Below are 60,948 nucleotides of genomic sequence, written 5' to 3'. Positions count from 1 at the left end.
AGTCTCAGTTTCCTTATCTGGCAAATGAGACTGACTGCCTTTGATAAACTCTTGGCTCTAAAATGCTGCAATTACTGCAAGGTCCCTGGTTCAACCCCGGAATCCTGGGTTTCAGCACCCCTCCCCCCAAAAAAAGCTGCAATCAGATTCTTCTCCCCCAGCCTGGGAAGTTTTAGGGAGGATTCTGATTTGAACAGAGGTCCTATTTGAGCTTGACTTTAACTGTTTTTTTTTTGTTGTTGTTTTTTTTTGCTTTTTTTTAGGGCCGCACCTGCGGTGTATGGAGGTTCCCGGGCTAGGGGTCAAATCAGAGCTACACCTGCCAGCCACAGCCACAGCTACAGCAACTCAGGATCCAAGCCTCATCTGCAGCCTGTGCCGCAGCTCACAGCAAAGTCAGATCCTTAACCCACTGATTGAGGCCAGGGATCGAACGTACATCCTCATGGATACTAGTGGGGTTCTTAACTCACTGAGCCACAAAGGGGAACTCCTGACTTTCCCTCCAGGGGTGGAAATATTGAACCCAGCTGTGACCTGAAGACATTTTTAAATGAAATATTCAGTTCTGCGAGGAAAGGGTTCAGGTTCAAACACACCCTGTGTGCTAGAATTCAGGAATTGAATGGAAAAGACCCTGTTGGTGCCCACAAAGTGAACATAAAGCAACTGCAGATCCCGTTCACCTTGTAAAACCACCAAGATCAGAGGATTAGAACAGGATCCAGGCTGCACAGTGTACAAGTCCTTCCAGGATGTTTGAAGAAAGCCACAGGGCAGTAGAAAGGACTACGATAGTTAGAAGGTGAATTTTCCAGCACTGATACCCAACCCAAGTTGCCAAGTAAATGCAGTCACAGATGACACTTGAGAAGTTGGGACCCTTTAGAAGTGGTGTGTGCTTGCTTGCTTGCTTGCTTGCGTGTGTGTGTGTGTGTGTGTGTGTGTGTGTGTGTTCTGTGATTGAGCCTTGTGGGCTCTGGCTGCTGGGGCCCTCAGCTCTCCCCACATGACCAGTAGACCATGCTGCCACCTAGTGTGGGCTCAAGAACTTCTTGGTGAACTTAAGAGATGCTGAGGACCAAAAAGAAATGACGGCGACAGTTCCCAAGGGCTCACAGAAAGAGGCAACATTCATGTCAAGGGGCGGGACCACTGTGGCCCCCTTTCTGCCCACAACAGCCCTACTTCTAGTTATGGACCTGTGTGCTTCTTTCATTAGCCTTCTTTTTTTTTTTTTTAATTCGGTGGATATTATTATATTTATAGATGTACAACCGTCAGCACAACCTAATTTTACAACATTTCTATCCCAAACCTCCAGCCCATCCTTCCCGACCTCAACCTGTCTCCTTTGGTAACCATTAAGTTTTTCAAAGTCTGTGAGTCAGTTTCAGTTCTGCAAATAAGTTCATTGTATCTTTTTTTAGATTCCATGTATAAATGATAGCATCACTAGCCATCTGACCCCTTAGGACAGAATCCTGAATTCTACACGAGGGTTCCAGCTCTCGGGCACCATCCGCTGGTATCCACGCCCTCTCTCTTTGAAGAATAAAATGTTGACATCAAAGGTGATACAAAAGAAAAAGCCAGAAGAAGAACAAACAGATTGTCACTTGCTATGCTCATCAACAGGGAATGTGTGAACTTTGCAAAGTTTACTTTGCAAATTATGCAAAGGGATTTTATCCCAAAGTTTTCCATGAAGGTCAGCAAAAGGTAGATATTGCAGCCTTGACATGATACCGTGAAAATATACCCCCCAAATGTCTCTTCCAAACACGTGCCCACAATGGAAACGTATTCTTGATAAGGCATGGAATGGGTGGAATTATGCTAATCAAGGAAAACCTTACAGGGTGAGGAATTTAGTAACCTCTTTGTAAGTAGAAGAGCCTATTTTAAAGTTCTAAATGGCACCATAAATGTAGTCAGGCATATATTTCCATATTGATACTGGATAATAAACACAGTCGGAGTCTAAAGTACCTTGAGGTTCACCCTGCTGGGCTTATTATCCTGTACTTCCTTCCTAATCACTAGAGCCTAAACTTTAATACTCATGGCTCTGTTTACCTAACACGATGCATTCTGGTTCCCTTACCTTTCCAGGAAAGGCTGCCACAAGTATGGAACTGTTGTCCTTGTTCTCCTTAGCACTAACTTGAGATCTTTTGTTCTGGTCTAAGTCCATATTTTTAAAATAGAGGTGTTGCTTCAAAACTTTAAAAAAAAATAGTGTATTAGAATTTCAGTGATGCTGAGGCTGAACCAAGTCTTAAACTGCTATATTGGAACTTCACTAAAAAACCAAAAATATGCATGTTTCTAGAAATCCTTTCATGGCCCCTTTGACTGACTTTATAAAGAGCCAAAGTTAGAGTTTTAGAATTTTGAAATAATACATTTATATTGCTGAAGTACTGCTTTATGCCTTTACGGGTATTAGGGTTTTTCCAAAGATTCGTTTCTTCAAAACATTTAGTGTTGAAAAGTTTAAAGTCCACCTTACCATCTCTGTTTTCTCATTTCTATAGTGATTTTTTTTTCACAGAAATGCTGACGGACTCTATCTTGGCCAATCTCGTTTGGCAAATCTTATTGTTATATGATCTCTCTTACTTTGTGTATAGATACTTTTAAACACTTTTAATTAATTTACCAAACTGCCTTCTAGAAAATTTTGACCTGTTTACATTCTTTTTTAATTTTGTTAAATTTTTAATTTCTTTCCTTTTTGGCCATGCCCACAGCATGTGGAAGTTCCCTGGCCAGGGATCGAACCTGCGTCACAGCAGTGAACACTGGATCTTTAACTCACTGTGCCATCAGGGAACTCCTACATTCATATTTAAAATTGTGAAATATTTAAGATGCACATTTAGATGATTTGATATATGTATACATTGTGAACTAATCACTACAGTTGGACTAATTAAGATAACCATTACCTCAGAGAGTTACTAATTTTTTTTTCTTTTTTTTTTTTTTTTAAGTGAGGGCGCACACTTAAGTTATACCTTCTTAGCAAATTTCAAGTATAAAGCATAGTAATGTTACTTATTGTTACTTTAGATACCTAAAAATTATCCATCTTGCATAATTGAAGTTTGTACCCCTTGACCAACATCCTTCCATGCCCCCTGCCCCCAGCTCCCAGCCCCTGGGAACCCCCATTCTATGATCCACTTCTGAAGTTTGGCTAATTTATTTTCCACATGTAAGTGAGATCTCCTTTGCTTTAACCCTCTGAAAAAATGGGAGAATTGGGAGAGAGAAGTAACTGGAAAACTCTCTGTGAACAGCGACCAAATGTTCAATCTGATGCTTGTGTTGGGAATGGGCTAAGTCCAAATTTCAACTTTTCTGGAAGAGAACTAAAAGTTCTGGTGCCATCTAAGTGTGTGAGTAGAGGAGAGGGAAGAGAGGAAGGGACCAAAAAACCCCAAGGGATGGGGACCATAACCCATTCCATGCCCCAATCTCCATTGTCTTATCATTTCCCATGTGGGAGAGAGGCATGCACCAATTAATGACATTTTAGTGGGTTGTGAATCCTGAAACTTAGGCTCAGGATGTCTTTGATGCTTCACCTGGAGAAGAATGTTTTCCTCCTGCAGCATTGTGACAGCTGTATGCTGAGCAGATTTCAGCTGGTAGACTGTATGTTAATTGGGGATAAAGGTAAGAAAAATCTCTGTGACTGTAAACCCAGGGAACTGAAGGTGACTGAAGAGTGTGGTCAAGTGTACAGACAGTGGAGTTCGACTGCCTGTGTTTGAACCTCAGCTTTACCACTTACTGATTGTGTGAACTTTCATAAGTGGTTTCACTGTGCTCTGCCTCTGTTGGCTCATTTTGAAAAATAGCGGCAACAGTACGTATTCTTGGGATTGTTTTAATGATCAAATGAATTGTGATATAAAGTGCACAGAGCAATATCTTGCACATAGAATTGGTCAATGCATGTTAGCCATCATGTTTTTGTTGAAATTAATGGAAAAATTAGATCTGGAAACCCTTTGTGTAACAGGAAGGAAGACAAGGAGCTCATTTTTTTTTTTTTTTTTTTTGTCTTTTTTTTTGCTATTTCTTTGGGCTGCTCCCGCGGCATATGGAGGTTCCCAGGCTAGGGGTAGAATCTGAGCTGTAGCCGCCGGCCTATGCCAGAGCCACAGCAACACTCTATCCGAGCCGCGTCTGCAACTTACACCACAGCTCACGGCAACGCAAGATTCTTAACCCACTGAGCAAGGGCAGGGACCGAACCCGAAACCTCATGGTTCCTAGTCGGATTCGTTAACCACTGCGCCACGACGGGAACTCCAAGGAGCTCAATTTTTGACCATCTTCATAGTCAGAGGTTGGCAGTTCATCCGAATTACACACCAGTCATTTCCACTTTGGGCCAAGTGGGAGATACAAAGGCCCCGGACTGGCTACATAATGTGAGGGACCCAGCGCAACATAAAAATATAGGTTTCTTGTTCAAAAATTGTTAAGAGGAGTTCCCGTCGTGGCGCAGTGGTTAACGAATCCGACTAGGAACCATGAGGTTGCGGGTTCGGTCCCTGCCCTTGCTCAGTGGGTTAACGATCCGGCGTTGCCGTGAGCTGTGGTGTAGGTTGCAGATGCGGCTCGGATCCCGCGTTGCTGTGGCTCTGGCGTAGGCCGGTGGCTACAGCTCCGATTGGACCCCTAGCCTGGGAACCTCCATATGCCGCGGGAGCGGCCCAAGAAATAGCAACAATAACAACAACAACAACAAAAACCAAAAGACAAAAAAATAAATAAATAAAAATTGTTAAGAATTTTAAGATAACACTAGCACAACGTGAATGGGAGTGTGGGGTTTCTCAAAGCAGGTGGCCCTATACGACTGCCCTAGACACATGTCTTTTAAGCTGCCCTGCAAAGGCCACCTGATACATGGCCTCTGGACCCACACAACTTGCCTTCTAGCTCTCAGAGTCTACATGGTCTTTTCCTTTTCACTCATGCCCTATTGCTTTACCCATCTGTGGTAGTGTTCTTGGTGTTTGAATTTCCGGTTCAAAACACAGGCTTTCTGGAAATCATTTAAGAGCATTTGAACCCTCTGTCTCTATTTTCCCACATTCTCCATGCTCTTAATTTACCTTAATCTGGCTTCCGTCCCCCACCCCACTCAACCTCCACTATCAGTTGCTCTGAATTTGTATAGACAGATACCAATAGCTTTTTAATTTTCTCTTTATAGTACCTGTCCCTGTCCCACTTAAACTTTATCACTTATGGTTTGACATGGATGACATTACCCTAAAACTCTCCTTTCTGCCTCCAGAAATGCCATTCCAAGGTTCCTTCCTGTGTCTCTCCTCTCCTTTTCTGCCTTTTCTTTTTTTTTTCACTCCCTGTATAACTTTGTTCCTCAACATTTGATAATCCTTATGGGTTTATTTATGATGTTTAGTCCTTGTTCTTATTCTGTCTCTGCATATATTTCTTGAAGATCTCATTCACTCTGATGGCTTCAACCACCACCAAATAATGCCAACTCTGAAATAAATATATTCACCCTCCTCTCTGCTGATTTAGAGCTGTATGTCCACTGCACATCTATACAGCTCTGTCTGGGCAATCCTAAGAGATCACACTCTCAACACAACTCAAACCAAGTCCTGTTATCCTTATTCCTTTCTTCTCTTGTCCACTTTTACTGCAGCATGACTTAGGAATCTCAGCTAGAATCTTAACCTCACTCTTTGCCTCACCACCGATTATCCAGTGCTTCCCCAAATTCCATTAATCTTATCATCTAAGTATCTCCCTCTCTCTTTTTTACAGGGTGGTGCCCATGGCATATGGAAGTTTCTAGGCTAGGAATTGAATTAGAGCTGTAGCCGCCAGCCTACACCACAGGCAAAGCAACATAGGATCTGAGCCGTGTCTGTGGCCTACACCACAGTTCATGGCAATACTGGATCCCTGACCCCCTCAGTGAGGCCAGGGATCGAACCCACATCCTCATGGATGCTAGTTGGATTCATTTCCGCTGCACCAACAGAAACTCCCCTAAGTATTTCTTGAATCTACCCCTTCCTTTCAATTTTCATTACCAGTTTCATGCCCATCACCAAACTAGTCTATTAGTCTATAGCTGTACTAGTCTATCTTTGCATTGAATTCTGTCTTTAGGTTTTTTTCCTTCCAGTTTTTTTTGTAAAAATGTTTTCCAAGATGTAAATTTGTTCAAGGTATACCCCTGCTTAGGAAACCCTCTTGTCTGATGGTTAAAGTTAAAAACTCATTTAGAATCACACAAAGACTTGTTTTTCTGTTTCAGTTTTTTAATTTTTAAAAAAGTTTTATTGAAGTATAGTTGATTTATAATGTTATGATAATTTCTTCTGTATGACAAAATGATTCAGTTATACATATACACATTCATTCTTTTCCTGATTCTTTTCCCATATAGATCATCACAGAATATTGGGTGGAGTTCTCTATACTATACAGTAGTTCCCTGTTGGCCAACCATTCCTTATACCATGGTGCTTTTCTGTTGGATTCATCTAAGATTAATCTTCCTTGTCCTGTCTTCCTAATCATACATCTGAGGTCAAGCAACTGCAAACTGTTGACCTTTCCTTGACTGTGGAGATCCTTTCCATCTCCATGCTCTTTCCCATGATGTTTCTTATGTCCAGAAATGCCTTCCCCTAAATTCTTTAATAGAGTAGTACACTGTATCCTTCTCCAGATCGCATCAGTTACCACAGTCTCCAGCTCAGAATAGAAACTGAAACAATGTTTCATCACTTTCCTAGATCAGGGTTTACTGCAACTCTTGATTCACAAACACTGAAAGGGTCATCTTAAATCTCTTATAATTAAACCCATATAGTAATTCCTTCGGTGGATAAGATACAGCAAACATACCTCACAAATAATAGAACCTGTGATGTGACCACGAGCGCCAGCAGCCCCTGTTCTTTCTATCACCACTTAATCCTTTGCCCCCACTCATTCAGTATTTTTTAAAATGAATCTTATGCCTACTATTGAGTGGTTATTACATTTCTCCTTTTAAAAACTTTTGAGAGAGAGAGGCCCAAATACCAGACATTTCTATTTTCTATTATTAAACTTATGTGTCAGATTGGTTGCGTCATTTGTTTAAGCTGATTTGGGTCACCGTGGCCAGCGTTACAGATCAGTCCTCATGTAGATCAGTTTATGCTCCCAAAGAGAGTTATCACCTTTTGCATTCTAAAATACCATGCCTATTTCTTACTAGGTGAGAAAAACTAGGTGCCCTTGAAACACATCTCCATTATTGGAAATACAACTCCAGCTAGAAGGTAAGTTAATAGCATTTGTGTGTGTCTATGTATTTTTAGTAATATTTGTGAAATAAGTGTCTCCATAACCAGAGCTAATTTTATAAGAGCCAAATTCAGTATAGTTGGGTCAAACAAATTTTTACCTATATACTTCTCTTCGGCATCAAGACAGGCAGACCAGACTGATGATGGTGAACAACCCAATGGCAAATTACTTTTCATACTATGCTAGTGTTCTTCTACAATGTTTTAAGAAAATTTTTGTTGCCTTCTTTTACCTTAATCAAAGCTGCTCTGGGTCATGCTCATATAACATATGATAATAGATGTTACCATATTTATGGTAACATATAATAACATATGATAACAGATGTCACCGTAGTTTCTAGTGAAGACCACAGGCCAGATCCCAAGGTTACATTTATTCACTTCTCAATGGAGAATAAGGCTCTTTAATGGACTTGTGTTCAACCAACATTCTATAGTTTTCTGTGAAAGAAGTATACTGAATTTTTCAAGCAACAAATTCAAATGTGTATTAAAATCATGTTTGTTTAGAAATGCAAATGGTTTTAGATAGACCAAGTTTGGGGTCAATAAGAGAATTAATGGAGAATCGTTTACAATAGAAAATAAAAGTAATTTACATAACATTGTAAACATTGGAGGCTCTAGGCAGTTCTGTATATATAATGTAACAAACAAAGGGCCCAGTCTCTGACCCTGAACAATTTTCAACTTATCACTACAAATGCCCTAAGAGCTCAGAACAACACAGCACAGATTAAGGGTACATTAACTATCAGGCATTGTCACTGAAATGCTCCTCTGGGACCAACTTTCCATGAGGTTTTTTTTTTTTTCTTTTTCTTTTTGCACTATATTTGGTATCTTATTTATTAAAATTTACCACCAGTAAGAACACATGTAATTAAAATAATGGTAAATTATTATGATTTTTTTAAAGGAAGGAATGTAGGCTGATATTAAATTGGCCAATGAATCTAGGTGAAAAGAAAAGATTTCATGAACAAAGCATGACACTAGAATGAATGGAAAGACAAGGAGAACAAGGATAAAAATACTAGGATGAGCAAGGACATTAATGAGGTCAAAGATATTGGTTAGATGAGAAGCTGAAGTCCAAGGAAAAATAAGAGAAACCAGTATATATTGCAATGGAAAGACAGTGAATATAGATTTGAATGTGTAGAACAGGGCTGGCAAACTTTTTCTGCAAAAGACCAGATGGTAAGTATTTTTGGCTTTGCAGGCCATATAGTCTCAATCACAACCCTTCAACTCTCTTATAGTTGCAGGAAAGCAGCCATAGACAATTCATAAAGAAATAGTGTGGCTGTGTTCCAATAAAACTTTATTGACTGAAACAGGAAGTAGACTGATTTGGCTCATAGACCAAAGGTATCAAAGAACAAGGGAGGAAATAATCAAGCCAAACTGATGCACTACACTTCTAGCACTTTTGGCCATGGCATGATATCATGGCTACAATAACTCTGTGGTTATTATTGAAATCATAGCCTTATATAGGATTCCTGGTAGTTAACTGAATGATATTGATGGTCTTATTCAGGGATGACCTAAAATTGTGCAGTAGGCAAACTGCCTAATTTCTCATTTGTGCTCTCTTTTGGTGGGTACTTCCCAGCATCCCCCATCCTGAATACCATTTACATGCAACTTCCAAGACAGCAACAACTTACTCCCCACCATTGCCAGGCTAGGGCATGTTTGATTCTGTTCTTTTGACCACAACAGAAATTAATTTCAACAAAAATTGGGAATGACTCAAACATGATAGTAATAGGAATCTAGCAATATAAAATGAACACAGAAATTTACTTCAATTAACTCTTGAATTGTCATTATAAAGACTTTAGAAATCCCTTTACTTCATACCTGGAGACTTAGGCTTAATCACAGAAATTATGTATAATTGGGGGCAGAGCACTACTAGAACCCAGGTCAATAGATTCCTAAATTATATATATAGCTACTTTCAAAGCCTTGAAAGTAGTTTTAAATAAATGCAAGAGGATTAATGATCCTGGAAGATCCAGGTGCAATCTCCATTCCTTCCGTATTGTAGATAAAATGTAGGAGAAATGCAGTCTTGTTTAATGTCAGGGACCTCAACCAAGCAATGTGTTCTTCCATTCAAATATTACACTATCTTCACTCTGTCCCAGGTGTTCTCTACCTGTGAAGACAGACTTGCACCAATTCACTCACCATCCCTCACTCTCTTGTTATCATGAACTACCTTTATGCAATGGCTGGTTAGGCTGGGGATCCAGGACATCGCAGTCAAAGACAACCCTCCCAGGCAGTTTCAACCTCTCTATCACCAACTACACTAGCCAACCACAAACATGGAAAGTGAGAAAAACATGTGTATTTCTAAGATGAGAATAATTCTGGTCACGAGTGGTCAACATTGCATGGACTTCTTTTGCTAGATATCATTTGGCCAAATCCTAATGCTGCTAGTTTAGCTGATGAAATTGAAAGCATTTTAGTCAAATAAATTGGATTATCACCCTTGGATTAAGATAAATCATTTCCCCAATTTTTGGTCTGTTTGCTTTGGCTGAGCTTGAATCCTGCAAACTCTGCTTTTGATAACCACACTAAAGCAGCAGGGAGTGAGCTAACAGGAGGAGATGTGAGAGAGATTGAAATAGAAAATACATCATCAACAAATGATTTTTTAGATTTTTTTCCCCTCTGGATGTTTTAAAACCTGGGCTCCTTCTGTAATTATATTAATTACCCTTTACCCCAGTAACTCCATCCTAAAGAAAATAAAATGGGAGATTATTGATTGATTTGTGAGGAAGGGAAGATATTATTGGTAATTTCTCTGTCTGTCCTTCACAATTTCAGTGAGATTTTCTATGAGCTAAGAGGGATCATAAGGTAGATGTGCTTCTAACCTGGCCAAGTGCTGGTGTCCTCTGTTCCCATTTAGCTTCACTGCTGAGGGGAAAAAGTCAAGTCTAATTCTGCTCAGGCAGCTGGAAGGCTACTTGGGGCTTTGACTTTAGGCCTCTGGAACTTACTTTTTAGGATCTGTATGTTGTGGCCGTATTGCCAATTAGCCAGAAAGCAAAGCCTATGTTCTTTGGTTGCTTTCAAACTCTGCAGGTATCATCATTGGAACCATAGCCTTATGCACGTTTCCTGGTGTTTAAGTGAATGACATTAATGTTCTTGTTCGGGGGTGACCTAAAATTGTGTAGCAGGCCAATTGCCTACTTTCTCGTGTATGCTTCTCTCACCAGACCCCAACCCCAGACACCATTTAAAGGCATCTTCCACAGACCAGCTCTCTACTCCCCACACTTGTGGGGGCAATGCCTTACAGACGACCCACTCTCTTTTGCTTTCTAATGCCCATTTTTTTCCAATGCTCTCAATTAATCCACATGAAGTTATTATGACTGGAAGCAGTTGAGTCCTTCCCGGGCTAGTGGCATTTATGAAATTGTTTTCTGCAAGGAAATAAAACACTATGTGTACGAGTTGGGCTGACTTATAAATGAAATAATTTGGGGGTGTGTAAGGGGTTTCCATGATACCTTTAATCATATCAGTACTCTCTACTCAGCATTTAATTGCCTCTTGGAGCATGTGGCTAATTTCAAGTCTGCCAAGGTCAGGACACTATTCGGAGAGCACATCGCCATATTGATTTTTATGGGGTCCTTGTTTAAATTGGGTAAAATATCCTGTTCTTTAGCTCTGGCCATATAGGCAAACCTATCCTTGGAGAGTTTAATGGAATAGATTCCAGAAGGAAATGGAAGCAAAGGTACTCAGTGCTGTTGCAGAATAGTCTGATCCGGGTGCTTTCAACTCCCCTTCATGTTCAAAAACACCCATGGGCACAGAGCCACAAATAGCCATGATGGGACTTATGAATTGCTTTTAAAAATTTTTTTTCCCTAGGAAAAATAAAACTCTTGAAAATCTTTTTCACTGAGGGAAAAAAAATATAGGCTAAAGAATTTAATAAGATGGAGCCTTTATTTAGAAACAACATGCCTTCCTGTGAACACAGATCTCACTCAGAAAGAAGCTAAGAATGGACCTGTACAATTATTTTCTGGCAAAGAACCAATCACATTTGGAGCCCGCAGCAGCTGAACACAGAGTGACAGCTGAAAACTAAAACATGTTACAAAGATCAGAGACATTGCTGAATGCTCCATTTTGAAGTTTGATCCAAGGACCCAATTTATGTCATGTTGATTTTATTGAAGAGGGGAGGTTTATTCCAAAGGTTCTTTTAAGCCCTAACCCCTTCTTTTGCTCTTTTGGCCCTTCAGCCTCACAGGATTTCCAATATCTCTGAAAGGTATTTGCCCTTCAGAAATGAGTCCTGCTGTGCTTAGGAAGGCATTAGGTGCTTCTCCAAGCCTGCTTCCTCCCTCTCCCCCAAAAACCGAGGTTTCAAGGTGACAGTTTCCCCCACATTCTAATAAGGGAATACACTTCTCATTCTGCCTCAAGGCTGCTTGTCAGTTCTGGGCTCTTTTGAAATATCTGTGGCTTGTCCAACATGAACAAGAACAAGGGGTAGTTTGGGGTGAGGGTCTTGGGTTCTTTTGGCTAACAGCAGGGTCTGGGTAATACCTGTTTTGTGACCACAGACTATAGACAATTCATTTTGTTTTTAAAAATTAAAAACATTTTTTTTTGTTTTGTTTTGTTTTTTTCTTTCTTTTTTTTTTTTAGAGCCACAGCTGTGGCATATCGAAGTTCCTGGGCTAGAGGTAGAATCAGAGCTATAGCTGATGGCCTACACCACAGCCACAGCAACATGGGAACTGAGCTGCAGATGTGACCTACACCACAGCTCATGACAATGCCAGATCCTTTAACCCACTGAGCAGGGCCAAGGATTTGAACCTGCATCCTCTTGGATACTAGTTGAGTTTGTTACCTCTGAGCCACAGTGGGAACTCTGACAATTCATTTCCTGAAGCCTCTGTTCCTCATTTATTAAAAAAAAAAAGGTATAATAATCTCTACCTTATAGGGCCACTATAGAATTAAATAAGTTTGAAATGCTCTATATGTGAAAGCGCTCAGTACATAAGATGTAATAATATTGGAATTTCCCTTTGTGGCTCAGTGGTTAATGAACCCAACTAGGAAATCAATAAAATAGAGATTCAAAAAACAATAGACAAAATCAATCAAACCAAGAGTTGGTTCTTTGAAAAGGTAAACAAAATAGACAAACCTCTGGCTAGACTCACCAAGAAGAGGAGAGAGAAACCCCAAATATACAAAATAAGAAATAAAAAAGAAGTCACAATGGATAAAATAGAAATACAAAAATCGTAAGAGAATACTATCAACAATTATACGCCAACATATTCGACAACCTAGAAGAAATGGACATCTTTCTAGATACCTACAACCTGCCAAAACTGAATAAAGAAGAAATAGGTCAACTGAACAGACAAATCACTAGAAATTAAATTGAATATGTCATAAAAACACTCCCCACAAATAAAAGTCCAGGACCAGATGGTTTCACAGGTGAATTCTACCAAACATACAAAGAAGAACTTTTACTCATCCTCCTTAAACTTTTTCAAAAGTTTGAAGAAGAAGGAACACTCCCAAAGACATTCTATGACGCCACCATCACCCGAATTCCAAAACCAGACAAAGATACCACCAAAAAAGAAAACTATTGACCAATATTTTTGATGAATTTAGACTCAAAAATTCTCAAGAAACTTTTAGCCAACCGAATCCAACAGCATATAAAAAAGATCATACACCATGACCAGGTGGGATTCATCCCAGGTTCACAAGGATGGTTCAACATACGTAAATCAATCAATGTCATACACCACATTAACAAAAGAAAAGTCGGAACCCACATGATCATCTCAATAGATGCAGAAAAAGCATTTGACAAAGTCCAACATCCTTCATGATAAAAACTCTTACCAAAGTGGGTATAGAGGGAATATTCCTTAACATAATCAAAGCCATTTATGACAAACCCACAACAAATACAATACTCAATGGAGAAAAGCTGAAAGCCTTTCCAGTAAAATCTGGAACAAGACAAGGATGTCCACTCTCGCCACTGTTATTCAACATAGTATTGGAAGTCCTCGCCACAGCAATCAGATAAACAAAAGAAATAAAAGGCAACCAAATAGGAAGAGAAGAGGTAAGACTGTGACTGTATGCAGATGACATGATACTATATATAGAAAACCCTAAGGACTCAACCCAAAAACTACTTGAACTGATCAACAAATTCAGCAAAGTAGCAGGATATAAGATTAACATTCAGAAATCAGTCACATTTCTGTGTACTAACAATGAAATATTAGAAAAGGAATACAGAAATACAATACCTTTTAAAATTGCACCCCAAAAAATCAAATACCTGGAAATACACCTGACAAAGGAGGTAAAGGACTTATATGCTGAGAACTATAAAACTTTAATCAAGGAAATTAAAGAAGATGCAAAGAAATGGAAAGATATTTCATGCTCTTGGGTTGGAAAAATTAATATTGTAAGAATGGCCACACTACCCAAAGCAGTCTACAGATTCAATGCAATCCCCATCAAATTACCCATGACATTTTTCACAGAACTAGAACAATCCAAAAATTTATATGGGACCACAAAAGACCCAGAATTGCCAAAGCAGTTCTGAGAAACAAAAACTAAGCAGGAGGCATAACTCTCCCAGACTTCAGGCAATATTACAAAGCAACAGTCATCAAGACAGTGTGGTGCTGGTACCAAAACAGACAGACAGACCAATGCAACAGAATAGAGAACCCAGAAATAAACCCAGACACCTTTGGTCAATTAATCTTTGACAAAGGAGGCAAGAACATGAAATGGGAAAAAGACAGTCTTTGCAGCAAGCATTGCTGGGAAACCTGGACAGCTGCACACAAATCAGTGAAAGTGGAACACACCCTCGTACCATGCACAAAAATAAACTGAAAATGGCTTAAAGACTTAAATATAAGACAAGACACCATCAAACTCCTGGAAGAGAACATAGGCAAAATATTCTCTGACATCAACCTTACAAATGTTTTCTCAAGTCAGTCTCCCAAAGCAACAGAAATAAAAGCAAAAATAAACCAATGGGACCTCATCAAACTGACAAGCTTTTGCATAGCAAAGGAAAACAAAAAGACAACTTACGGAGTGGGAGAAAATAGTTTCAAATGAAGCAACTGACAAGGGCCTAATTGCTAAAATATACAAACAACTTATACAACTCAACAGCAAAAAAGCCAACAACCCAATGGAAAAATGGGCAAAGGACCTGAAGAGACATTTATCCAAGGAAGATATACAACAACACTTGAAACAATGCTCAGCATCACTGATTATTAGAGAAATGCAAATCAAAACTAATATGAGATACCACCTCACACCAGTCAGAATGGCCATCATTAATAAGTTCACAAATAACAAATGCTAGAGCGGGTGTGGAGAAAAGGGAACCCTTCTGCACTGTTGGTGGGAATGTAAGCTGGTACAACCACTACGGAGAACATTATGGAGGTATCTTTGAAAACTATGCATAGAATTACCATATGACCCAGCAATCCCACTCTTGGACGTATGTCCGGACAAAACTACTTTAAAAAGACACATGTACCTGCATGTTCATTGCAGCTCTAGTCACAGTAGCCAAGACATGGAATCAACCCAAAGGTCCGCTGATAGATGATTGGATTAGGAAGATTTGGTGTATATATACACAATGGAATACTAGTCAGCCATAAAAAAGAATGACATAATGCCATTTGCAGCAACATGGATGGAACTAGAGACTCTCATACTGAGTGAAGTAAGTCAGAAAGAGAACAACAAATACCATAGAATATCACTTATATCTGTAATCTAACATATGGCATAAAGGAACCTTTCCAAAGAAAAGAAACTGATGGACTTGGTGAATAGACTCGTGGTTGCCAAGGGGGAAGGGGAGGGAGTAGGAGGGACTGGGAACTTGGGGTAAATAGATGCAGAATGTAGCCTTCAGGATGGATTAACGGTGGGATCCTGCTGTGTAGCACTGGGAACTCTGTCTAGTCATTTAGGATGGAACACTTAATGTGAGAAAAAAGATGTATGTGTAACCAGGTCACCTAGCTATACAGTAGAAAAAATATATATAAATAAATTATAAAAAGTAAAATAAATAAAAATAAATAAAACAAAACTAGAAAGAAAAAGAAAGAAAGAAAAAGAGAAAAAAGAAAAAGAAACAATAATATTAAAAGTAAGCTGGTACGGTTCAAGGTATAAATACTCAAAAAGGAGATTGGAGGTGCGTAAAGAACACAGACTGGAGTGATGTTATGAAGGGTTGATTAAGCTGAGGTGTAGAGTTTGTGTTCTTTTTTTTCCATAGCTCTGTCCAGAATGAATGTGAGAATGTGCTGCCATCTCTAAGGAACTAAGAGTTTTCTTTTCCCATTCTGTATTCTAAGGTTAATTATCTTTCAAATATATTTTCAGAGCCTTTCGAAAGCCAAATGAATATTCTGGCATAAGTAGGGCTTCTCCCTCTTTTACTCATTCCCCACTTCCTCACAGTTGGTAGATTGCGTTTGTGTGTTTGTGAACCGCTGGCCAACTTTCTGCTTCCATGGCTGGCCTCCATCTGACCCAGTTCAATCCAATTCTTCAAATCATGTTTTAGGAAAATGCTTTACTTTCGGGTGTTTTATTAAATTCAGATGCATTGTATTTATGGAGTTTCCTATTCCAATTCTAGGATTCAGTTTAAAAGATCCAAATGGTATACCATGACACACTCACACATTTTCAAAATAGCCCAGAAAATTTAGTGGAACCCCTTAACTAACATGACTAAACACAGTTGGTCTCTAACAATTGATACCTTTCTTCCTTGGCTCGTTATATTTTCTGTGCAGTTCCATGCTGCGCCATTTTTAGCCTACCCATCCCTGGAATTTAATCCATTTTGAAGGCATGTTGGATGAGTATCTTTTCTTTGCTGTGACCTTGAACCTGAAGAGTATAATGATTTTCGACCTCTCCTAGAGCACACAAGCTCCGTTCTTACTCAAGAATTCCACTGGGAGTTCCCGTTGTGGCTCAGCAGGTTAAGAACATGACATAGTGCCTGTGAGGATGTGGGTTCAGTCTTTGGCCTAAGTGGGTTAAGGACCCAGCGTTGCCACAAGCTGCAGCGTAGTTTGCAGACATGGCTCAGATTCGGTGTTGCTGTCGCTGTGGTATAGGCCCCAGCTGCAGCTCCACTTTGACCCCTAGCTTGGGAACTTCCATGTGTAGCAGGTACAGCCATAAAAAGAAAAAAAAAAAAAAAAAAAAAAAAAAAGAATTCCACTGGACAACTGTGAAGTCTCCATCCTAAGTAATCTCCTGGGTAATGATTACATTTGATAACTTGAGCAAGGAGACTCTGAAATGTTTCATTATCAGTTGCTTCATGGTCATTGATACATATGAATCACCAAGACCCTCCTTCATTGACTCATCTTCTGGAACCTCTAAGTTTTCAATTTGTGCAACCCAACTTTTCAGCTGCAGTTTTCATTGGTTTTTCTAGCTAGTGGATATAAAGAATCAATGGGTTATGAAGAAATCACTAACTCTTCAGAATTCTTGTCAAATCTATTGCCCTTTGATTCTGGGGCAAGTTTTCAAGTTGTTCCATATTTGCTTTCAACAGTTTTCATGTGGGAAAGTCTGTCAACTACGGCAAGTATTTATCCCAAATGAGGTTCCTAGTTCAGGGATATAGTAGAAAATCTGATTTGCAGATAAGCCATGGCCATACACATTTTTTTTAACATACATATTTTTGTTAATATCAGTTATTTGCAAAACAAGTGGGTACAATTTCTCAGAAGTGTTGTTTTGCAGGCTTTTATCTGCTGCTTCAAGGAAAAAACTGAGCTGCAAATGGGATTTAAGTTGTATCTTATAACTCTTTGTCAGGGAAGGCACTGGATTTGGTTAAAAATCAGTCAACTCATTTAGAAATGATGTTGCAGACAGACAAATGCAAAATGCCAGATGGTGGAGTTGGGTAGAGACCTAATTTGAGTCAATGAAAAGTCTACTCCAACCTCCTATTTTGTCCCTTCCAATGTTATTTGCTTATAGTTTTTTCTCCCACTTAACTGAGTTTTGTTGTCTCATGAAACATAAAAATTCATAATGCACTTTTACCCTAATCTTATTTAAAAGGTTGTTTTATATAGACCATTCTAGATGCTTGAGGCCTCTATAATCACAAAATGGTCTTGGCTGACTAATTTCCCTGGTACCTAAGACATAATGAAGATCTGCAATGAACCACTTGTCATTTAAATTAATTCCACTTTTTATTTATATAATGTCTTGTATGAGAAACTGATTATACCTTTAAAAGGTTTCTAGCTTGTGTTTCTTCCTCCCAAGACCACAGAGAAGCTTCAGTGATTGTATTAAACTAAATAATACTTCATTATTCTGCCATTACAGAAATCATAAGGCAGAGATAGTAACACATCAATTATCCAGCTTTGTCAGTAAATGAGCTATTCCTTGTAAGTGGTTTTGTCAAGAAACGAAGTGTATCCTATTATGAGTTAAAAATATTAGTATTAATCATTTGGCATAGAAATCTACTAAAAAAAATCGCAATATACTTCCAGGCTTGTCTGGCAGGAGACTGCCACTTAAAATCCCATTCTCAGGCTGATGAGAGGAAACCAGCTGGTCCAGGAAAGAAGAAAAGAATTGCTCTGGGACTGGCTGGCCCCTGGCTGTGCATCCCTTGTCCCCATATGCTCCCAACTGGGACATACTCTTTTCTTGCATCGTAGTTTCTGCTCTTCCCCTGTGTCCTGGTGATCCAGTTTGGTTTGTTGGGTGACCCGAGTCTCCTGTCTTTGAACTAGAGCTTTCTTTGACTCATGGTTTCCTATATTCCTGATTGGTACCTTCCTACCCCTAAATTCTGACACCCCCAGATCTATTCTCAGACCCTATAGTTTTGCTTTTTTGAAAACGGTGTAAAACTGGTGTCATACCGTCTGTCATCTTTCGGGGTTGTCTTCTTCCACTGAGCATGATACCTTGGAGATTCATCCAAGTTGTTGCATGAATCAAGAAGCCATTCTTTTTTATTGCTGAGTAGTATATAGGGATGGACATGAGTTTGTTTACTCATTCTTCCACTGAAGGACATCTGGGGTGTTTTTTCCCCCAGTTTGCAGTGATTATGAATAGAGCTGCTATATACATTTCTGTGCAGATTTTTATGTGAAATAAATTGCAATTCTAATGGTATTGCTCGGTCATATGCAAAGTGTATGTGTATGTTAACTTGTTGAAGTCCAGCCTGTTTTCCAAGGGGCAATCCCTTTTGACATCTCTACCTATGACGTATGAGAGATCTACTTGCTTCAGGTCCTGACCATCACTTGGGATTATTGGTACTTTTGTATTTTAGCCATTCTGATGAGTGTGGAATGGCATCTAATTGTGGTTTGAATTTGCATTTCCTGCATGATTAATGATGATAAGTATCTTTCCAAGTGTTTGTCATCTGTGTCCCATTGTTGGTGAAGTTTCCTTCAAATCTTTTGTCCATTTGTTTGTTTTGCCTTTTAAGGCTGAACCTGCAACCTATGAAAGTTCTCAGGCTAGGGGTCAAATCGGAGCTGCAGCTATTGGTCTGCACAATAGCCGCAGCAACTTGGGATCTGAGCCACATCTGCAGCCTACTCACACAGTTCATGGCAACACTGGATCCTTAACCCACTGAGCAAGGCCAGGGATTGAACCTGAATCCTAATAGATACTAGTTGCTGAGCCACGATGGGAACTCCCTCATTTGTCCATTTTTAAAATAGGGGGGTATCTTTAATTATTGCTAGGTTTTAAGTTTCCTTATATATGCCTGATACAAGTCCTTTGTGGATATGAGATATGCAAATATTTTCTCTCAGTCTGAGGTTTGTTTTCTCATTCTCTTTACAATGTCTTTCACAGAAAACATTTTTAATTTTGCAAAATTCCAATTTATTACTGTCTTCTTTTATAGATTATGTTCTTGGTGTTGTATCTGAGAAATCTTTGCCTAATTCCACATCATAAAACTTTTCTTTTTTGTCTTAAAATGTTTAGAGTGCTCTGTTTTACATTTAGGTCTGTGATTTATTTTGAGTTAATTTTCATATAAGATGTGAGGTTGTAGCTTGAGAGGTTTTTTTTCTGTATATGGGTATTCATTTGTTCTGGTATCACCATGACTCTCTTAATGTGGTAACTTTATTGTGTTGAGATATAGGAAGAGAGCCAAACTTATTAGAGTAGCTCATATGGAAAGGGACTGGGCTTTGTAATACCTATTGTGATAATGGTGTTTCTTTCTTCTTACTTCTTGGTCTGTACTGTGCTCTAGGTGATTGGGAAGGCCCTATAAGCGATATCTGGATACTTGAGGTGTCATCATAAGTAATAAAACCAGGGAGTTGCCTTTGTGACTCAGTGGGTTAAGAACCTGACATAATGTCTATGAGGATGTGGATTCAATCCTGGGCCTCACTCAGTGAGTTAAGGATCTGGCTTTGCTGTAAGCTGCAGCATAGGTTGCAGATATAGCCCAGATCCAATGTTAACTGTGACTGTGGTGTAGGCCTCAGCTGTAGCTCTGATTCCATCCTTAGCCTGGGAGCGTCCTTATGCCACAGGTGCAGGTGTAAAAAGAAAAAGAAAAAGTAAATAAAACCAAGCCACTCAAGCTGAAGCAGTGTTTCAATACAACTCGAAATATGTGATCACTGGAATTATGTGGACATTTTTAACAGGCTGATACAAAATTACTGGATCGTTTGCAACTCTCTTTCTTTTAGAAGGCAGTCCATATGACTTACATGTTACTGGTCCATTCAACATTCACATAACAGAGAGTTGTTAAATCATCTACTGTGTGTGCGTGGTGCCACTCCAGATGCTTGGAAATCATTAGTGAGTAAAAGCAGACAAAAATCGCCCACTTATAAGGCTTGTATTACACTATGTAGGTAATAAATATGTACTTATGTGTGAGGGTGGGTGAGTGTATATTATTAATTTATATGAATAAGTTAGTTAAAGATATAATATAAAATGAGATACATATATAATACAATATTATAGTAATGAGATAAAAAGTCTAAATCATACATTTGTAAATAAGACAGTTTTCCTATTTTCAAGGGCTAAAAAGAATAAGATAGGAGTTCCAACCACTGCCTTTTCATTGATTTCTCTTTTATTTACTGCATATTTATTCCTAAATAATATATTCAAATCACTCTATAAGTATGCTCAAATAATAGTATATATTAGTTAATATATACACTGTACAATTAATTTGTAATTTCTCTACCCTTTCTTTGGATTTTAATCCAAAGAAATATACATTTTAATATATATTAAATAGGTATTTTAATATATATAGTGCAATAAATATATCATTTATTTAGGTATTTTATTTTATTTTATTTTGCTTTTTAGGGCTGTACCCATAGCATATGGAAGTTCCCAGGCTAGGGGTCAAATCAGAGCTGCAGTTGCTGGCCTACGCCACAGAAACAGCAACACAGGATCTGAGCTGTGTCTGCCACCTACGCCACAGCTCATGGTAATGCCAGATCCTTAACCCACTGAGCGAGGTCAGGGATCAAACCCACAGCCTCATGGATCCTAGTCGTGTTCGTTAACTACTGAGCCGGGAAGGGAACGCCTCAAATAAGCATTTTTAGTCTGCACAGCAGTATAAAGATATCGTTTCTCTACCCTTTCTTTGGATTTGTCTGTGTGTATGTGGGCCTGCACAGTGGAGGTTGATCTTGATGGTAAATATAGTGCACACATAAATATGTTCTACATGAGTGGTCCAAACGGGGGCTATGAGAACTCAGAAGAAACAACCCTGGCTGCCAGTTCCTTGATTTCAGACTTCTAAGCTCCAGAATTTTGAGAGAATGAAAATCTATGGTTTTAAGCTACTGAGTTTATGGTACTTTGTTCATGGCAGCCTTGGGAAAGGAGTACGGTTTAAGAGTTCTCCCTGGAAATCTTGTTGGCATTATCTTTTTGCGTAGGTAACATTTTAGGTAGAATCTAAAAATAAACTTTGGTCCTGTTCCCTGTTGAATGCACCATCCCAAATGCAAAATTAAGAGAGGTCTAGTTTAGAATTGTCAGTGGGAACTCGTAAACTAGAGATATAAATCTGACCTTCCCTGTACGGGGCATAGCAGAGTAAGAGAACATGTGTCAGGAGAAATATTAATATATGCACTTTCTGGCCCAAAGACAAAAGGAAAATGTAGGAACGTTTCTCTGGTTCTCCTAGCTGCCGTAGAGCCTCTGGGCTTCATGAAGCATATCTCAATGCTGTACTTTTGAGTCAGTAGTGAGCTGTATTTGTGTTGTGACAGCAGGCTGGGGATTTGGAAGTCTTTTGCAATGTTCAGAAAGCAGAGGAGGGTGGGAGGAGAACTGTTGGTGGGGGGTGGGGGCCGGGTGCTTGGAGACCATCCAGGTTTGTTTGTCCTACTGCTTAGGCATCTCCCTCAGCTCTGCTTGAAAGAAGCCAAAGGAATGCTCCAGAAGGATTTCACTAAATGCAGGTGGGGACCCAGGCAGTTTCCAACCAGTTAGGGGGCATCTAATGAGAAACAGAGTTCATTCAACATGGCGAAAATAAACATGTGACTAGAGACCAAGCTTTTGCAATCTGATGTGGAAGATCTTATCCACTCCCCTAAGACTAGTAGCCTGAAGTCATAGATGTGCTTAGAGCAGAGATGACAAAAATAAAACAGAAAACAGGTTGTTGGCTACGCCTTTTTCCAGCTGCCTACCATGGGGAGTGGAGAAACTGCACATCCTATCCATGCGTGCCCTCTGGGTGAAGTCAAGCTGAAGGTGAAGCTGAAGAAGGACAGGAGGCCAGGACGTTTTATTAACAGGTGGTTCTGGCATTGCATGGTTGGGCAGTGATCAACCTTAGAGCTTCTCCCAGTGCTTGGGTTGTTGGGGGGTGGGGGGAAGCAGTGTCTCTGGGAGATTTCTGGACTGTTCCAAGTCCTAGACATTGATACTTTTTCCCGTGAAACAAGATTGGACCTCAACTATGTTCACTCTTCTTGGGGTTGCCATTCCTTTTTTGTCTCTAAAAGAGACTCCTCTGTTATGGGTTGAAAATTTCCCTCCAAATTCAGATGTCGAGGTCTTGGTACTTCAGAATGTGATATTATTTGTAAATAAGGTTGTTGCAAATATAATTAGTCAAATTAAGATGAGGTCATTAATGTGGGCCCTAAGGCAATATAACAATGTCCTAGTGAAAAGGAAACATTTGGACACAGAGATGTGTACAGAGGGAGAAGTCATGTGAGGTAGAAGGCAGAAATTGGGGTGATGGTTCTGTAAGTCAAGGAATACCACTGATTGCAAGCAAGGTGCCAGAAACTATGACAGTGGCATAGAACAGATCCCCTTGCAGCCATCAGTGGGTAATCAAGCTCAGAAATCAAGCCGATGCCCTGATTTCAGACTTCTAGCCTCTAGAACTAGAAGATGTAAGAGGTGAGTTGATAGAACTATGAGATGATGATTTTCTTATTTAAGCCACACAGTTTGGGGAACTTTGTTACAGCAGCCTAGGATACAAATGCATGCCCAATATTAAGCATGAAATCAGACATGGGGAAGGATGGGCTGAGAGTGGGCTGGGGGGTGTCCATGGAGCAGATCTTGGGGTTGTGATGGAGAGATTTGAGAAGCTAGCACATGTCTAATCTGCCACGGACCTGACCCCACCAACTGCTCCCGATTGTTTGTTTCCAAGCGTGTCCCCCACCTCCCCCACCGCCTGCAGTCTGTAACACCCTGCAGGGCAGCAGTGATGGGAGAAAGGCCAAGAGAGCAAGGGCTTCATGTCACATACACACAGACGAGACATGACAACCAACTCTTGTTAAATTTAATCAGAGAATTGAAGACAGGAAGCTGAAGACTTTAATGCCCTAAGGGACGATGTATTAGGATTCTAAGTATATCAGTTATTCTAAAAATACAAGTAAACATGTGAAGGAAATAAATTAATAAACAAAGTAGCCAAGTGTTCATTAGAAGACTACTGTTTTCCTGCCTTTGAAATCTTGCTTCTTCAGTAAAGTTTTCCATTTTCCTGAAGGGCGACCAACCCTTGCAGTGATGAATATGAAATTCCTGAATTCAGTGTCAAAACCTTTACTTTTTCCCTCTCTTTCCTCTTTTGTCTTCCACCCCAGTTCTTAATAGCTTCTTTCTATAAATGAGATATGCATGTCTTAATGCTAATACAATGCTTAGCAAATAGATACTTAAGAAACGATCATTCTTTTTGTTGATTTTCCTGTCTCTTAAAGGTCCTTTTCTTTTATCTTTAAATATGTGTGTCTTAAACCTAGAGATGTTCATAAAATCAGAGGTTGCAGTCTCAATTTTATTTGTTTAATGAAATTTAATTAACTGTTAACATTTTTCTAAAGGGTGAAATTATATATAGAATTTAAAAAGTGGATTTCTAGCTTCAACTTTTCCGGAGAAAATTGGAAGATCTGGCCAAACCTGTCAATTTCTGGCTGAAGCTTAACAGATGCAGCCACTCTGGACAGGGCAGGTATGCTCCTCCTTTTTTCCATGAACCCATTCTTTGTGTTTTCCACTAGACATCACAAAACTCCCCTAGACATCACAAAACTCTGTCACGGCCAGGGAGAGCAGCCTCAGGGGACAGCAGGGATAGGTCCCCGCTGTGAATTTACTCCTCTTTCCAACTCTGCTTCCTCTTCCCTGCCTTCACATGATTTTCCATGTAGTTCTGTAATTGTCATCTAACACTATTCTTTCCTAACATTTGTTTTTATTTTTTTAAATGTTATTGGAATATAACTATCTTACAATATTGTGTTAGTTTCAGGTGTACAGCAAAGTGAATCAGTTATACGTATACCTATGTCCATTCTTTCTCAGATTCTTTTCCCATTTAGGTTATTACAGATATTGGGTAGATTTCCCTGTGTTATAAGAAGACCTGTTTAGTTATCTCTTTTATACATGGTAATTTGTATATGTTAGTCCCAAACTCCTAATTTATCCCTCCCCACCATGTTTCCCCTTTGGTAACCATAGGTTTGATTTTGAAATCTGTGAGTCTGTTTCTGCTTAGCAAATACTTTATTTTGTACCATTTTTTTTATTAGATCCACATCTAAGTAGCTGCAACCAGAGAAAGGCTGGAGGACAATGGTTTCTGCTGCTTCTCCACCTTCCAACTCTGCAGCAGTGCTTCTCTTGGTTGAAATCCAATCAGGGATTTGCTGGCCCAGGACTCTGGGAAATTGAGTTTTCAGACTTCACGAACCTGGCTTCCAGGGGGAACTTAGAAAAGCAAAGACCGTACTATCAAAAACAGGATCTGGCATCCCTCTCTGAGTAAAGTGAGAATGAGACTACTGAGGCCATAAATGGTCACAGAGATTTGATACACCCTTGGAACATAGCACAGTGGCCTTGTCCAGTAAGACAACACGGCTCAGAGCCCAGGCGCTGGAGCTGGAATGCCTGGGCTTTGATCTTGTCCTCACTACTTAGTAGGTGGTCTCTTTAGACTAGTGATTTAACTTCCCTACGCCTCAGTTATATCAGTTATAAAATGGGTACAATAGGAGTTCCCTGATGGCTTAGTGGGTTAAAGATCTGGCATTGTCACTGCTGTGGCTCAGGTCACGGCTATGGCACAGGTTTGATCCCTGACCCAGGAATTTCTGCATGATGTGGGCACAGCCAAAAAAACAAACAAACAAAAATCAATACAATAAAATAAATGGGTGCAGTAGAGGTCACTTTCTTATAGGAAATTGTGTAAATTAGGGCATTTATCTATCTAAGGTGCTTAACTATGACTGCCATATACTTTTCGCTCCTGACTCAGACATCTGAGCAGCTCTTTTTCATGATGTGTGTGCCATGTGCAGCCTTGGGGGACGAAGTCAGGTCTTTCCCCAAAGAGCAGGCTTGTTTCTGCTCACTATAAAAGTGGTGAATACCCCAAGTTCAGTGTTCCTTCTCTATAACACAACCCCCTGCCTGTGTGGGTGTCCATGACGGGCACTGTATCCTTGCCTGGGGCTTGGGGCCCTGGGGAGGCCTGTGAGAACATGGTGCCCTCTGTACTATTGGGACATTTTCCCTCTGATCCTGGAGCCTCAGTTCTTCTACTGGTGTCTGTGAAATGTTATCAAGCTGGTTTATTCCCTCACCATAGGAAAAAAAAAAAAAAAAATCCCAGATCCTGCCCAGTTCTTGGTGAGAGGAGCTGGAGTTCAGGCTGGGAAGGCATGTTGCATTTCTGGCAAGGGGAGCCTGGAGTCTGTTTGCCTCTCATGTATAATCTGCTGTGGATACTTGTGGAAGGTGGGCACTGCTGTTCCTCATTTCCTTTTTCTCCAAAGGAGAGACTTTTATCCATGATTCAAGTGTAATGGCACACATTTTTTTTGTAATTGATAATTAGATATCTGTTTATCTGAGAATTGTCTTGTTCTCCCTTTTTCTCTCTACTTTAGGAGAGTAACCCGAAGAGAGGGACTGCTTTAAGTCTTCATTTTGATAATTTGAAGTTGAATTAAATGGAAGGCGTGGCACAAGGGCATAGATGCCCACCTTGGGTGCAGCCAGAGAAAGTAGAAACAACCTTACTGAGGCAAGAATTCGGCATAATAGAGCATTCAAAGACTGGTGAGTCACTAAAGGGTCAGCAGGCCAGATGAGGCACCAGGAAGTATGACATTTAAAGCAAAGAGCAGGTCAGAGGCCAGGTACACAGATAAGAATCAGGACACAAATGCCAGGCTATAGGGCTAGAAGCAGACCCAGAGCGTTGTAGAGCCCAGAACCAGGAGATCTGAAAGGGCAAGGCAGGGTGAGGACAAGGTGGGCAGAAACTTAAGAGTTAGGGAGGATCTTGGTCACTGAGGTGAGCACCTGCCCAGCAGGATGGGCAATGCTGACTTTTCCCTCAGGCAGAGCCAGTTCCAGGGCAGGTCTCAGAGGAGACCAAACAAGTGCTTTGCAAGTTAACCCTGGGGTAACCCATGTCCTTAAAGCCAAGGAGGAAAAGCTACTTTGAGGATGATATCTTATTTTGGAAACACTGCAATAGATTTTCGTGGAGAAGAGTAAAAAATATAGTGCCTCTCTCTCAGTGTGTCCTCATTAGACCCCGGCTCTACTGACATTTCCACTTTTCAGCATCTGCATTTTGCCAGCAGATCAGACCCTTGAGGATCTTAAAAATGAGACTCTATGGGTGAGACCAGTGTTGTTCAACCTCATGGTACTTGATATCAGTTACGACCTCCAGATACACATAATAAATAGTCTCTCTGAAACGTGTATCAGGCTATGGATTAAAAATATCTTTCTCATTGAAAATGTGAGATAATGGTTTCAGGGAGGCTGACAATATAGAAATCAGTTTCCCCCAAAAAAGGTGCCGTCTAGAAATAGACACATGCTCCCCCGTCCCCTCTGTCCTGGCACACATAACCCCAAATTTGGACCCTCGCATTTGTAACTCATTTGCATATGTAAGTGCCAGTTGGCAGGATTTTGAATACTTCAGCACTTCTCTACATCCGCTTGAGTTGGGGCTGCTACCGAAGCCCCGTTTCAATGTGTTTTGTTTTTCCTGCCATTTCAAAATGAAGTCGTGAGCTTGGGACCTCTTCCAAGAAGGTTGAGAAAGTAATTTATTTTCACCTTCTTCCTGTCCTAATCCCATCTCTACCTCTCTGAAGCTCTTAACTAGAAGGCTCATGGTCGTTTCAGGGAATCCCAGAATGTCTAACAGAGATTTTGGTGCAACATTTGGGAAGCCAGCCAAGGAAGATGGACCTTTTGGCTTCTGTTAGCATCATGCAAAGAAGTCTGAGGAATGTGAGCACAGGCTAGAACAGGGCAGGGAGAAAAGCACATCACACAAATGCCATTTTTCCTAAAGATTGGGTTCTTTTTCTAGGTTAAATCTGTGTGCTGAGACAGATGTTATTTCTTCTTTTCTCCTTCTTTCCTCTTTCATGAGCCTCACATTTCTTTTCTTTTCACCTCCAACAGGGTACTCCTTAATTGATACACAAACATTTGACTGAGTGATATACCAGCATGGATGGTTTACCAGCAGAATCAGTCACAGCCATGTAGCAGAGGTGTAAGATGGCAAATGTCTTTGAGTAGGATAATTAAAAGATAGAATGATTTTTTTCAATTTAATTTTTACTTTCAATTTTTCCTTTTTCAGGCCATATGTTAATAGTTACAAATGGGAATAAAGGAGACATTCACCCACTTCTGTTTCCACAGCCACCCACTTCCTCTCTTTTTTGGTAATCATGGATTTCTCTTTACAATTTCATAGATACTTTGTGCATATACAACTGTTACAAAGGAAGATTAACATTAGACACCAAGAAACAGTATCAGTTGTTTTTGAAAGGAGGGGCCATGTAGTAGGTCAGCAAGTGGAACTGGATCTCTTGTATAATGTGAAGATTCTACTCTTGCTCTGATAAAGGATGCTCTGTGCTTTGAAAGTCAGGAACTGTGAAATCCAAAGGCAAATTTCAGGACATAGAGGGAAAGACAGAATGCTGACCATTCAGGGGTTCAAAAACCTTGTAGCCTCTAATATCTTTATCAGATAAAAAAAGACAAAGATGGAAATCAAGGGCAGCTGGCTGAAGCACCTGTTGAGTCACTGTTCTGGGATGGGAAGCCCAGCACTAGGTCTGCAGGTCAGACCAATTAATAGACTCTTTAATGTTAACATGTGTAAAAGTGGGGGATCTTGCTAAAAGGCAATCACTGGCTCCACCTGCCCTGGGTGTGGCTGAGAGTTTGCGTTTCTAACAAACCTCCAGGTGCTGCTGGTCCTCAGACCAGCTTTGAATACAAGGACCTAAACAGACTCCAGAGACTCAGTTTCCATGAGGGTAAGTCAGAACTCTGCCTTTTGATGACCTTTCCTACCTTGAAAGGTAATTCTGATGTAGGTTGACTTCAGAACACACTTTGAGACACCCAGCTCCTCTGCTTGGAATTTTCTTTCCTTCACCTAAATAGGGTGGATAGCGTGATCACAGAGGAGGATGGAAAAGGCCTGGGGAGGTGTAAGATGGAGCTGTGGGAGGATGCAGGACGTGGGGAGAGCAGAGGGATTTTGAAGCAAGAGCATATTCTGCAATTGAAAAGTAATTTTTCTACTCATCAGGGAGAAGACTTTCCTGGGAGAAGGATCACAGGCCTTCTTCCACTTCTCTGCTATAGGCTGTGGGACAGTAGCCACTCAGAAGGTCACTCAACACACCATTCCTTGAAATGTCCCCTTCTCCAACTTTGCTTCCAGTCATCCAGTCTCCCACATATCCCATTGAAGCCAGTGTTCTTCGTGGCATAATTTCATCCTAGGATACCCAGATGCCCTCACTAAGGCTGATCTTGTCCCTGGACTCAGATTTGACTTTCAGGTGTATAATGTCTAAATGCTTAAATGGAAATGTGCCCAGATTTCCCACATAGCCCTGACCTCTGTTCAGGCCATCAGTGGGCACTGGTTCACAATCAACGTCTCTTCATTAAAATGAGTAAGTAATATCTGTTTCCAATTTCCTGGGAAATTGGGCTTTCTTTAAACTCAGGCTTCTCCAGGAGGGCTTCCTGGGGTGCCTTCCCCTGCCTGCCCCCAACTCCCACCCAGGCAGGGCTGTCACAGACACTCCACTTCTGTGTGCAACTGCTTCTGGGCACCGTGGGGCAATGGGTCAAGTGTCCACTGGATGTGACAGAGGAAGGATGGCAGCGGCGGTAAATGAAGAATTTAGGCAGGCATCTCTGTCTCCTGGACATGGAGACACTTGTCTCAGGACCTCTATGTGGAAGCAACTGCCCCTTTTTCATTATGGCTTGCCCAGCCCTCAGCTGAACAGGGTGAGGGAAGTTGCCTGGGTTGAATTCTTTGCTGCTTTGTGCCCCCTTGTGTTCAGTGCATTGCTTTTAAACCCAATGACCTGACCACACACAAACCCCCGAAGCAGACAAGAAGGGTTGAAGTTCTCCATGACTGTGCACCTGCTATTGCTCATGTAGGAAGTGAAAATAACATCAATGCACTGCATCCCACGCCACACAGAAACACCAGCCCAAAAAAATCCCCTCACGAAATGCCACTGAGACTCCCACTCGGCCCACATCCTTATGCAGGCACAGCAGCCGAGCACCTGGCATGTGGGACCTTGCACCACACACCTCACATGCCGCAGGGCTCAGTCCAGAGCTGGAGATTTAAGCATCGGCACCCAATCCTTGGCCCCCCTGTTAACCTATTTCTTTAACTCTTGAGGCATCTCTTTTAAGTGGTAGTAAAGGTATTACTATTTTCCCTAATAGTGAAGATTTCAAAAGCCTATGTGGTGGGTTCATTTGTGTCCCCTTGCCCAACAAGTTCATATGTTGATGGTCTAACCCCTAGATCCTCTAAATGTGACCTTGAAGATGTCATTGGCTAAGACAATTATTGATTATTGAGATGGGCTCCGATTCAATGACTGTGTCTTATAAAGAGAAATTTGGATACAGGAAGAACCCCGTGTGAAGATGAAGGCTGAGGTTACAGTGATGCTGCTAGAAGCCCAGGAATGTCAAAGATGGCCAGCAAACCACCAGGAGCTGGAGGAGACGCATGCAACAGATTTTCCTTTGGATTTTCAAAGGAATCAACCCTGCTGGCATCTTGATCTTGGATTCCTAGCTTCCAGAACTGTAAGACGATACATTTCAGTTGAGACATCCAGTTTGTGGAACTTTGTTATGGCAGCCCTAGCAAACTAATACAGCCTCTTAGCAAGAGCACAAGGACTTAAGTGTCTTAGATCCTTGTTACTGTACCAAAGGGGAGTTAAGAGTGTGAGGGTCGTGGCAACATTAACGTCTTAAAAGCCAATGAGGAAGTAGTTTTATCTCTCTGGTCCTCCACTCAGCAACATCAACTTATAAACAACCATTGCTTTTTGCCCCCAAATCTCTTTCAGTGGGGCTTGGACATGTATTCCCAGAGTTGTATACTCTTTCATTCTCATTAGTATTGCTGCATAGCAAACTATCCCAAAACACAGAAGTTAATACAAATTGCATTTCACTACATCTCATGGGGTCTACAGTTCAGGAATTCAGGCAGGCTTCCCTGGGTGATTGTTTTTTTCCTCCTGATATTTTCCAAGGTCTGTAAGTCATTCTCTGCTGGCGAAATGGCTGGTCTGAAGGAGCCAGGACGTCCTCACACACACCTCTGGTGCCTTGGTGAGGATAACTGGAAAGGGGCACTCAGCTGGGGCTGATAGCTGAAGTCCTTTCATATAGCATCAGAGCACAGTGGAGCAGGTTACACGCACCCCAGAATAAGTGTCTCAAGAAAGCCAGGTAGAAGTTGCATGGCCTTTGATGACTTAACCTTGAAAGCTGCAAATATCATATCCACCATGGTCTATGGGTCAAAGCAGTCACAGAGGCCCACCCAGATTCCAGAGGAGGCTTCAAAGACCTCACCTCCTTCTTATTTTTTTTTTAATGGCTGCACCTGCAGCATATGGAAGTTCCCAGGCTAGGGATAGAATAGGAGTGGCAGCTGCCAGCCTACACCACAGCCACAGCAATGTTGGACCCACTGAGCATGGCCAGGAATCAAACCCGCATCCTCACGGACACTATGTCAGATCTTTAACCCACTGAGCAACAACAGGAACTCCATACCTCACTTTTTTGTTGTTGTTTTGTCTTTTTGCCATTTCTTGGGCCGATTCCATGACATATGGAGATTCTCAGGCTGGGGGTCCAATCGGAGCTGTAGCTGCCATCCTACGCCAGAGCCACAGCAACGTGGGATCTGAGCCGCATCTGCGACCTATACCACAGCTCACGGCAATGCCAGATCCCTAACCTGTTGAGCAAGGCCAGGGATCAAACCCGCAACCTCGTGGTTCCTAGTGGGATTTGTTAACCACTGAGCCACGACGGGAACTCCCATACCTCACTTCTTGATAGGAGAATAGAATAATGTGCTGCCATTAAACAAGAAATACATCCTACCTTCCCATCTATTAGGTAGCAAAGAAAATGAGGAAAACCTCTCCCTTTCTTCCAGTCTCTGCTGTAGTGTTTCCAGAACTGAGATGGAGATGGTGGTGTAAGGCACCCACCACTTATAGCTGCTTATTTGCATGTTTTGTAGCTGAAACTGTATCCATGGAGATCCAAGTCTGAGCCCATGCAGAGTGTCCAGTTCCAGACCATGAACCTCTTAGGAAGCCCAAATAAAGATGAAAGGGGTTAACAGGACCCCTTCACACATCAGCAAGCTCCCAGATATTTATTGCCTTAGCCCACCATTTTCATGCTTCAGGAATTCTCTAGCATCCTCCCAAGGACTCTCATTCAATATCTCCTAAAAGCAGCCATGAATAAGACATCACCTGGTCTAGTTACTGTATGCTGGTAAACCAGTGACAGGATGGGTATCTGGAAGAGCAAGGCTTCTGGAGAAAGTGGAGGCCACATCACCAATCTATGCCATTCAGAGCACACCTTAGGACATCAGCTCTATAAACAAAGTGCGTGGGGAGAGAGGACTGAACTTGCTGGTGGCCTCCTTTGGCACTTCTATTAACTGTTCCAATCTCTCTCCACTTCCATCTTGCTCTGGTGGTCCTCAGGTTGTCTGAATTACCCAAAAGGGTGACTCTACCTGCAGAAGCCTGAGGCTAATGAGGTCCTTTAGATTCAGAACATCCTACCACTCACTTGACCCTATAATACAAGGTACAATAAAAAACAGACCATATGAAATTATTACTTACCCCCAGTATTATTGCCTTGTGTATGCGTATGTGTGCACATATGTGTGAGTGTGGGTGAGTTGCGAGAGGAAGGGGAAAAAAAAGAGAGATTGTCCCAAATCTCCATAGAGGGAGTAAGATCCTTGAAGATAGGAATCATGACTTTTACTTTTGGCCTTTGCAAAAACCCATAGTAATGTTTTCAGCACATAGTAGGAAATGTGTTTGGTACATAGTAGGTACTCACCAAATGTTTACAAGAAGATGGATTGAAGAGGGATTAATCAAGCCAAGTCTGCTTTGTCATTGCTTTCAGAATTTCCAGTGGAATCTTCTATATATGCTTACATACATGGTAGACTGTGGAATAGGAATGGAGAAGAGGAGAAGTGTTAAGGTGGAAACTGGAGCCTTTGAACTAGAACAAGACAAATTGGAGGAGTGAGTGGGTTGGTGGCCAGGTCACCTGTGTTAGCTTTGGACGTAAATGATAAGGACAGAATGGGGAACTAGACTGACCTATTTCGAGCATGGAGAAATTTGGTCAGGTGCTCTGGTTCAAGTGCTACTAGAAGATATGCAGTGATAGATGGTCCATCTTGGGTTTCTCATGAAGGAAAATGCAGGCTTCCATGCATGATTCAAAACCCACTACCAATGTGTCCTACACAAGCCTGCATTCAGCTTCCCACAAGATAGTTCCTCTTCCCTCACCTCTCAGCAACCTGCCAGTGAGCCGCCAGCTCCAACATTCCATGGAAAATCTTCTCTAATGTGTGCTGATAAACCTGGATTCTGAAATGGTTTAAGTTTTCCTAGTCTTGACTCTTCTAGACTTCATCATTCAACGGTACCCTACTTATACTTTTTTTTAAAAGTTATTTCATTATGTAAATTATAATTGTTTGCTATCAGTTCAAAAGTCCATTAGTCCACAGTATTTCCTGTTGCTGTAGGGGAGATTTTGGAGGCTGGTAGTCGGATGGGGAATGTCAGGATGTCACTGTGCTAGAAAGCTCCATGTTAAGGTGGTGGCCAAGCTGGATGGGCCAGTAGACAGGGTCAGGAAGATAGTCACTGAAGCTTGGTAATAATTCATCTGGAAGGTAAGAAAAAAAAAGCTGGTATGGCCATAAAAGGCATTTTGAAGAAGAATAGACAGTTTTGAAGAAGAATCGAAAATGATCATTGACCAACGAGATAAAGGAAAGGAATCTGAGATGGTTTCTCAGGTTTTTGAGCTGCGTGATTGTGATGTTACAGCTGATAGAAACTGAGAAACCTGAAAGCGGATTTGGTTTGGAGAAAAGATAAGCGTTTGGTTTTAGCCTTGCTAAGTTGCAGGCATTCTGGATAAGAAATATGACATTGTGGATGAGGGTTAGTGGCCCATGCGAAACTTGACTTTCCCTCCCCTCCTTCTGTGCCCGAGGAGGGGCCCTGATATGGTACAAATCGTCAGCAGACCCAGAGGTTGAGGGTAAAGGCACTAGGGAGGAGCGGGGTGGCTGGTGTTCTCTCTTCCGCATGCAAGGACCATTTCCTCTTTGAATTGTCTCCATCTTAGAGCTGCCTCTCGTGCAGCTGGTGTGGTGAGGCCAGCGTTGGAACTTTTCCTGCTATGGAGGCATTCCATTCTATCTTTAAACCCTTCCAATCTTAGAAACCCAGAGAGGAAGCAGGGTAGGGCCTTCCAGAAAGAGGGGATAGGGGTGTCTTATTCTGAAAAAAATTTTTTTCTTTCTAGGCCTTAAGCTATTAAATAGACAAAATTAATCTTCATGTTTCATATGTGGTCCCAGAGGTAGCAGACCCGGTAGATATCAGAGTCTAAACTCAGCAGGAGGTAACCCTCCTTTGCCTGGGGGTGTAGCAAGAGAGGGAGTGATAGGGAGGGAGGTGATAGTCAAAGACTTTGAACTTGGACTTTTTTTAGTGAACAATGTATAATTTTTCTGGTGCTTAAGAGAGCAGAGGGGTGGGAAAATTAAATAGCAAGTTATTCATGTTTAGAGGATCATCCAAGAATATTGTAGATGAAACTCGTGAAGGAAAGCATGTCAAAAGAAAAGACAAAAAAAAGTATCTTATTACAACCAGCAATTCCACTCCTAGACAGTTATCCACAAACAATGGGTATGTGCATTCACAAAGACACCTACAAGAATGTTCGTAATACATGACAGCCGAAAATGGAATCAACCCAAAAGGAGATCAGCAGTAAATGGAGAAATGAATTGTGATTTATTTATTCAAGGGAATGTTATACAGTAATGAGAGTTACTGTAACAGACAATTACCACAAGAAGCGTGGCTGAATGTCACAAGTATAGCACTGGGTAGAAGAGACCAAACTCAAAGATGTACTCTATGAGTACATCTATATGAAGTTCAGAAACAGGCAAAGTTATCTGTACTTTTAGAAATCAGGAGAGTGGTTACTTTTAACAGGGGTAAGGGACCCAAGAGGCTTCTGGCTTGTTTTGCTTTTGTTTTTGTTTTCCTTGATCTGGGTGCTTTTTACACAAGTGTGTTCACTCAAAAATTTTTGCGTGTGAACACACTTGTGACTTGCATGTGTATATATATTTTATCATGGTAACATTTGCAAAAACAAAAACAATTACATGGCAGATCTTTGGGGAAAAGAAAAGTACAGGAAGAGAAGTTAGAGAAGTCATTAGAAAAGTAGCTGAATTGCTTTGTTCGATTCTATAGATGCTATGAGAAAGTCTTGAGAAATTGAGGGGCATTACAGAAAAATGTTTAACTTACTATGTCAAAACAAAGAAGTTGTAAGACCAAAAGTCAGACAACGGCCTGAAAGATATATTTACAGTAATTAGGAACTGGCTCATGCAATTATGAAAGCCAAGTTCAGACCCAGGAGAGCTGATGGCATATTCCAGTCTGAGTCTGAAGGCCTGAGAACCAGGAAGGCCAGTGGTGGTAAGTTCCAGTTTGAATCTGAGTCCAAAGGCGGGACTGATATCCCAGCCCAAAGACAGTCAAAAAGAATTCTCTGTTACGGCCTTTTATTCTAGTTGGGCCCTTAATGGACTAGATGAGGCCCACAGGGAGGGCAAACTATTTTATTTGCTCTGCTGATTCAGTCTTATCTTGAAACACCCTCACAGACACACCCAGAAGCAATGTTTCATCAAATACCTGGGTACTCCATGGCCCAGTCAAGTTCATAAAATGAATTATCACAACTAGGTCTAAGTACAAATGCACTGAAGACATGAATGGGGGTATTAATTGTTGATAATGGCAAATTGCAAATCCCACAGAATATACTCATATATACTACTTTAATTCATCATAATTTAGATGTTTTCATGTAATAATCAATGCCGTTTCTAAAGGAACATGTAAAAAATACAGAAATGAAAATAAGCTCTAAGAAATTGAATTCATTTGGTCAAAACTTTTCCCTTTCCAAGCCATAACTCTATTGGATTGCAAGGTGTTTAGACCAAGGGCTGTATCTTTTGCCTTTTTTCATCTCAGCCTCTAGTGCAATGCCTGAGCCCATGAATTAGCCACTCATGACACAGGTGTGTTGTAAGTATGGTTGGCTCAGGGGGTTATGGTCCAATGGGCTCATTGTCATGCCAGGCTGCCCTAGAGTTGGGACTGTCCAATTGATACTAGAATGGTTGCCTTGACCCTCTAAAAAAATCCAGAGATGACTTTTGACTCCTCAGTAAACTTGCTGCTCATTGACCCCTTCCTAACTAGCTCTTCTGATGTGCAAATTTGTCTTAGAATATACACATGATCTAATTCTCATTAAAATTTTGAAAGAATATGTTATGCCTTTCATTGAAAATCCTGAGTTCATTTTACGACTTAGAGTGGTTACAGCTAAGACAGAATATATCATTTTCATTAAATAGCAGGTAGATATTAATATCAATATTCTAAAACTGCCTTCTCAGAAGAATTTCAAGAGCAAGGAAATCTTGGTGGTTGGTATGGCATTGATATATATGATGCACATGTATATTTGATAGGTATCTATGCATATCCTTTGCGTGGTAATTACTTCGTCTATTGCAAGTAAGTGCCACAGGTATTTAGGTTGCGATACTTTTACACTTTTTACTCTTGGGAGAGTTAATTACAAACAATTTAATTAAGATCTCTTACTCATTAATGTTCTAGTAGCTTCGCAAGTTTGGGTTTGCTCAGCGGGTTGCAGAGGTTTAATTTTATCAGTTATCCTCCCATTAACTCATACACCATCAGTACTGTGCTTGTTTTTTATCCTTCTCTGCCTGGGGTACCTACAGAATTTAAAATATCATTAAAACTAAGAATTCAGGGAAGACTCCGTTAGTTGCCACCTGTCCTGATGAGGCTTGGATTTTCATTCTGAATCTCTAGAATACAAGATTAAGGATAGCTCAGTAATGTCTCTTCAATAAGACCAAAGACACAAAAACCATATTTTATTTTTGATTAGAATTAGAGCAATAGCATATGGTTTTCATTAGCTTGGTGAGAAATAGAGATTTTGAGGTTAAAAAAAAAAAAAACCAACCAACCAAACAAACAAAAAAAACCTGTTCTATAATTTATTAAAAGCTCAAAAACGAAAGATATGTTTTGGCTAAAGGAATATCATAAGGAATATATTTAACATGGCGAGGGGGTTGGAAAACAAATCAGGTCTTAAGGAAATATTTTTTAGGTTTATTCTTTCTGAGACATTAAATACAGGCACAATTTATATTTTGATCTCAGGTATCAATGAATACAGACTGCCCAGAATGGAATATGTGACCTGTGAAATGTAAACTTGTTAAAAGTCAGTGTAGTTTTTTTTGTATTTATTTTTAACGGACTGACCTTTCTTTCAGGTATAACTGGTTAAGTAAACAAGGAGTGATTATCTTCCTGATTTAATTAGTAAATAAGGATCAGTTAACATTGTACCAAGATGTTTTTCTTTCAACATTCTGGCCATGCATCTTATGTTCTCTTATTAACCATTGTATGTACTAATAATTATTGGGCCTGAAGGTCCTTTCTCTTCTTGGGCAGTATAAGAGGGTGGAGGCCACTCCCTGTAATGCCGTATTTACTTAAGGGAAAATGGTTATAAAAGGAAAGCAACTTCGGATTTCTTTCTTTCTTTTCAAATCTGTAAGTCTTGAAATAACCTGGGAGAACTTATTTATTTATGGCTGGGCATGTGGTATGTGGAAGTTCCCAGGTCAGAGATCTAACCCACACCACATCAGTGTCCTGCACCACAGCAGTGATAACACAGGGTCCTGAACTTCTAGGCCACTGGGGAACTCCCATTTCTTAATTTTTGAACTGGAATGATTCTAATATTCCAAGATGGTACCCAGAAAAGATTAAGTATTCAAAAGGAATAGGATAAATTCAAAACACCTTTGAAAATTAATGGGAAAATAGAAATTACACATATAGTTTTTTATATTAAAAATATATTTTCTTTTTAAGACCTAACCTGCTGCATGTGGAAGTTTCCAGGCTAAAGACTTGAGTCAGAGCTACAGCTGCAAGCCTATGCCACAGCCACAGCAACACTGGATCCAAGTTGCATCTGTGACCTACACCACTGCTCATGTAGGTCAGTGGATCCTTAACCTACTGAGCGAGGCCAGGGATCGAACCTGTATCCTCATCAACACTATGTCAGGTTCTTAACCTGCCGAGCCATAATGGGAACTCTTAGAAATAACATTTCTTTAAAAAATTAAAATTTTAAAATGTACATATTAGTTAAATTCAGATTAGCAAAAATATTTCTGGTAAATTGATGAAGGAAAAGGGACAATGGGCTTCTGAAGATAAGGAAACCCAGCAGGACTTGCAAGATTGAGCAAATCAAAGTGTAGAATTCTTAGTTGTTTGAATTTCAGAGAAGCAAAAATAGTATTTTGGGATAGGCTTGTCCAATACAATATTTGGGATACTTTTATCCTGAAAAAGTATTTATCATTTATCTGAAGTTCAAATTTCTCTTGGTATCCTGTATTGTCTGGCAACCCTAGAGCCAGGGAACTTGGGCCATGGGTTCAAGGTCACAGAGCTACTTTGTGGCACATTCATCACTAGAAACTGGGTCTCATAAAATCGTATTATTTCTACTCTATGGCATATTGCTCTATGTAATTCTCCTATGGACAAATATCTTTAATCAGTGGGTTTTAAAAATTAAATCTTTTTTCTTTCATTTTTTAGTTGTTTCATTTCTGAAGATATTTTCTATTCCACAAAATGACACTATTGAAAATCTTAATATAAAAGCTACACACGGCTCTCCTGATTATTCTGTAAAATGGCTATTTTAACATGCAATAACAAAATTGTTTTTCACTCTGTGATTTTTATAGCCAAGTAATTTGACCATGTATTAAAACTTAAGAACTATGAACAGAGAAATTACAATTAGGGATCAGACTTGCAACGTAAAACTTTGAACATTCTCATAAAATCCATATTTTTTCCTCCTTGCTATTATTTCACCATCAAAAATGAAAGCAGAGGGTGGCTACTTACTGATGAAATGTATAAACACTGTCTCTAAAGACAATGATTTTCGCAGCTGAGAAATCTAGATGGAAATGGGCAGCAGTTTGTTTCAGTGGCTGTGATTTTATAACCTAAAGCTGTGTTTTCTGGCAGGAAAATTCAGTGCCTGGATCAGAAGTGTGAAAACATGAGGTCCTCTGCAGGATGCTGGGAAAACGAGGCTGGTGATTCCCATAGCCTTTGAGGACAGACACTTAAACAGGCTAGTTTAAAACAAAACAAAAACAAAACAAAACAAAGCAAAAAACCCTTAAGATCCCCAGAGTCTAAAAATCACATTCTAATTTGTTTCCTTATGCAATCTCATTGGTTTATCTGGAAGGGGAATAACAGAATAACAAAGGGACTGATTGTCTCTGTTCAATGCCTGTTTGAGTTAGTGGCTGGAGGGTGACCAGTGATGGGTAGAAGGGTGCTGCTGATCTATATTCTATACAGTGCAATTCAGCGAGCTGTCATCTGTTAGGCTAGGCTCTCAGGCTTCCATGATCCATTTAGCAAGGGAGACAGTCTGGAAACAGATGGACTACCAATTTTGTTCTAGTGGGAGCAAACTAAGTATCATGGAAACTCAAAGAGGGGACCCTTTGTAGGGGGCTCAGAGGTTTTTTTGGAGATGATACTTAATTTCCTTCTAGAGATCTGTATCAAAATATTTGCAGTTGATGTAATACACTATCTGGAATTTGTGTCACAATGATACCACGGTTAGAGAGGGGAAAAGGAATGAAGTAAGTTATCCATGGAGCGGATATTAGATTGAACCTGAGTTTGAATCCACAGAGGTTGATTTTATATCTTGTCTATTTGGTATTTTTGAAATTGTCCATAGTAAACAGGCAAGATGTGTGTATGTGTGTGTGTGTGTGTGTGTGTTTGTGGACACTGAGATGGAAAGAGACTGAGAGACCGAGATTATAGAGTAAAGCAAAGGTGCCTTGGAATTTTGGAACAGCTCAGAGACAATGGCTTGTTTCAAGGCATTGGTCTGCAAAGTGGGTCGGGCTTGGGGGGGGGGGATCACTTCTTGCTCCATGACCCCAAGTACGTAAAGGAGGCACAGGCCCATGTGGGGAAAATTACCAGCACCACTCCTGGTAATTAGTGAAGTCTTCAAAGGCTGGAATACACGGAGTTCAACCAGTTTACTAACCAAGTACACTGGTTTACCTGTAAAGTCTATTATACATTGATCATTAATTTCTTGCAGATAGATCTACTTCCTAGGATCTGCAAAGGCAACCTGGACAGCCACTGCCAAATGGACTAGATAAATTATCCAGACCTATCCAGAGTGTTAGAGGAGGATGCAGTCATCCTGCCCTTCCTCTGAGAAAAGTTCAAGTCCATAAGTTCTTGGGCCAGTGTTCCTTTGTTCTCTGTGGTTCCAGCACCCTTCACTCAATTTGGCCAGTATTTGTCAGCCCCCAACTGTTTGCCAAACATCATGCTGAATGCGTGAAGGACAAGGGGCTCACTCTTTCTGTCCTTGCAGAGTTGCAAGGTTTGTTGATGACTTTACAACCTTTTAAGGAGTCAGCCAGGGAGCTGATGAAGCCTGACCTCTTCAGAAGAGAATCAAGTGTACCCTTTTTAAATGTAGCCGTTTAGTCACAAAAGCAAGCTGAGTTTGAAACCAGTCCCCCCTCTGTCCTTCCTTGGCTGGGTAATCTCATTTGAATGCAAGGCAGTCTGGCAGTTGCAAATGCTCGCTGGCAATAGAAGCGCATTTTCATTGACTTCCTGGGATTCTTTGCCTCCCTCAAATATTTTGGATACAGAGAACATGGCACAGATTCTTCGGTCGGTGCTAATGATGAGAAGAGCTGCATAATGGGGAGCGAGCCTCATCCAGACAGAGAGAAGTCGGGCGGATAACACGCAGCCCGCCCGGAATGGAGGCCGCTTCCAAGGCTGCCAGGCTGGCGACCACGAGCCGCAGAGACTGTGACATCCAAGTGTGGCGGCTCCAAAGTCGGAGGAGTCTGCCAATTGAAGACAATTAGCAAGCGCGACTTCTCAATTGTGTTGACAGATGAGGAAGAAAAAAATCAAATAGATGTGAGAGCTGTGTTTATCCTGCTGCAGTGTTTTGCAATATTATGTCTATTGATTTGCTTTTTGTTCCTGATTTCTTGGGTGGAGGGTGTTCTGCTCTGCCTGTCAACCCGGCAAGCCTGCTCTCACAGCTGCTTGTCAAGTGAGAATTTCCACACAAATCACCCCAACCCGTCTCACAGGGGACATTAGGCCAAAGATGCTCTGTTGTGATTTAATGGAAAGAGGAAAAAAAAAAAAACAACCCAAAAAATAAAAAACCGTAGTATGTGGCTCAGTTTTCTTTTTTATAACAATTGGTTATAGCTTTGAATTCTGTAATGTGGTGTGGCCCGCTGTCATTGGTTTTGAGAGTATTTTACAATCCAGGAAGGTAGGCTGGGTTGTGTATGGTTGCTGTTTGTTATCATAGATGACCCTGCTATTAAAATGTGATATGAATTCCCACTGCCTTAAAATATATTGCAACGCCTCTCTAATAGATGCAAATTATTACACTTAGAATGGTAGACAACGAGGTCCTACTGCATAGCACAGGGAACTATATCCAATCTCCTGGGATAGGCCATGATGGAAAATAATATAAGAAAAAAGAATGTGTGTGTGTGTGAGACAGTGTATGACTGGGTCACTTTGCTCTGTAGCAGAAATTGGCACAATATTGTAAATCAACTGTACTTTAATTTAAAAAAAAAAAAAAAAAGGACACAGCAGACTGTCCTGGGAAGGATGTATTGTTACCTTAAAGGAATGGGACACCGAGGTGCCTGCCACAATCGTTAAAGATGTAGACTTGGTCTTTGCTGTTTGGACTTTCTCCCTCTGGCTGTAACTGTTCCCCTCCTAGGCACGTGCTTCCCAGAATGGAATGCTGTCCTCAGCTGGATCAGTCCTCTTCAGCTGGGCCACTTACCCCAGGCCATTTTATATTCTATACCTGAATGTTAAAGTATACCTAGGAGTTCCCGTTGTGGCTCAGTGGGTTAAGAAGCTGACTAGTATCCATGAGGATGCAGGTTTGATCCCAGGCCTTGCTCAGTGGATTAAGGATCTGGTGTTACCACAAGCTGCAGTGGAGATCTCAGATGCAGCTGGGATCCAGTGTTGCTGTGGCTGTGGGATAGGCTAGTAGGCGGAGATTGGATTGGACTCCCCTAGCCTGGGAACTTCCATATGCTGAGGGTGTGGCCCTAAAACACTAATAAGTGGGGAAAAAAAAGTGTATCTAATTGGTGGACCCATCTCAAAGAGCCTTATTGTCTAATACAAGGGAAAGAGATTCAGGATAACTCAGCACCCTGATAAGTGATTAATACTCAGCCCTTTGTATCACTATAGATGCAAAGAAAGGGACTTCTCTTAAAAGTGTGCCATTCCAAGTAGGAAATTTGGTAGCTATGGCAAGAGAATAGAGGCAGACTTTGGGGTCCCTGGACTTGGGCACATTTCTCAAATCAAATTTCACACTAAGCTTTCTTCTCCTTCTATGTGTGGTCTTAGTCCTGCACTACACCAGAATTATTAAATACATCCCTACTCCCCAGCTTCGTGTCTATTCATCTGCTTTAAGTCTTCCACAAATGAGAACAGTTTCAGCCTCCCTACATGTGGGCTTGAAGGCACCCTCTCTATGGAATGGGTCTCAAGCTGGGCGGAGAAGCTCCAGAAGGCAAAAATCACATACATCTTGGCTATTTAAAACAACAAAAAAAACCCCAAAACTGCGTTGTCGGCATGTGTTCATGTGTATAAATTTCTTCTTGGTATTACACATCGAGGCCCCTGTGTCCAACTCATTCACTGATAGAGCGTTAGGTGCATTTAGGGAGATACATTACTTTTCTGGAAACAACACAGGGGCTGTTAAACAAACAGCAGGAAGATGGTTCAATTTTAAACAAAATTTACAGGCTCAGAGTGAATGTCCCTCCCTCAGTCACTAACTTACTCCCAGGGAATTTCTTAGGTGCTGGGGATTAGAAATGCTGATTTCAAAGTTAATTACAATACATAAACAAGTATTTTAAAAGATAATTGACATGATTTTGGAACTTGACTGCAAATTGCTTCCTAAGGACAGAAGCTTTTTCTAGAGAGTCTCCTATGACTTAGTACATGATGAAAAGACATGTATCACACAGCAAGTGGGACCCTTTGGTAGCCATGCGTTCTTAAAAAAAAAAAAAAAATCAGTCTTTCCAACTCTTTATTCTATCTCCTGTTATGTTATTTCCTCTCTCCAGAGTCTTCTGCTACCTAAAATGTCATAAATATCATTATGGGAGAAAATGTTTGTCTAGTGCAGTTTTATTAAAAAGTCTCACGCTTTTTTGCAGCCAAATCATCACCAACATATGCTGTTCCCAGCCTGTCCTCTGTTCCAACAGGTTCACAGGGAATAACATCAGTAGCATTGAAGTTTTGCAAGTTTTCAAATGCTATTTGATTCATTTTGCCAAATATCCATTCAGCTCCAGTTATGTGCACAGGAGGCCATAAATATACAATGTGATTTTTCATGATAAAATCCCTGTCCTCAAAATGCTGACCGTCTAGTTGTGATTGGACATGTCCAGGAAAACATTTCTAGCGATACTCTAATGAAAGGCGAGCATCTCAAGAAACTACCAAGGGGCTGAAGCTAAATTCTAAAAAGGAAGATGCTTCCCATAGTTAAAGGTTTGGAAGATTGTGAAGTCTGGCCACATTTAATCCTGTTGGCATGTCTGTGATATAGGTGTTTGCATCTCTGTTTTACGGTGGCAGAAACTGAAACCCAGGCAAATTAAATGAATTCTCCAAGACTACAAAACTGGTAAGTGACAGACTCCAGTCCCCAAGCTCTGTAGAGGCCTCAGGGGAGAAGAGAAAGGCAAGAGTGTGGGATCTGACATGACCTAACCTTAATCTCAATTCTAGCTGAGCAATTTCTGCCAGATCTGTAAGCTGAGAATGATGATACCTAACTCATAGGGTTATTGTGAAAATGAAATGAGGTACACAGTGCTTCTGAAAATCTGAGATGTCACCTCCCATAAGTGGCTTCATTATTTTATGTTTCACTAAGAGAAAAATGCTGCCAGTCAATCGCCAAATATAATCTTTCTCATTACTTAGAATTTTTTCTTATTTGTTCAAAGAACTCTTTTAGACTTATTTAGACATTGGTCTTTGTTCAAATCAAATATGATCCTTGGGCATACATAAAATCAGAAAAATAAGAGAAATGAACAAACCAGGGATTGCCAGATTTCTTCTCATCTGAACTATCACACCAGCTTTTGTACTTAGGGTTCTTGACGTCTCCGTTTTCTATGTCACCCTCTGGGCCTGTGAGAGCAGTGGCGATGCAGTGTTTCCCATAAGAACATTCTACCCCTCTTCTGGGATTTCACCCATGATGCCTTCACTCACTGTGCATATTTGGATGCTGGGGTGTCAATCGAGTTTTCAAACACCAACCTGAACTGAACAATGACAGAAGTATCATGACTGCTGGCTGGTCAGTAGTGGTGATCAGACCCAGTACATTGTGAGGAGCGTCCTGATTCCAGAGGCATTAACGTGTCAAAAATATTGCTTTTTTTTTAGGGCTGTACCCATGGCATATGGAAGTTCCCAGACCAGGGGTCCAATTGGAGCTGCAGCTGCCAGCCTATACCACAGCCATGACAACGTGGGATCCGAACCACATGCAGCCTACACCACAGCTCACGGCAATGACGGATCCTTAACCCATTGATCGAGGCCAGGGATAGAACCTTCGTCCTCATAGATAGTAGTCTGTTTCATTACCACTGAACCATGACAGGAATGCCCAAAAATATTGTGTTATAGAATCCATGACCCAAGGGGCTACGCATCTTCGTACCCAGTAGTTAGGTGGTTTTAAAATAATGGTTCTTTCTGTTTCTCTTTTACATACACAATAGCTATCAACTCGGTGGCATTGCCGATAAAGACTGAGTATTTGGAGGAGAGGTAAGTATCTTGAATTTGATCAAAATTGCTTCATGGAAGAGATGCCCTCAGCTGGAAAGAAAGGATAAGAAGAGAGATACTGGGAGTTCCCGTTGTTGATCAGTGACTAGTAAACCCGACTAGCATCCATGAGGATGAGGGTTCAATCCCTGGCTTCGATCAGTGGGTTAAGGATCTGGCATTGCCATGAACTATGGTATAGGTTGCAGATGTGGCTTGGATCCTGCATTGCTGTGGCTCTGGCATAAGCTGGTGGCTATAGCTCCTGATTCAACCCTTACCCTGGGAACCTCCATATGCCGTGGGTGTAGCCCTAAAAAGACAAATAGACCAAAAAAAAAAAAGGAGAGACAGAGAGAGAGGGATGCTGAAAATACAGCGGCATCTAGAGATTGCTTCGGTGGTGCTAACCACCTCCCCACAACTACCATCAGCCTCACCAAGTTCAATTGGCTTGCCATGCAAATCAACTTTAAGAAAAATTCTTAGCACCCTTCGTCCATCTATAGCGCCAATTCTAACTCTGGAAGTTCTATTAAAATATACAGAAATAAGAATACATATGGCAAAAATATATATGATATTTTGGGTAGAATGAGTAGGAATTGGGAGAATTGAGAAGTCTGTTTGGGAATAGGATTCCAACTGACCTTGGCCCTGAATTTGGCTTCTGTTCTTAGTAACTGTGTGATCTTGGGACCATGTCTTCTTCCTCTTTCTGCCCCTCAGTTCTCTTTTTCATTCAATACCAGCCAATCAAGTGGGAGTATTACATTTAAAGAGAACAGGAAATAATGTCTATAAATGTTTTTTGTTGTCTTTTTAGGGCCACACCTGTGGCATATGGAGATTCCCAGGCTAGGGGTCAAATCAGGAGCTGTAGCTGCTGGCCTATGCCACAGCCACAGCAACGCCAGATCCAAGCCACGTCTGTGACCTACACCACAGCTCATGGCAATACCAGATCATTTAACCCACTGAGGAAGGCCAGGGATCGAAGCTGCATCCTCATGTGTGCTAGTCAGATTTGTTTTTGCTAAGCCACAACAGGAACTCCATATAAGATGTTTTAAACAGTTCTTGGTTCCTATAAGCCCTCATTAGGGTTTGCACTATAATGTAGTCCTAATGAAGCTTCTAGTGGCAAGTGATGAGTCAATGCAAGATTTTTTTTTTTTTTTTTTTTATCTTTTTGTCTTTTGTTGTTGTTGTTGTTGTTGTTGTTGTTGCTATTTCTTGGGCTGCTCCCGCGGCATATGGAGGTTCCCAGGCTAGGGGTTGAATCGGAGCTGTAGCCACCGGCCTACGCCAGAGCCACAGCAACGCGGGATCCGAGCCGCGTCTGCAACCTACACCACAGCTCACGGCAACGCCGGATCGTTAACCCACTGAGCAAGGGCAGGGACCAAACCCGCAACCTCATGGTTCCTAGTCGGATTCGTTAACCACTGCGCCACGACGGGAACTCCTCAATGCAAGATTTAAAAGAGTAAAACCTCCCTGCCTTCCAGTAGCATCTTCAAGGTGTACTAACTATAGGACCTTGGGCTAGTTACATAATCTCTCCATGGTTTAATTTTCTTTCTTTCTTCCGGCTGCACCCCGCCTATAGAGGTTCCCTGGCTAGGGGTCTAATCAGAGCTGCAGATGCTGGTCTACGCCATAGCCACAGTAACTTGGGATCTGAGCCAGTGCACATGGCAATGCCAGATCCTTAACCCACTGAGCAAGGCCAGGGATGGAACCCAAATCCTCATGGATACTGGTCAAGTTCGTAACCCACTGACTGAGCCACAACAGGAACTCCATGCTGTAGTTTTCTCATCTGGAAAATAGGGTTACTCTAATAACCTATTTCACAGTGAGGATTAAATAAGTGTGTGTGTGTGTGTGTGTGTGTTTGTGTGTGTATATATATATATATATATATATATATATAAATAACTTAGACATAGAATGAATTAGTAAGTGCCAAATAAGTGTTAGTCATTATTACCTATCCTGGAAGTATGTGCAGTTTGCAGAAGATTTCTGGAGAAGACAGTAGCTTAATTCAGTCACTTACTCAATATTTACAACATGCACAGAGCATTCTGCAACCTGGTGAAATGCCAGGCCATGGAGGAGTGCATTCAAGCCATTTGGGGCTTTGCTTGTGAGAAGAGGGTTACATAAATAATTACTTGCTCTACCCGTGGGTCAAACTAGCCATGAACCGTGACCAGCTTTTATAGCCAGTTTAATGGGTCACATAGAACGGTTAGAGCTAGCATTTGACTTCTAAGCTGAGTTAGAAGAGGATTTGCTATAGGCTTCACTTTCAAGTCTCAGTAAGAATTCTGGATGCAAGAATCCCCACCCCCAACTCTCCACATGTCCAGGGCACACATTTTCCTCACAAATAGAGAAAACAAGAAAATAGCATCTTCTTGGAGTTCCCTTTGTGGCTTAGTGATAACGAACCCAGCTAGTATCCAGGAGGAGTTGGGTTTGATCCGTGGCCTTGCTCAGTGGGTTGGGGATCTGGTATTGCTATGAGCTGTGGTGTAGGTCGCAGACATGGCTCAGATCTGGCATTGCTGTGGCTGTGGTGTAAGCCAGCAGCTGTAGCTCTGATTTGACCCCTAGTCAGGAAACCTCCATATGCTGCAGATGCAGCCTTAAAAAGACAAAAATAAATAAATAAATAAATAAATAAATAAATAAGAAAAAGAAAGAAAGAAAGAAAATAGAATCTTCTCCAACAATCTCTCCTTCTCTTCTGCTCTGGGCAGCTCCCCGGATCTCCCTAACATAATGCTATGCTAAACTTTGGTTAGCTTTTCTAAAACTCAAAGCTGAAGAAAAGGGAATCCATATTGCCCTCTGCTGTGGTTCCAAATTACAATACAGTTCACTACAGTAGCCATGCCACCTTTACCAAAATTCATGCTCAGTCATTTTCAGTGAGTCATTTATTTAATTCATTTTTTTCCCCTTCGGTTTGGGTGAAAAGCAGACTAATCAGTGATGTGGCTCAGATGTTCCAATCCTCCAATATATTATGTTGGTTGCTCTCCAGAGCCACATTTGAATTAAAAAAAAAAAAAACAGATCAAGTCAATTCTTTTTTAATACTTTTGTTCTCTCGCATTCAGTTTGATTCTTTTAGCAAGGACAGATCTAAGCATTTAATGTTACCATCTTCAACTCACCAGGAAGATGAATAAAAATAGTATATTTCTCCAAAAGGTGTTCAGGAGATGGAGAATGAATAACCTTTATAGTCAAATTTCAATTGTTCTATTGTTTGCATCTGGCTGGTAGGTACTTTGCTGTATCCCACCTCCTGGAACTACTGGCCCTTCAGCCAATAGTTCATTATCTTTACACATTTTGTATCCTCGGAGGAGGTCTCCTGTGTTCCTGGAACACTCCCAGTCATTCTTCAAGATGCAAATAAGATGCCACCTTCTCTGCAGGATGTTGTTCCTCCGCACCCTTTTCTCCTCTAAGGCAGCCTTATCTTCTTCTCCTCTTGGGCTTCATGGGTTTTGGGTGTTGACACCTCTGTTAGAGTACTCAGCCCATTATAGCCAACCACAAATCTGGTTACCCCCCCTATTCAAGTGTCCAACTTGGCCTGGACAATACTTTTTTATCCTTTACTCCAAACTTTTAAGGACATTCCAAATTCACCAAGGGTATCCAATAGATACTTATTAAATGAATAGTTACCAAGAGCCTTCCAGGTATTATCTGGAGAAATGAATTTCTCAGCAGTGGGGAAGATCTACAGTATATTGAAGACATATTTATGAAAGTCAAGTGTGACTGGTATTAATTTATTACATTTTAGTTCAAAACATACCCTTCTTTGTCTGATGCTTTAATAGTGGAGGTGGGGTTTGTAAATATTTCTCCTCTGCCAACTGATAAGGCATAGGCATTGTCATTAAAGAGGGTGCTTGGTGCTGGTGGGATAATGGGGGAGGGATGGGTTTCTCTTCAATGTTCTGGTGTGTCTTGCTTGTCAGATTTTTACAGGACACAATTTCTCCAATATTTGGCTTCTGTTGTGGAAGGATATCCTGGATCCTGGTTCTTTTTTAAATTATTACTCAATGAATTTTTTCACATTTATAGTTGTACAGTTATCATCACAACCCAATTTTATAGCATTTCCATACCAAACCCTCAGCCCATCCCTGCACCCTCGAACCTCTCTCCTTTGGGAATTACAAGTTTTTCAAAGTCTATGAGTCAGTATCTGTTCTGCAAAGAAGTTCATTTTGTCCTTTTTTTAAGATTCCACATGTAAGTGATAGCATATGATGGTTGTCTCACTGTCTGACTAATTTCACTTAGTTTTAAGTAACAATTTCTAGGTCCATCCATGTTGCTGCAAATGCCATTATTTACTTCCTTTTAATGGCTGGGTAATATTCCATTGTGTGTATGTACCACATCTTCTTTATTCACTCTTCTCTTGATGGACATTTAGGTTGTTTCCATGTCTTGGCCATTGTATATAGTGCTGCAATGAACTAGATCCTGTTTCTTGAAGCTTAATGTGACCCATTAAACTCTATCTCAGTCCTAGGTATAGTGGCTGCTCCTCCTAGCAGTTATTCATATATTCTTTGTTGTTTTCTTTAATTCCTACTAACCAAGTCCCTGTTACTCCAGACCTTTGCTGATTTTTTTATATGACACTGTCTGAAATTACTATGTGTTTTTTTTTTTTTTTTTTTTTTTTTTTTACTCCTGGTTGGGTCTTGACCAACACATCAAGTGCTAAATAAATAAAAGTATTAAGAAATTTTTAAATTTTGGAACTTTGGAACAAATGTCAAGGTATAGTGAAGTCTATAAATGTATCCATCTCTACATGAGGCACTTACTCTTTGTTAAACTAAATTTTCATGCTGAATCTGAAAATAGTCTCTGATCACAGCTAAAGCAGAATTGGAAACTAGAGAGAAAATAATTGAATTTAGACACTCAATTTTGAACTTTTAATAATTCAAAAATCTCCTTACCAAAAGTTTCTTCTAATTATTATAAAAGAACAGCATAATGACATCTTCGAAGACAAGATTTAAAAATTTCCATCCTACATTCAAATATAGCCAATGTCTTCTATATGGCAGGTCCTTAATACATGCTGATAATGCTACAACTGAAGGGGTGACTACAACCAAATCTTTCAGTTCATTAAAATAATTTTTCTAGGACCTTCTTCTGAGCTACACCTAGCCTTCTTAACTGGATTTACTGCATCTACACAAGTCATATTCCTAATCTTTCTAAAAATAAACTCAATCCTAGTTATTTCAAATCAGCAGAGTGTTGGTATTTGTTACTTTTGCTGTTGCTAATGTTGTTTCTTACAGTTTTTATATGGTGATTTTTAAGAATGCATTTAATGATTAAATACAACTTCTACTGAAATAACAGATAGAAGCAAAATGAGTAGGAGTTAACCTACACACTATAGCCTCTTCTGAGAAATTAGCATCATATTAGAAAACTAAATACCACTTAGATTTTATTACTGAGCTTGGGTTTCATATCTGAATCAATTAGTTACATTAGTGAAGACATCCACCATTATTAAAACCTGCTTAAGAATCTCATTCACTGCCAACTGCTACTTTGAGGTTTCCAGGGGAAATGCCCCTGTGATTGGGAACAATTTACCCATATATTGGATTGGATGTGTTTGTAATGGCTCATTCTGTTTTGACTAAAGCATTATTTGTGGGCCTTTCTTCCTCACATAAAATTTTCTTGGCTATAAATTTAGCATGGATCTGCTTGTTTATGATATGGACTCCTCATTTTAACCTTTGATACAGTGATAGCATACTTTTTGCCTTTTTTTTTTTTTTTTTTTTTTTTAAAAGGCCGCACCTGCAGCATATGGATGTTCCCAGGCTAGGGGCTGAATCAGAGTGCAGCTGCCAGTCTGCAACACGCCTCTGCAATGTCGGATATGAGCTGCATCTGAGAACTTTGATGCAGCTTGTGGCAACGTCAGATCATTAACTTACTGAGCGAGGCCAGGGGTCAAACCCGTGTCCTCACAGACACTCTGTTATGTTCTTAACCCACTGAGCCACAACAGGAACTCTTTTTTTTTTTTTTTTTTTGCCAATTTTTATTCTCTTCACCATTCCAAATCTTTTCTAGCTAAGCAGCCCATTTTAGGCTGCCTAGCACAACCTACTCTCTCTTCCCCTAATCTACATGAACAATTTTATAACATCTAAATTGGAGTCAGCCAGCTTTTCTGTAAAAGTCAGGGTAGTGAATGTGTTAGACTTTGAGCACTCTCTGGTCTCTGTTGTAACTATTCAGCCATGCTGTCGTGGTATAATTGCAGCCATAGACAATATGTAAGAGAACGAACATGGCTGTATTCCAATAATATTTTATTTACAAAAGCAGGCAACAGGTCAGATTTGGCCTGTAGGCGACCATTTGCTGATCCCTTATCTAAACATGAATCTTCAATGTGGGGCAGAAGAAAGCTTTCCAGAGGGTGTCTGGGCCTGGATAACTTTCAGGGAATCACTCTTCTGATTATGAACTTTAATCACAATATTCTCTGCGATTAATCTTCCCGAAGTCTGTGGTGGATTAATGCTCCTTTCCTGCCTTCTTTTTAGAAACTTGCACTTTACTGAAGAAATGCAGATTTCATTCATTCTGAATCTTCTTGCCCTGCAATATAAAAGCCTCTCTCGGGCATGAAAATCATTGCAAAAGGTGTAAACACGTTTGTAACAAAAGTGTTCCCTATGGATGACTCACCCCAAGGCACAGTTCTTTGAGATCTAAGCAAAAAAGCTGCTATAAGAAGTCACAAAAGGAGTTCCCATTGTGGCTCAACAGGATAAGAATCCAACAGTGTCTGTAAGGATGTTGGTTTGATCCCTGACCTCTATCAGTGGGGTAAGGATCTGGCATTGGTGTGAGCTACAGCATAGGTCTAAGATCCAGTGTTGCTGTGGCTGTGGCATAGGCCAGCAGCTGCAGCTATGATTCGACCCCTGGCCTGAGAACTTCCACATGCTGCAGACGTGGCCATTAAAAAAATCATGCTGTACCTTATTTTATTAAGGTGAAAAATTCATGGCAAATTATTGTGCCTCCTCTGTTGCTTATCTGTCTATCTCTATCTTTGTCTCTGTCCCTCTCTCTTATCTATCTATCATCTATCTATCATAGATAAAATTAAAGGTAGAATTCAGAAATAAAAAGATTGCCATGGAGACATTCATTTGCATGTTTGCTTGAATTAAAAAAATAAAGTCATATTTTCTTTTTCTAGAACAAGATAAGTCTGATTTATTGGAGAATGAGAACTAACAGACTGTTGGGTTATATGGTAAATATTTTCCACAAATTGAGTGAGCTAAATCTGAAACTCAGTATGTATTTGCAGCTCAAAATATATTGATAAAAACATATTAAGACCACTTAGAGGTTAAGTAATACATTGCAAAAGACATTTTTGGAATGGTAAATATACAGTAAAATTTGCATAGGTACATTAAAAGTATTTAAGGGGAGACTTAATTTTTAAAAAATTTTAATAGGCACATAAACAAAATTTTTGGATTTTCTGATCTAGAAATGTCATTGACAATCATTCACCATGTCATCGTGCCTGTATTTTTGTCTTGATACTTGCTGAAATCTTTTACTGTTGTGTAATTTTTCATGTGTGTTGGGTATTACCTCCTAAGTGAATTAGAAGTTTATCCACATTACCATTTCCTGGACCTGTGATTTCATTTCTTAGGTTCCATCTAATAAGAAATATCTGTAATTCCCCATCACCATTATGATGAATTTGGTATCTGATCCCAATCTTTGGTAAAAAAGGTTTGCAAAGTTCTCAGTGGTCTCCTGTTCAGAAATTTCTCTTTTCTAGTTTCCCGTGCAGTAGGATACTGCATATCAGTGACTACTAGTAATGTCTTCACAGATAGTTTCCTAATTATGGATGTATGCAAAGGTTCACTTTAAATATTCAAGAATTACTTTAAATAATCAGGGAGAATGGATGATAAAAGTATTGGAAAATGAGAATTGCTTAACTTTAGTTACACAGTATCCACATGATAGAATACCATGCAGTCATTAAAAATGTCCTAGAATGGGAGTTCCCGTCATGGCGCAGTGGTTAACGAATCCGACTAGGAACCATGAGGTTGCGGGTTCAGTCCGTGCCCTTGCTCAGTGGGTTAACGATCTGGCGTTGCCGTGAGCTGTGGTGTAGGTTGCAGACGCGGCTCGGATCCTGTGTTGCTGTGGCTCTGGCGTAGGCCGGTGGCTACAGCTCCGATTAGACCCCTAGCCTGGGAACCTCCATATGCCATGGGAGTGGCCCTAAGAAATAGCAAAAAGCCCAAAAAAAAAAAAAAAAAAAATCCTAGAATGACATTTAACAACTTGAGAATACGTTCATGTTTTAACACTAAGTGAAAAAGAAGGCTATAAAATGGTAAGCTTAGTATAATCATAATTTGGAGAGAGAAATACTGCCAGATAAGTCTAGGGGGCTTAAACATCAAAATATCAATAATGGTTATTTCTGAACTATGGCATTCTAGGTGATTTAATTTTTCTTTGTCCTTTTCTATGTTTTCTAAATCTTTCATAATTAACATGTATTTATTACCAGCAAAAATTATTTTGAAAAAGTGTTTTCCTTACATATATTTATACAAAATACACTGTACAATATTTTACTTTTTCCTATCGCTTGTATGCCTCATTCTTCTAACATGACTGCAGTTAAATTTTTCATATCTTTTTTTTGTACCTTCCCACCTAGGGAGACCAGGGAAAACCAGTCATATGATCAATTCTCAGTGATGATTGGCAATAGAAGAATTTTGATTCCGATTAGAAACAAGACCCCCAAAACAGCAACGACAGCAAAATAAAATGAAATTTTCAATTCATGATAAAATATTAAATAAACACAACTCAGAACCTAAGCACCTCGTTCTTCTGAAAATGACAACTGCAATTTTTAAAGTTTATTTTCTCCACTCAAGTAATCTACTTCTGTTCCTTCAAGTTCCAGTCTCCTTTGGAAGAATTGTGAGGCAAAGTTGGGAAAGGGATATAAAAATCTCAAGAGTCAGTGTGCTTAAGAATTTGGGACAGATGATTTATTTAGTTCTGAGATCAAGATAGATATTATAATATGGTGCAAATTAGAATGAAGATACTAAATAATTTACGCTAATGCTCTCAGTTATAAAGATAACTGCCTCACTTTGCAACTGATATAAATTAAGGGAATATATTTAAATGTATATTTTAATCAATCAAGAAGGCTCATCTGCCAGCCGGTGTCAGATGCTAATGCATGCTTTCCATGAAACGGTCTGTTTATTAACTAATTAAATGCCAACTGACTGAGTCACTGAATTCAGACACAGAAATGGTGAGAGCATACCTTTCTGGCCATTGGGTGTTGCTTCACAATATGAAGTTCAGCCTCTACCCCACTGTGAAAATTAGTTTAATGCTAAATGACCTAGGCTGCCATTTACCCAAATTGGGAGGTGTGTGAGGGCATGAAGAGAAATGAGATGTCAGAAGTAAGAATATACTGCAGGTAGCAACCTGAAGCAGAACTTACTCATAAATTGAGACTAATGGATCCCTGCTTTTTGCTGACCAGCTGCCTAGCACATAGTAGGTTGCTCAGTGAAGGTCTGTGGAATTGAATTGCATGAAGCTGAATATGCTATCAGCTATCCTTATCAGCCAGAAGAAAGACATCTTTTCAGGAAATCTTGGAGACTTGATAAAAAGCATACCTAAATAACTGCCAGCATCAAAAGATGTAGAGCAATAAAAGAGATGGAGAAATACAGGTATAGGTACTAAATGCTTGAGTTGAAAGGAGAACCAACAAATTAGGGTACATTAACTGCTCAGGGAGCATAAAACATGAAAGAAAAGGCTTTTGAAAGGAAAGCCAGGAGAATAAGACGAACTGGAAATTCACAATCAGTACCATTTCCTTACTAATCAAAATCCATTTTTTCAGCTTTTTATTTTTTCTGTGCTGGCATTTTTCTCACACATCATGGGCATAGAAAATAAAATCAGCCAGGAAAGTGGCAGCTTCTCGACATCGCCCACGAGTTGCTATCAAACTTACTTTATTTTCAGGTTTCTTCTCGTTTTTTAAATTTGCCTGCTTTATTTTTGACATTAAACAGGAAAACCTGAAGATGATTCACATTGAATCTAGCTTGCTCAAATAATGTATTTACTAAAGTTCTCTTATCCAGATTTCATCCTCAAATGAATTGCCCTTTTCATGATATGTTAATTTTTTTCACATCTTAAGGCTTCACAAAACGCTTTAAAATGAAGATTAGTGCACTGACTAGAATGCAATTATGTGAAATGTGGTAGTTATTGAACTTAAAGCAAATGTAAATACAATTTTGGATTGAAGGTAGTTAATATCTTTTTCAACCATGAATTTGAAAGCGGACTTGAAGCAGAAAACCCTAAGTGGCAGATACTCTACAGAATTCTTAATATCTATAATTTCTGCGGTTTTAATTTTTGTCCTTTCATCTAGCTATGTTTGATTCTCCATACATCTTGAAAAAGCTTCCACAAAAGGATCACACCAAATTGGAAAGCTTATGGAAAGGCTTCTTTTTAATGGAATCTGGGTGTGGAGGAACAATTTAACTGTGTCCTTATCATCTGGTCATTTGCCCTACTTTGATTAAAGAGGCCTCAGCTTGAATAATGTCTATCTCTAGCGTCTTACATGGCTGCTGAATTAGCTTCTAAAATTACAGTCCTTTTTTAAAAGATTTTTTGTTTAGTGAGAGCCATAAGAAAGAGGACAAGTTGACAATGCCTGAGACTAGTTCCTTAATTCTTTTAACCGTCAGTAAATACCTCACATGAATTTGGATGTGTGTTTCTAGTAGCTTAATATAGAGTCATTTCCTATGTGAATGATCAAGTCCCGGATTCCTGAAAGGCTAAATGAATCATACACATGGCCAAATTTCATTCTGGATGCTCTGCACTCAAATTTACTTCTCTACATAATTGGTGACAAAACTTCCCTTTCTAAACCTGTGTGTCAGCTTAAGAAAAACATGGACTTTACAGGGAATAGGAACACTTCCCTTGTGTCCTGTTGGTATCAGTAGAGAAGATAATGTTGTTAAGCTGACAAGAAGAGGAATCCAAACAATGTATAATCAGACGTGCCCAGATCAATATCAACTACATTTTCTTCTGCAGTTCAAGGGTTTCTGTTGCCAGTCACAGAGGCCAGAACCACTCTAACTTTGCTTCTGGAATTGAGTCGCGAGGCATTGCTAGTTATTCAGCTTTTCTCTATTCCGTTCCAGCAGCATGGAAACTGTTAATTTCTCTTTGCAGTTTATAGATTCTACCAAAGATGGCCAATTACTTCCTACTGATGAAGTGCCAGCTAATAAGGGGATGGATTCCAATCACTCTGGAAGCTTTTTTTCCTTCTATCCCAAGTCCTGTTTTTTAAGGATAAAATTATGTGCAATTGGAAAAAAAAGGGTTTGAAAGGAGTCAGGAGGCAGGACCATTTTAATTTAATTCGCATGACATCAGCACTTTATGTCAAATCTATTTTATTTACTTTCCCATTTGAACCTTGCTGTCTCTTTTTATTGTCCAATGACTAAGTCAATATAACATTATATCATTGGCATGTGAAATAAAACATTGAATAAACATTTTGGATACCCAGAGCTTCATGAGATGCTTTATATCCAAATGTTTCCTTTTGAACATAATAAATATTTCCTTTCACTTTGAATTTTAGGAAGAGGGAAATGTATCCAGAAAGTTGTTTTTACTTATAAAATTAAATGCTACATATCACAGAGAGAGCTAGTGGTATCACAGGAACTGCAGCTAGAAGCTGGGAGTGTCTTTAGAAATTAGATCTTTAATCTTCTCATTTTATAGATGAAGAAACTGAGGCCCAGGGAGGGCAAGTAATTTGTTAAAGTTCACATCTAATTAAAGGTAGAGCCAATCTCTTGGGATACAATACAATATGATAGAAGATAAAATGAAAGTAAGAATGTATATGTATGTATGCCTGGGTCACTTTGCTGTACAGCAGAAATTGGCACAACTTCATAAATCAACTATATTCAATAAAATATAAACTTAAAAAATAGGTAAAGCAGGAATTTGGTCCTAGATCTCGTGTACTTTAGTCAGTGTATGTCCCCTTTGTCTCATTGTCTCTACTAATAGTTATTTGAACATGTGTAGGATCCTTGGGTACCTTAGTCCCACGATATGAAAAAATATTCAAATGAACCAGGTCTGCCTTGAGCTGTAGTTATTTTTTTTTTCTACAGTTGTATTTAAGATTAGCACTTTATTTTGCCCTGAACTGAAAAGAACAAATGCACAATATTACACGCTAACATTTCTAAAGCTCCATGAATCACTGGAAATGATATAGACGCGACAACATCGATATAGTCTATGCCAATTATTGCGCCTCTCTTATGGGATAATTAGGAGATGTTCACTGAAATATGCTTTTCATTTCCATTCACTGGTAATGACCATGCACTCCTTCAGAGAAGATTTATTTTCCCTCCACCTCTGCTTCTACCAAGCTAAGCACTTATTCTGAACTTATGCAAATGAAAGGTGTATATTCGATGCAAGAGAGTGTGTGTGTTTGTGTAATTAAGACGTACATATTAACTTTTTAGCTGACACAAGGAGATACAGCTTCAAAATATTGGAAATTTGCTCCAGATAGAACACATCTTCATGTCCTCTATTCTATATAAAACAAGCGATATTTACAGGAATAATTCTCTATGTAATTACACAATTATTAAAAACATAGTAGTGAAGTAGGAGCTTTTATCAAGTCATTCAAATTAGTGCTATTTCATACTAATCACTATCTACTTGAATGTGTATTGCTTGGATGTGACTGTAGAAAGCTCATTAAATAAATTTTCTTTAAAATTTAATTACTGGGAACTTCTTCAGATAATAATGATTATGGGTATAATTAGGATCTTTGTTCCTCTTTGTTGTTAGACTAAAAGGTACAAAGACTCAGAGAAAAAGAGATCGAAATTGCATATCCAACACTTGGAGAAGTAGTTGTCACAGGCGTTGTAGAATATTAAAAAGCCCCATCCTGCAGTGGAGCATTAAGATCGAAGTATGGAAATTGTAATTTGACATTTAGTTATTTTGTCTACCCTTTTCTTCTTAAATTGCCTGGGTTGTATTCATGAACTATAAAGTGAGAAACAATGAAAGGCCATTTCCTTTAATGTCTGTCTGTAGAAGATGTTAGATATTTGTGAGGTCTTCACTGATAACCATTGTAGCACCCAGATCCTGTACTTGGGAGCTTACGTGAGAGGCGCTGTGTGTTGCCTTCACTGCATAGAACGAAACCAGCATATATGCTTACTGAAGTTAAGGCTTTTGAATTAAGTAATTCAGATTAAGGAACAAAACACTCTGACTAGTGAACTTGTAAGACCCCTGTCTTTTTAGAATGGTGGTTGAAGTTTTATGTAAACCGAAGTTTATAACAAAATATTTCCTAAGATTATTTCATTTAGAAATAATATACACTTTGAGGAGTTCCCATGGTGGCTCAGTGGATTGAGAAACCGATTAGTGTTTGTGAGGATGTGGGGTTGATTCCTGGCCTGGATCAGTGTGTTAAGGATCCAGCATTGCCGTGGTAGTGGCATAGGTCACAGATGTGGCATGGATCCAGTGTTGTTGTGGCTGTGGTGTAGGCTGGCACCTGCAGGTCTGATCCATCTTCTAGCCTGGGAACTTCCATATGCCACAGGCATAGTCATAAAAATAAGAAAAATAAATAATATATACTTTGAGAAGAATTATTGCATATTATTTCTGGATTTAAATACTATAACAATCACCCAACTCCCCAGTCAAAGACAGTCCCAAGCAGTATTTTAGCACACAGAAACATTTTCTACTATGAAACCTGGAACTAAAAAATAACCGTTTTGTCAAAGACTTCTGACAGATGTAAAAAGTGGATATGCTTTAGTCAACTAAACCTGATACAAATTATGTGGGAAAAGTATTCAACATAAGATGTTAGACAATATTTTAGCTAAGTAAGAAAGCCTTTTATAAGGGTGGAGAAGATTAGACTCTTGTTCCTGCATTAGGGCTACAGCACAGAAGGAAGGGGCTTCCATATACAGTAGCAAAAATAATGACTTTAAGTTGCAACCTTCTGACCTAGAGCCTTCACATTGTCCTTCAATGGCTGCTGTGTTGGGTGTCCAATAAAGCATTCCAATTTTCCTTGTCATCAGAAGGGTTTAGAGAACAAAATGTCCCCAAATAGATCAAAGCAAATCCAGAAAAATATAATTGGCTCTGTGAGAGGGAAACTAGTCAGTTTTTCTGTGGTTTTTGAGTTGCTTTTAGCTTTAAGGGGCACACAGCTTACTCAGGGTCCCTGGAACAAGATAGGATGAATAACAGCTACTGTTTTCACTTGGATGAGAGAGGTACAGAAGGAGGGGGAGAAACGGAGGGGAGGGGGTGGGGAGGAGGAAGACAAGAAGGCAGAAAAGGAGGGGAGGGGGTGGGGAGGAGGAAGACAAGAAGGCAGAAAAGGAGGGGGAGGGGCAGCATCACCATCACCACCATCAAAACAATAAACTTTATCACAACTCAAATGTTTGGAGTTTTATTTTCCTGTCACTGAAAAAACCATTTATTTCTGTCAAGAATGCTGGAATTTCCTTCAAAGGTAATAGAAGATATGGGGGTGACTGTCCCCTCTCGGGCTTACACAGGTTTCTACATTGTTTCCACAAGACAGAAATCTGTTCCACATGCACACTTAGTGTTAAATGTAGGACTACTGCATGTATTGATTAAATTCTAAGTTTGTCTCAGTGGAGACTGTATTTAGGCCACTTTCAGCAAAGGACAGAAATCAGGGCCCCTGATATTGAAATGAATAAATGAGATCATGGAAAAGTCCAACCAGAAGGTGCTCTGTCCATTTTAGTGGCCAGGATATGTGGCCTGGCTTAGTGACGTATCAGAGATTATGATTCTGCATTTGCCATTCATGTCTCACATATGATTGCTTCAGCACGTACATGGCTCCAGCATGAAGGTGTATGTGAGATAACGGTCTTGGGAGAAAGTTCAAATGTCAGGTCTATGAGAGCCATTTGCATCTCTGGGCATTTTAAAGAAATTTAGGGCACACAACACCATCATTAGTCTAAATTTGGGGGGAGGGTTACAATTTAGCATGATAAAGATACCCAGAGAGATTCACATACAAATCACGCTTCTTTCTTTTTAAATGTCTGTGGCTTTGTTTCTTTCAATCATTAAGCACTGTTCAGGCAGATTATGAAATCTACGATGGGATTTTTTACACCTTTAGTTCCCAGATGTGAGATCATTTGTATAGCTAGTGTGTTACTAGATGGTAGATTACCGAAATAATATTTCTGAAGCTTTAACGCAGGTAGAAGAGAATGGGTGAGCTGATTTCCAAAACCCTGTCTGAATCCAATGTTGCTTGATTTGATAATCTCGAGTCTGCTGCCTCAGATTGGCACCTCCTAGGGGCAGTGTGTTATGCTGGGGGTGGCTATGTAAGAGCAGTAATAATAGACAGGACAAAAGAAGCCTCAGGCCAAAATTAGGTGAGCGTCCGTGCACGCCAGTGGGAAAATCGTCCCTTCTGGCTTCAGTCCTTCCCTCGCTTCAGTCCTTCTCGGTACCTGTCTCCAACTTGAAGACTCACCTTTGTGATGAGTCCCAGACTAATAAAACCGACTGCTTCCTGGCTGTCTCAAAGCTGCATGTCTCTAACTGAACTCATCACAGCTATTCTCCTGTTTCCAATCCTCGTTCTTGGAACACTGAACTAACAGTTTTCACCTTCTCCAGTC

General features: G+C 40.1%; 1 long non-coding RNA gene across 1 annotated transcript; it reads left to right on the top strand.

Moving 5' to 3' along the window:
- Positions 1-6,902: 6,902 nt before the first annotated feature.
- LOC146406303 (uncharacterized) lies at positions 6,903-30,353 on the top strand. Its single transcript, XR_014832037.1, has 6 exons — positions 6,903-7,346; positions 23,936-24,066; positions 26,015-26,186; positions 27,564-28,438; positions 28,717-29,089; positions 29,974-30,353. It is a non-coding gene; the product is annotated as an uncharacterized LOC146406303 (long non-coding RNA).
- The last annotated feature ends 30,595 nt before the right edge of the window (positions 30,354-60,948 follow it).

This window comes from Sus scrofa, chromosome 1 (genome assembly GCF_054392235.1).
Source record: "Sus scrofa isolate SSC_HxYL_T2T_F1_AM1 chromosome 1, Sscrofa_HxYL_maternal_Yorkshire_Landrace_v2.0, whole genome shotgun sequence".
NCBI lineage: Eukaryota > Metazoa > Chordata > Mammalia > Artiodactyla > Suidae > Sus > Sus scrofa.
This window is presented reverse-complemented; position numbering and strand designations above follow the sequence as displayed.